Genomic DNA, 72089 nt, shown 5'->3' on the forward strand with positions numbered 1-72089 from the left:
CTTTGCACATGATTTACAATTTGAAATAATTATTTCTAACATTAAATACTATGTCAAAATATTATAGCTTTTCATAACATATAACCAACTGGAAGCATGCATTTTTTTATTAATTTTATAATTATAACATTTTTTGACAGTACATATGCATAGGTAATTTTTTTTACAACATTATCCTTTGTACGTCCTTCTGTTCCAAATTTGTCCCCTCCTTCCCTCCACCCCCTCCCCTATATGGCAAGCATTCCCATACATATTAAATATGTTATAGTATATCCTAGGTATGATATATATGTGCAGCACCAAATTTTGTTGTTGTTGTTGTTGTTGCAAAGGAAGAATTGGATTTGGAAGGTAAAAATAACATGGGGAGAAAAACAAAAAAATGCTAACAGTTTACACTCATTTCCCAGTGTTCCTTCTCTGGGTTTAGATGATTCTGTCCATCATTGATCAATTGGAATTGGATTAGCTCATCTCTATGTTGAAGATATCCACTTCCATCAGAATACATCCTCATCCTAGTTCTGCTCATTTCACTCAGCATCAGTTGATGTAAGTCTCTCCAAGCCTCTCTGTATTCCTCCGGTTGGTCATTTCTTACAGAACAATAATATTCCATAACATTCATATACCATAATTTACCCAACCATTCTCCAATTGATGGGCATCCATTCATTTTCCAATTTCTAGCCACTACAAAAAGGGCTGCCACAAACATTTTGGCACATACAGATCCCTTCCCCTTCTTTAGTATTTCCTTGGGATATAAGCCCAGTAGTAGCATTGCTGGATCAAAAGGTATGTACAGTTTGATAACTTTTGGGGCATAATTCCAGATTGCTCTCCAGAATGGTTGGATTCTTTCATAAGTCCACCAACAATATATTAGTGTCCCAGTTTTCCCACATCCCCTCCAACATTCATCATTATTTGTTCCTGTCATCTTAGCCAATCTGACAGGTGTGTAGTGGTATCTCAGAGTTGTCTTAATTTGCATTTCTCTGATCAGTAGTGATTTGGAACACTCTTTCATATGAGTAGAAATAGTTTCAATTTTATCATCTGAAAATTGTCTGTTCATATCCTTTGACCATTTATCAATTGGAGAATGGCTTGATTTGTTATAATTTAGAGTCAATTCTCTGTATATTTTGGAGATGAGGCCTTTATCAGAACCTTTAACTGTAAAAATGTTTTTCCAATTTGTTACTTCCCTTCTACTCTTGCTTGCATTAGTTTTGTTTGTACAAAAGCTTCTTAATTTGATGTAATCAACATTTTCTATTTTGTGATCAATAATGATCTCTAGTTCTCCTTTGGTCACAAATTCCTTCCTCCTCCACAAGTCTGAGAGGTTAACTATCCTATGTTCCTCTAATTTATTTATGATCTCGTTCTTTATGCCTAAATCATGGACCCATTCTGATCTTATCTTAGTATGTGGTGTTAAGTGTGGGTCCATGCCTAGTTTCTGCCATACTAATTTCCAGTTTTCCCAGCAGTTTTTGTCAAATAATGAATTCTTATCCCAAAAGTTGGGATCTTTGGATTTGTCAAACACTAAATTGCTATTTTTATTCACATCTTGTCTTGTGAACCTATCCTATTCCACTGATCATCTAGTCTATTTCTTTAGCTTTCATAGTTAAACTGAATGGGTTAAGTCAGTGGCAAATTGCCTCATTGTCGCAACTACTTTGAACTAGAGCTAATGTACTAGGGATTCCTTATTGTAAATTATAACTGGCTTAAACTTTTTTTTTTTCTGTTTGTTCCTGGAATGGATTCCCTCCTTACTCACACAACTTAGAATCAGAAATAAAGTTGCAGACCTAAAAAAGATGCTGGCTTATAAGGAACAAAAAAGTCCTTCTTTGAATATGATTTGGAAGACAAATATCTCTGAGGGCAGCTTTGCTGCCATGCTCACAAAGACAGTAATAAAACAAAAGTGGTATTTATACCAATTTGGCCTTCAAGAATATGTAAGCCTTTCAAGCTTGCAGTCAAAGGTAATGAAAATTCAATAATTTCATGGTCAATTTAGTTTCCATCCAAATTCAGTTTCAATGCTATCTCCTATATAAACTCCTTCTTGATCTTCCCTTCCAACTGCTAATGCCTCCCTACAGAAAATATTTTGTGAAGTATTACATCCCCCACCCTCTGAGCTCACTTCATCATACACACCGGTACTGACTATTTGGATCACCAGAGGAGTTTCCACTTCTACGTAAAAGATTCTAGAAATAATTCTTTAAGTGACAATTTATTTAACCTGTAGTTCACAAGCCCCTGATGACATGCTTCATGAGTCAATGAGTAGATTCAGTTCTTTAACAAATGAAATAGAAAAAGAAGATGTTGCAAAGCATTTTCCCCAAAACATAGGGCACACACAAATAAAGAGGAAATATTATGGAAGTTCTTTTTGTGGTAGTAAAAAAAAAAAAAAAAAAAAGTGTAAAAGAAGAGGTCAGTCATTAAGGAATGGCTGAAGAATTTATGGTATATGAATGTAATCAAGTACTATTGTACTATAAGAAGTAAGAAATAGATGGTTTCAAAATTCTTGGAAAGATATGCATGAACTGATGCAAAATGAAGTGAGCAGAACCAGAAAAACAATTTATACAGTGACAATACCACTATAAAGACAAATACTTTTAAATGCTATAAAAATATGAACAATACAGACACCATTCATGATTTTAGGTATAAGTAACTAAACATGCTACCAATTACAAAGAAGCAATGCACTCAGTGTATAAAATAAAATGTATATCTGTCTACCTCTCAAGCCATCTATTTACAACATCTTTCTATATAAATGAAAATCCAGTGTTTTTTCCCTAGGGTAATGAAAGTATTTGTATTGTGTAAGGAGTCTGAGTATTAAATCAATCAGCTGCATTAATAAAAGGGAAGCAAGACAATATAAGGTGCTCCAAGGCAGATTGCTATAGATCTATAAATGATAGATAGATACATACATACATACATACATAGATTATACAATACATATACAACCATTAAGGTTTTTGTTTTTCTTCACTCTGCATATTTGTTACAATAAATTTGCTTCTCTTTTTTTATTGGAGGATAGTATAGGGGAAGAGAAAATAAATTTCTGTTATTTTTAGGGGTGCTATATATGTGAAATGTTTCATAAGCTTTCTGATGAAATCACTCTATTGTACCTTTTACTTAACTCTTATTTTGTTACAAGAGAAATCTCATGAAAAAGAAATCATCTGTAAATGTTGATAATGTAAAGATAGAACAATTAAAATGAAAGTATAACAATATAAATATAAAATAATCCAAAATAGAGGGCCTATTACATTGTCTTTGCTGCCTTTTTCTTAGCATAGTTTGAACAATTTAAGTCATATCCCCTTTCCATAATGAGAAGGCTTGTTTTTCATAAGAAAGAACTTTTTTCCATTTCAGTGTCTATCTTTTTATTCCTTCCAACCAAGTAACTTTGCTGGTCTCATATGTTTACATTATCACATTCAGATTTCTTTTGCATACATTTTGTACATACTTCTATACATATTGTCTCCCTGAAGAGAAATCAAACTCCTTGAAGGCAGAGATGCTTTTATTTTTGTCTTTAAATGCCCAGTGGTTAACAGAAAGTCAATACATAGTAAATGCTTAATAAACGTTTGTTAATTGCTCATATGCCCTGAATTAGCAAAAGACACTTTGCTCCTATCCCCTAACTCAAACAGAAGCAAACAAAACTAATCTATAAGCAGAAATACAAATATTTCATTACATCTAATTTCCTAATTTGTTTCTCTTTGCCAAATGATCTCCCATTTATTTTTCTGACTCCAGGCATTTTCACTGACTGCCTCCCATGTCTAGAATGCATGTCTTCCTCATTTCTGTCTCATGGATTACTAGACTTCTTTCAAGTCCCAGCCTTTTCTGCATTTTTTCCATAGATTACATCCAATTTATTTATCTTGTATACAATCTAGTTGTACATAGTTGCTTGCATATTGTCTTTCTCATTAGACTATGAGTTCCTTGAAAATAGGAATAGTGTTTTGTTTTGTTTTGTTTTGTTTTATTTGTTTGTTTGTTTTTGTAGCCCCAGAACTTAGCACAGTGGCTGGCCCATAGTAAGTACTTAATATATGTTCATTGAATGACCGATTAGGTTTCAGGCTCTCTACTCTGCATCCTATACTCTAGAATAGTAGTATCGATTTTTTTTTTTTGATACAACAAGTTCCCATATGTAAATTACATACTTGCACTATTATATTAATAATTACCTACAATATAAAAGTTACACAAAACCAAAAGCTTTAAAAGGCAAAATAAAGTTCAAATAATATTTGATCCCAGAATCAAGAAAAAATTACTGGACCTTATTGGATAGGTGAGTGACATAGTCCGATCTGCACTTTAAAAAAAATAAATCAAAGACAAAAAAGAAAGAAAGAAAGAAAGAAAGAAAGAAAGAAAGAAAGAAAGAAAGAAAGAAAGAAAGAAAGAAAGAAAGAAAGAAAGAAAGAAAGAAAGAAAGAAAGAAAGAAAGAAAGAAAGAAAGAAAGAAAAATATAGTATCAAGGCACCTCTATGAAATATGGATTGGAGAGATGAAAGATATAAGGTAGGAAGATCATTTAGGAATTTCAATAATCTAGGGGGAAATGAAGTTTGGTAGGGGTGGCAACTGTGTGAATAGGCATAAGAGGAGAGATGGAAGAAATAAGGAGGTAACTGGCAACTGATTGTGTATGAGTGGTGAGGAAGACTGAGGAATCTAAGATGAAACTGAGATTCTGAACCTGGGGGAATGGAAGGATAATGGTACCCTTGGTAGTACATAAGTGGGGAAGACATGGATTTGGAAGATTGTCATCACTAGTAACTGTCTGTTAATATTATGTGACTCACTTTGGTCATATCAAAAATAAAAATGGGAGAGTGTTGACTCTTATTAACCTGTCACTGTCCTGCCCTAGCTATGAAAAGATCTGGGGAGCAAAAGGTAGGTATGCTTTGAGTGGGGGAGCATTGCATAATTTTTGCAATGGCTTTTGCCCTGAAGGAGAGGAAGAAGGAAGCTGAGGTAAGTTAATGGTTAGAGAAAAACCCCAAAATTGGTTACAATAGAGAAAACCTCTTTTCCTACCCTCCAGCTGCTTTATCATGCACCTTGTAGGTGCAAGTTATGGCCTCCACATTGCTTTGAAGAAGACAATTCACACATATTAGTTCTTATTTTCATGTGTTGACATCAGCATGCTTGTAAATGGATTTTTTTCCTACCCATTTCATTTCATCTCCATGTATGTTGGAAGTAAATACTCTCTAGAGCTGAAGGAAAGAATACTTTTAGATTAAGAGAAAAATAAACAGGAGAGGGCAAGAAAAATGCAGAGTGGTCAAAGAAATAAAGGGAGTCATTCCAGATGGCATAAATCCCTTGTGCTTGTTCTTGACTTTCTCTCTCTGGCAATTGCCCTATGAAGATAGTATAGGATATTCTTCTGATTTGCAAATTCAAGATTCATTAATTCAAATAGTTGCCAGTTCCTTATTCTTGGTATTCTTCCAATTTTTACCTCCTCCTCTTCCTGGCTTGTACTGCTGCTTTGCCATGATGGCTGTTGTTTGCAGAAAGCACTGCTCCTGCTTCTCACCCTTCTTATTAAAAGGGAAATTAGCAGTTGCTAAAGAGATTTGATAAGACCATTCACTTCTAACTGGAGTTTTAGTCTATAAATAGCCAGATATGAAAGAGTATCTAAAAGTAGGGAGCTTTAAAGAAAAGCAAATACTCATGGATTCATCTATAAACAAGGAGCTTGCTTCAGAGTTTGTCTCCATTGAATAGGGAGGGAATTTTCTACTCTTTCTAAAATAATTAAAAAAAAAACATAAATTAGATGAGAGATTTGAGGTCCTTCTAAGCTCTAAAAAGTGAGTCCTTATAAAATTACCTGGGTTTGAACAACATCCCCATTTTACAGTTAAGAAAGTTGAAACTCAACTAAATGATATGACCAAGATTGCCCAGCCATAGGTTTTAGAGCTGGAAGACGCCACAGGTATCACCTAATCTAACACCCTAATTTTCTGTAATTTTCTGTTATCCTCCAAAAAAGCAATTAATAAGTGGCTACTATATCCTAAGGATTATGGATACAAAGAAAAAAAAAAACAGTTCCTGATTTCAAAGTGTAGAGAAGACTATGTAAATATACAAGATCATAGATTTAGAAAAGGTCATCATAAGTTAAAGGACTTGTTGCCTTGATACAGACTCATAGAGGTTCAGAATACAGAGTCTAATACAAGGAAACATGTAACTCTCAACAAGACAGTAAAGTAAACTAGCTTTTTTGTTGGAAGAAAATGTTGAAAACAGGGGGAACCCAGATGGAACTTGGTATCCCTTGTAACTGTTAAGAATTGGGTAGCCCACTAAAACCTCAGAGGAAATGAAATACCATTTTGCCAAATGATAGTCTGGTGGCTTTTATAGGTTTCTTATCTTTATCTAGTTGGATCAGGCATTGAGGGCAGGGAAATTGGGGAGAAATATAATGTGTAGGGAATTTCCATCATCAAAAAAAGAAAGGTAGACTGCTAGTACTGGTCTTATTCTAACAGAGTGACTCAACTTCTTTCCCAAATTTTTTGAACTTCTTCTGGGCTTTTTTTTTTAGTGGGTTGGGAAGGTTAGCAAATTTCTTACATTATCCTAGATCACATAGAGATTAAGTGTCATAGATGAAATTTGGATCCAGGACATCTGACCTCAGATTCAGTGCACCTTCCACTGTTCATTTATGTGGAAAAAATATATAGAAGATAATTTGGGGATTACAGGATTAGAAAAAAAAAAACTTCATAATGAAAAAATTGCTTGAGATGAGATTTAAAATAAAGTAGAATGAGGAGGCAATGAATTAATGGAATAGGGAACAATTTGGAAAGGCACAGAAACAGTCCTTTGATAGTGTTATATAGGAGAAATAGCAAGACCTTCATTAGGTTTCAGAGAAGATTGCATGAAAAGAAGTGGATAGAGATAAAGTTGTAAAGGTTGCAAACAGTGAAAGGGAGAGATTTGAACAGCTGAGAAATTTGAGGCCCTAAGAAATCAGTATTTGCCTAGGTAAATAGGAAGGGGGGAATTTGAGGGACAACTATCCTGATTCCAAAAATCAGTGCTACTTTAACTATACCACTGTTGCTACTTTTCACTTTAAGGAGGAAATATAGGCAGAATCAGTAATAGACCACATCAGCTTGGGTGTCAGAAAGACTAAGAAGGAGGAGCCTTGTGTTCATTTACATACTGTACTAAGTGAATTCAGATTTTCTAGAAGGCAGGCTTTTGTTAGAGATTGCAAGAATGGCAGAAGCAGCTGGCACTGTTTTGACATTTTGGATAACAAATGTAATCTTCTGAATTTAGCTTTCCATCAATTGAACCAATCATTCAAAAGGAGGGGAAGGGAAGAAGAAGCAAAACTGTTTATCTAAAAGGATTAAAAGGATTCTTAAAACTAACTTGGGAAAGATGGTCAAGGGTCTTGATCATTCAGCCTTGATTTGACACAAAAGAAATAAAAACAAGAACACTGAAGAATATCATTAAACAGAGAAATTATAACCAGACCTTTCAAAAAGTGCTGTTAGATAACTGTATATTGAGTCCAGCTAAATAATGTAACAAGATATTTTATTAGACACCATTATTTTGTTGGTTCAGGAAGAAGTTTTTAAATAGTCCTTTTTCAACTGGCCAGTCATCTGCCCATATTCTAGAAGTAAATGGTGGTACCAATGAAGATTTCTGCTTGCAAAGCATATTTCCCCCTTAAACTCAAATAGTCTTCATAACAAAGCTGTTGAGTAAGATGTAAGAGGCACAGAGTCACCATTCCTTCTTCTCCTTTGATCTCCAACTTATCTCTGCTCACTACTAGAGTACTGATAAAGGACATAGCTTTCCATACCCTTATTATGGTCACTGTATTTATTGGGTTTCAGATTCTTTTGGGAAAAGACCAAAAAACAGAATACTACATTTTTAACAAGATGTCCCTAAGGATTCTCATAAGAGCACCTACACTCCCCACGAATTTAAACTACTATCCTGGGGCTCAAATCCCCAGATTTTTAGTTTCAAAATTATTAAAACATACCAATAAATATGCAAAATGTTTAAGACATTCAAATGTTTATTGAATGAATGAACAAATGAATGAAAGTATAAGCAAAAAAGAATAATAAAAACGTATAGATTTACAGTAGTTCCCTATCCATGATTACCAGATAGAAAAATTATTTAGCACCCAAGATGTTTGGAACATTTAAAAGTCCTCTCTAAAATACAAATTGCCCTTTAGAATAAATAGGAAGGAAGAGAAACTCTTCCTGAAGCTACTTATTTTACCAACCTTGATGGGGCACCAAAACAAAAGACTATTTTACATATGTGTTTTCTTTAAATAATATTTTGGATATGAGGCAGCCTTGGAGTCAGCAAATGCCAAACTTGAAGTCCTATCTTTGACACATACTAGAGATATAACTCTGGATAAGTCAGTTAATTTCTCAGTGGGCTAGATAACTTTCTAAGAACAAGCTGGATGTGCAAATATTGATATTATTACTACTTTTGCTCCTGTGAGGAGGAGCCTTCCAACCAGAAGGAGATAGAGAGAGATCTCACAGACAGATTCTAGGTGTGGGGTGAGGCTTTAGGAGGAAAAGTTATATCTTAATAGATGTAGTCAGCTACTTGTTGAGAAAATACAACAAGAAAAGGGAAGAAATCATATCAAGACATTTCAATTGAAAAGAGACACAAAAGATGTTTGAACTTCTAAGAAACTTGGCTGAAGGGACACTAAAGAATAGAAATAGAAGCAAAATGCCCCACATGAACACACTAACACAGAATCTGTCTTGCCTTTCTAAAATGGTATGAAATTCTTCCAATTGTTAGTATTCCTTTACTAGCCTCAGATTATACTGGCACATGACTCCCAGCTGGCTGCTACAAGGGGGGAAAATGACTGCCTTTAGGATATATTATATTATTTCACAACCACCTCCTGCTCATACATTTGTTTGCATTAGGATTAGCCTGTCAGCTGCATGAAACAGTTGGGTATGATGCATAACTATAAAAAGACTAAATGTTTATAGTTCTCGGAACATAAAGCATGATTGTTTCTAGAAGATCTAAACTAGTCACTAAAGTTTGTAAAATAACATCCCATCGGAATGTTATACTTAGAGCAAATCATCTTGGATGGAACATCACAGACAAATTGCTGAAAGGGACATGAGGTCTTCTAAAAATAGAACAATAATCATAGAGATATAAGAGGTCTTGGAGGTCATCGCGTCTATCCCCCCATGTGACATCTCAGGAAAGTTAAGTTGACTTGCCCAAATCACATAAATAATAAGTAGCTGAACTAGAATTAAACTCAGGTTCTCAGATTCCAAAATCAGGGATATTTCCATTGTATCATTCTGCCCTACTCATTCTACAAATGAAAAACTTGATCAAGGGCACCCAGGTAATTTGGATTTTGATCCATATCTTCAGGTTCTTTCCATCACACTGATACCCCATACTCCAGTGATAGAGTGTCCCAGTTTTCCCACATCCCCTCCAATATTCAGCATTGTCTTTTCCTATCATCCTAGCCAATCTGACAGGTGTGTAATGTGTACATAACCTTTTTAATTTAATATAACTGAAATTATCCATTTTGCATTTCATAATGTTCTCTAGTTCTTCTTTTTCCATAACTTCCTTCTTTTTCTACAGATCTGAAAGGTAGATTAACCCTTCTTCTCCTAATTCACTTTATGTCTCAATCATGAACCCATTTTGATCTTATCTTGGTGTAGAGTGCCAAGTGTTGGTCAGTTTCTGTACTGTGCTGTTGTCTCCAGAGACTGCCGATTGCTCTCTGGGAGTAGATCTGCAGTATCAACTCAAATCTCTCAGACAGATTTTTCTTCCTGTAGAGAGCCCTTGTCTCCAGACAGTTGCTACCAACTCTGGTCCAGAGTAGAGAGTCTTCTTCCTCCGGAGAGCCGCCTCAAGTCTGGCCCAGACAAGAGACTCTCCATCTCTCTAGTGCTGCCCTCTTTTATCCTCCCAGAGAATGGATGTGGGATAATGCAAGGGTTTCTGGGAAAAATTACTTCAACCAATGAACTTGCTCCTCCTAAGCATGCAAACTCCTCCCCAGGAGTTCAAAGCGGTTAAACACCTGGTAAAGACCAGAACTAGACAATTGTTTAGTACCTACTTAGCACTTAGTAAGAACCTAATATCTCATTATCTCATTAGCACTTAGTAAGAACCTAACAAGTTTCCAGGTTCTGCCATACGATTTTCCAATTTTCCTAGAAAATTTTGTCAGATACTGAGTTCTCATACCAGAAGCTGGGGTCTTTGTATTTATCAGACACTAGATTGCTATAAATTGATTGTTATATCTTATGAACCTAATCTATTCTACTGATCAACTGCTCTATTTCTTAGCCAATACCAAATGGTTTTAATGAACCATTGCAAGCTGGGGTTTACTATCTAATGGCTGGTGAACAGGGGAACAGCATGCTAACAAATACTATATTTACAAAGCAAGCAATATGTAGGTTAAATAGGAAATAATTATCAGAAGATAGGTACTAGAATTAAGCAGGGCTGTGGAAGATTTCCTATAAAAGATGGTATTTTAGTTGGGATTTGAAGGATGCATGAAAGACCGATAAGATAGCCAGAAAGAATGTTCAGAACCAAGTGATGGAATGTCTTATTTGTGGAACAATCAGAGGTTTAGGGTCCCTAGATAGAAGAGTAAGTTTAGGAGGTTATAGTATAAAAAGACTGGAGGTAAATATCTGAAACTTTGTCCTCTGATTCCACAGCTGGTATTGTTTTCACTATACCATATGGTATCCCCACATGATACCAGTGAAATGTCCAGTCTCTCATTCTTCCACTCTATTGGGTTAACTACTTGAGGAATGGAAGTACTAGGATAGCATGTTAGAAAAAGGAATGGATAGTAGGTAGATGGGACATTGAGATCTTGGTCTTTTGTTGTTGCTATTGAGTCATTTCAGTCATGTTTGACTCTTTGTGACCCTGTTTAAGATTTTCTTAGCAAGGATCTGGAGTGGTTGGCCATTTCCTCCTCCAGCTAATTTTACAGATGAAGAAACCAAGGCAAACACATTAAAGTGATTTGTTCAGGGTCACACAGCTAGTGGGTATCTGAGGCCAGATTTGATCTTGCCAAGATCTTGACTCCTGCCCTGGCACTCTATCAACTGTGTCACTTTAGACAAGTTATCACTTTGGACAAGTGGTCTCATTTTTCGAGGTCAATTCCTCATGTTTAAAATGAGACATTGGACTATCCTAATAGAAATAGAAATAGCTCTGGCTTTGGAGTCAGAGGATCTGATTTAATGTTCTGACTAAACTATTTATCATTTGTATAATCACAGACAAGCTAGTTAACCTCATCATCTAAAATATGAGGACCTCTAGAATAGATATGAAAAAATATCCCTAGCCCAACCCTTTTTAGAGGGAGAGTGGGTACATTGCACATATCCTCAGACTTTTTTCATATGTTAATCAGATTATATTTATTTATTAAAATATTGCTTATTTTATCTTTGTTACAATATTACTTGTTTATTAAAATATTACTTATTTGTGTGATAGCTTTATAAAAGAGAGAAAAGGAGGACTACTGGAGAAAATCTGGTCATGTAAAAAAAGATAACAATAAAAAAATCAGAGAAAAAATAAGATAAAATTTAAGGAATTTAGACTTAGCAACCTCTAAGATTTGTTTTAGGTCTAAATCTATAATCCTATGGGGTAACTGATCCCTCTAAGATCCTTTCTACACACAAAACTCTCTGAGTTTTACATTGTCTATCATTTTTTTTTCCAGTTGATTCAAATAAGTATAACCATGCATTTTTTACTTCATGGTCTGGTCCAGGGGGTTTTCTTGGCAAAGATACTGGAGTGGTTTCCCATTTCCCTCACATTTTACAGATGAGGAAAATAAGGTAAACAGGATTAAGTAACTTGCTCAGGATAACACAGCTTAGTAAGCATCTGAGGAGTTTTCCTGACTTCAAGCCCAGCACTCTATCCACTGAGTCATCTAGCTGCCCCCTCTTAAAATTGTTACTATTTGACAAATTGAAGATTCACAATATTCTAGAATTGGAAGATCATCTAGTGTAATCCAAGTCTAAAAGTTATTCCCAGTAAGATATTTTAAATATCTGCTTCCACTCAAAGATCTCCAGTAATGGGGACCTCATCACCTTTCTACCTTTGGACAGTTCTCATCATTAAAAAACCTTTCTTGGCATCAAAATTAAATTTGCTCTTTATGACTTCTCTTACTCAACAAGTGCCTATTATAGGAATTTATAATCTAAAAGTAGAGATGGTATTTGAATATAAAAGTAAATATAGATAATTAAAACACAAAATCAAATAATAATAATTAACATTTACCAAAAAGTTTAAGGTTTACAAATCTCTTTACAAATAAAATCTCATTTTATCCTTATAAATATAAAAGGTTGGTACTACTGTTATCCCAATATTACACATTAGAAAACTGAGGCAGACAAAGGTTAAGTGACCAGGGTCACACAGCTAGCAAAGGTCTGAAGCCATATTTGAACTTGGATTTTCTTAAATCAAAGTTTAGTAGTTTATCCATTGCCATGCATAGCTGACATTATGTACTAGAGCAGGCCAAACCATAATGCTGTTTGAAGTCTGAAGAGAAAAATCATTTTTATCAGAATATGGTAACAATGATCCAAATCATTGGATGGGTAGGAGAAACTCACATAAAGAATGGGTAGGAATTCAGTTTAAAACAGAAGAATTTGTAATTTATCCTGGGAGCAATTCACAGTGAGCAAATGGAGTCTTTTTTTGTTTGTTTGTTTTGTTTTAGTTTGTTTTTTTGTTTTGTTTTGTTTTTTATTAGGGGAGTGATATAGCCAGACCTGAGCCTTTGGAATATATACTTACAGGTTCATGGAAGGCAGACTGGTGAAAAAAATTAAATAGATTCAGGAAGGCTATTATAATAATCCATATAAGAAATAAAAAAGAAAAGCATTTTTCTCTTCTCTCTCCATATTCAATTATCAATGGGACCTTGGCCCACAAGAACATGATAGTATCCAGTGGAACAATAATCTAGGTATAGAGCCAAAAGGAGCTCTAAGTCTGGAATTTTGAGCTGGGATTCTGCTTTTAAGATAGCAAATCTCAGAGCCAAAACTCCTCTGCCAGAATATTAAGGCAATGGTAACTATAGTAATGCTGGGAACGGGCATCTACTACCATAGCAACCTTTAGTGGAACACCTTTTGTTAGACTCCAAGATCAAGGTCAAGAGGTATAATGTGAAAATATTAGTGGTCTTAGTGGTATATCAGTAGCATATATTATTCCCTTTGTCCAAGCTTTGGTCCCTTGTTTCCTCTTCTTATCCCTCTCCACTTGTGAACTCTATATGTCCATGCTTCCTATTGACACTATTCATTTGTGGGAGAATGAACTCTGAGTTTATGAGGAAAATGTTATGTTTCTAATTGTATTATTCCAGTGGAGAGGGGGGGCACAGTGCATAGAATGACAGGGTTGGAGTCCAGAATACTCATCTTACTGAGTTCAAATTTGGCCTTACACTAGTTGCATGACCCTGAACAAGTCAATTAATCCTATTTGCTTCCATTTCCTTTTCATCTATATAATGAGCTGGGGAAGAAAATGGCAAACCACTCCAGTTTGTTTGCCAATAAAATCTCAAATAGTGTCATGAAGAGTTGGACACAATTAAGAAGTTACTAAACAACAAAACTGTGAGTTCAAAACTCACAGAAAACCTCAAATTTGGAGTAACTGAACTCAAGGGGATCGAACATGAGAATTCAAGTTGGGGTATAGTTCAGAAGGGACACTTTATAAGTTAAAACTTATTGTTAATTAAAAGTATCCCAAAATAGAATGGGATTTCTCAGGAGGCAGTGAATTACTAATGAAGCAGAACCTTGATGACTTCATCTAGAATGTTGTAAAATGAATTTCTTGCTCAGGTATGTGTTAAATCAGATGTCCTTTGAGATTCTAAGGGAATATAACTCTTTGTCATTTCTATATCTTCAATCATAAAGGAGGCAATAAATTATGTTTATTATCCTCTATTTACTAAGGCAGGAAAGCAGATTAGTACAATTTAGGAAGATTTTCAGCAGTTAGAATAGAAAGAAAAGCAAAAAAGAAACTCATACTCCTTTGACCAGGAAACACAATCAATCCGGTACTTATTATCTAAAAACTTTAGTTAATAAAGAGCAGCAAGATTAGTATATAAAATGCATCCTCAAAAAAGGTTGCATGTATTGGAAAACATACTATTTCTAAGTTTTTATTATGTAAAATGTGGTAGTTGGTTCCAGTTGGTTCCAATAAAAATAGACAGTGTGAATATGAATAATGCAATCACTTCATGAGATTCATTATAGACACTAACTAGGATTTGGTTGGACATAAATTAACAATAGAATCATCAATGGAACCTTTATAAAATAAGGTTTATGTGTGACCATCCTTTTATTACAATATAAATTTAATAACTATCCATATCTTCAGGCTTAGAATGAGGGCTTAGATTCACTTTTAGCTCTTCATCAAAAATATTCTCACATAATTAAATAGCTCTATGAGCTCATTAAGGTGGATTTTCCTTTATAAAACCTATTCATGCAAGTCTATTTGTAGAACTCTTCCATTTCTTGCTCTAAGTTCATCATGGAGAAGCTATTTCTTTTTTTTTTTCTCTCCACTTAATAGTATTTTATTTTTTCCAATTACATATCAAGATAATTTTCAATACTCATTTTTTCATAAGATTTTGAGTTCCAAAATTTTCTCCTTTTCCCTCCCCCAAAAAGGAAATAAACTTATATAGATTACATATGTACAATCATTTAATATATATTTTCATAAATATTCCATATTTATTCATTCTGAAAAATCAGAATGAAAGGAAATAACCATGAAAAAGGAAAAAAAGTGAAAATAGTACCCTTCAATCTGCATTCAGCCATTTTAGTTATTTATCTGGATGTATATAACATTTCCCTTCACAAATCTATTGGAACTGTCTTGGGTCACTGTATTGCTCAGAAGAGTTAAGTCTATCATAGTTCATCATCACACAATCTTGCTGTATGTACAATGGTTTTCTGATTCTGCTCATCTCACTCATCATCTATTTGTGTAGGTATTTACAGGGCCTATTTCTTCTAATAGTTGTTTTCAAGTTGTTCAATTATGTCCAAATCTTTGTGACCCCATGAACCATAGCATATCAGGTCCTATTATCCTCCCAAAATCTGTCCAAGCTCACCTTCATTTCTTCTGTGACACTCTATCTCCATCTCCTCCTCTGCCATCTTTTTTTTTCTTTTTGCCTTCAATCTTTCCCAACATCAGGGTCTTTTCCAATAAATCCAATCATTTCAATATTGTAGTCAAAATATTTAAGCCCCAGCTTCAGTATTTGACCTTCCAATGAATTAATTTCTTTTATTATTAATTGCTTTGATCTTCTTGCTGCCTAAGAAAAGTTTTCTTCAGCTCCACAAATTCCTTATAGTCTTAACTTCCATAGTCATACCTTGCAACTGAAAAAACAAACAAACAAACAAAAAAATCAACTTTGAATATTATTGACCTTTTTCAGAAAGGTATGTCTATCTACACTTTGTAGTATGCTATCCAAATTTGCAATAGCTTTCCAAGAAGTAAGTATTTTTTTCAATTTCATGCTGTAATCATTTTCTGCCATGATCTTTAAGCCTAAGAATACAAAATCTGAGACCACTTCCTTTTCTTCTCCATTTGCCAAAATCTTTTTATTTGTTTTCTTACTCTCTCCTCTTTCACTTTCATCAAGATTCCAGGTTCCTATGCAAAATTGATCCTTAAAACATCATCCTTTCCTTTCATTATCAGACTCATCCTGTGCTGAGCTCTGACCCAGCCACTTGATTGGTACTGAAGTTACTTTAGTTATGCTCTACTCTTCCCCAGGAGTGTATTGGATACTTTCCAACCTGAGGGGATTATTTATCAGTGTCATTTCTTTCATCATTTTAATACTATCCATGGAGTTTTCTTGGAAAAAAATATTGAAGTGGTTTTTAATTTCCTTCTCCAATGGATCATATTTTGTAAGAACTCTTTTCTACCCTCTTGTGTAATCTTGCATGGCATAGCTCATAGTCTCACAGAGTTACACAAGCCCTTCCTCCATGATGAGGCAAAAATCTGGGTATATCAGGGAATATTTGTGTGTATCTATATACACACATGTATATATATATACACATGTACATTTCTTGTTAGACAAGCTGTATAGATTTTTCATCTTACTAAATGATAGAAATTGCTTTATCCACTTAGTTTTTACCATTTGGGTAATCAAGACAAAGTGTTTGTATTTATGGATCTCACCTAAGAGGCTGTGAAGTGTACCAGGGTCGGGTACACTAGATCAATACCATGAACAAGTAAAATCATCTGGAAAATCTCACCAACTATAGGAAATCTTTCTTCAACTTGAATGCCTTCAAAGACTTTAATGTTTTAGGAAAATGATATGGTATACCTAGAACTGATCAACATGCTACTCACAATACTTTTGTGTTATATTTTAATTTCAAATTGTTTGAGCTCATGGAAAAGTTCACAAATTTCAGATGACCAGCAAAAGGCTTTTTAAAAATACTTCTGTTTTACTACTTTATTTGATATATTCTGAAGATCAATACTTCTGAACAATGCTCCTGAGTGGTTTTCAAAGTATTAACTCACAAATTATTTCATAAGCATTAAAAAAAGCACATGCATATATGTGCATATGTGTATACTGGTTCAAATTTCTGATTTAATTGGTGTAGAGATAACCTGTTCTGGAAACTAACTCCATTGATGTAAGTTGACAGCTCATCTATAACTAATAGCATTAAATTCATCATGTAGCTAATTAGGTATCAGTCTGTATTCCAGAGCAGACGTTCTATCGATTAATCTAGTATATAGAGACCACATACATGATAAATCCTTGTTGATTTGAGTTTACTTAATTCAGTGTTTCATATGCATTCAAAACATCTCAGAGACTATAGTACCTGAATATAGATACATTAATATTTTTGACATTTTTAATAAAAATATAATTTACTATTAGATACATGGAAATTAATTTCTGGATTATATGGTTAGAATTTTTTTAATTCTTGTTTGGACTTATTTGTATACTTATTTTGTTGATGAAGCTTCCAATGTCAGAATGCACTAAAACATTTGAGAAAAATTAAAAACATTCATCATTCATAATTGCCTTTTGTGTAGGAGAATTTGGTAAGGGTAAAGGTATAAAAAAGAGGCAGGGGAATAGAAAGTTAGATATTACATTGTGATAGGCTAGCCTTGGCAAAGACTGGTCTCATAACTCAGGCTTGAGATTGAAGTGAAATGAAATACTCATAGTTCATTAACAATTAGCAAAAGGAAATTATCTAAGTCAACATGGTAATGACACTAATGATACAGCACTGGTTCAGAACACCCCCACCCTCACTCCCAGTTTCTCTACAGAATCATGAATGAAAAGCAGAAAAAAAGTGTAATGTCTGAAATGGCAATGGGACCTCCCCAGGTCTGAAGATCACTAGCTCATCTTAGGCTGGCCTCTTTTAATGTCTTTTTATGGACATTAAAGTCATATCAATCATACCTTGAGCCTTAGCTTCCTGAGGTATTAAAATGTAAGGGACAGAAAAGCAAGATTAATTTATCCATGAAGAGATAAGAAGAGTTTGGTAAAAGAGAGAAAAGACTGCTAGGTATTGCTCTTACCACATATATGATGTTGACAAATAACTGACAAGAAGTATTCATATAAAGTTATTTTAAAAGTGCACAATGATTACAAAACACAAATTGCAACTTTGTTAAATAGATGCCAGCATAATATACTATATTTTAAAGCATGTAAATACACACACATTGATACTTCTGCCTACAGGTTCTCTAATTTTCTTCACTTAGCAAATAACTCCTACTCAGACTGCAAAACCATTTAAAGTATTTGTATTGAATTCTATGAATCTGTCCAACACCTGACCCTTGATAATTGCTGAAGTCTAGGCAAAGTGATTTTTCTCTTTCCTCAAATCCTCAGTTTGATGTTTGAGATGGGCTGTTTTATCCTACAAATAACCTTCCTCCTCTCAGGCCCACAGTCACCCAGTTCTATTCACATAGAACAGCTAGCTACCAACACTCACAAATCACATTTAGCTACCAAAATGAGAAATCTATCCCCATTCTTTTAGATGAATAAGAAAAAACCCATGGGGCAGAAAACACTAGTTGGTTTAGGTTTTTATTTCCCTTTTCCAGCTCAATCACAAAATAAGCCAACTATCTTCTGACATCTGCTGTAAAGTCAAGAGACAGAAAAAAATAACCTGAAAAGATAGTAGTTAGAAACTACCTCATGGATAAATCCTCTCTAGTATTTCTTCTTTCTGTGCCATTTCCATCATCATCGGATTTCCATTCATTTGTGCTATAGTACATGATTAAACTGTTTAGAATACATTATATATACAATATATGATACATAAATGCCATGTTTGCATCATGTATGTTTAAATATGTATATATGCATGTGTTATCCCCTCAAGGTATTAGCTCCTTGAGGTATCTAGCTAGGGAAATGGATAGAGCACAGGAAAACAATCATTTTAAATCAAGCTCACATGCTTACTAATTGTCTGACCCAGGTCAAATTAGTTAACCTCTGCCTCAGTTTTCTTATGTGTAAAATAGAGATAATAGTAGTACTTACCTCAAGAGATGTTGAGAAGATCAAATGAGATCTGTTAAGCTCTTAGCATAGTGCCAGGTACATAGTAAACATTTAATAAATACTTCTTCCCTTTATTTCTATTTTTTTCTATTCATATCCCCAGTCTTAGCATGGGATTTGGTCCGTAATAAGTACTTAAATGTTTTTGTATTTATCCATTCATAAGAGTTACATAGAATGAGAAAGCACAAGTATATTGAGATTTGCATCACTGCAGAGCACACTCACATAAATGAGATCTTAGATCCATTAAAGTAGCAAGATAGCTAAAAAATGGATTTTATTACTGTTTCATTTCTTGGCTATTATATGTACTGAATTATGGGTATTCTCTGCCAATATTCTTCTTCCTGTGTTACAACAGCTAATCCTTGTTATAGAATAATAAAAACTAGCATTTATATGCCTTTTAAAGATATGCAAAACACTTTACAAATATTATTTCATTTGCTCTTTATAACAACACTTGATATTGGAGGTAGATACTATTAATATCTCTATTTCATTAATGAAGATTCTTAGGCAAATGTCTGGAGGTTAAGAAATTTGCCTGGAGTCACACAGCTAGTAAGTAGTTAGGTCTGGATTTTAACTTGCCTTTCTAATACTAAGTTCAGGTTTTATCCTCTTCATTTTTTAGTATCGCATACAATATTGGACACATAGTAGATATCTGTTAATTGATAGATTAAGAAATTGTAAAATATATCAATAGAAAAAACAAAAAAAAATTAATGAATATGGCAGAGGTCTAGAAACTGGAGAATTGAGCAAGAAAGAAAGGGAACAAAGTAAATTAAAGAAAGATTGCAGTATGATGGGATGGAAAGAAGAAAATTATGTTTATATATTCCATACAGAATTTCTCCTACTGAAACTTTGAAAATTATGTGTGTATAGGTGGATGTGTGTGTGTGTGTGTATGTGTGTGTGAGAGAGAGAGAGAGAGAGAGAGAGAGAGAGAGAGAGAGAGAGAAAGAGAGAGAGAGAGAGAGAAAGAGAGAGAGAGAGAGAGAAAGAGAGAGAGAGAAAGAGAGAGAGAGAGAGAGAGAGAGAGAGAGAGAGAGAGAGAGAGAGAGAGAGAGAGGTGATCGAGAAATGAGATAGATGGATACATACCTATACATACAGGTGAAGAGAGAGACAAAGAGACAGAAAAACAGAGAGGAGAAAGATTGTTTAAATGACTAATAAACACTTGTCTGTTATGGACCAGAACTCTGAAACAAGGATTCTTGCAAGGTGTTAATGATAATACAATGGTTATCTAGTTTAGCATGGTGATTAATAGTTCTCTAGTTCAGTACATATACTTAGTACTTAATATAGTTCCACAAGATTTACATTTATGATAATGTAATTATGATAGAGTATATAACAGCCAGGAGGGACTGAGAAGCAGATTCATTCACTCCATCTCACATCACCATGGTGTCTGCCCTCCTGCACTTCTCTACTGAGACCAAGACTCTGGAAGGGCCTCAAGAAAACTAGCCAGGTCCCAGGCAAGGAGGTGATAAAACCAACCAGAACATGACACTTGTCATAGTGCTACTAATTGTTTATAGCAAAACTACTTTGCAATTGGCAATTTTAGTTCAATTTCCTTGTCTTGACATTATTTACACTCAGATTTTTTGAGTTATCATAACTTATGCTGATGATATGTTTTGCTTTTATTTAGTACCTATGTACTTATTTTGGTTAAAACTTTGTTTTTGATCTTATGTATTGATGCTTGATTCCAAGGCACACAACTCCCTCCATCGTGATATAATATAAGAAAGGTACAAATTTTGCAGTCAAAGTCCTAGGGTTGAATGATAGTTCTCTTCTTACTACTGTATTAACCTCAGTTTGCATATTTGTAAAATGAGGGAAACATACTAGATAATCGCTAAAGTCTCTGCTATGCATAAGATCTTTGATTTTATGATACTGAACATCTTTTAGGACAAAGTTTTCAAATCTTTTAGGCAACTTATTAGGCTTATGCTATACTCTCTGGGGATAGGGGAAGGCAGGAGGGGATGAAAGCAATAATCAAAATGGTTGGGTGTACAGTTCCTATAAAATACATCTACTTCGTCAGCGAGGTGGTACAGTGAATACAGCACCAGCCCTGAAGTCAGGAGGACCTGAGTTCAAATTTGACCTCAGATACTTAACTTCCTAGCTATAAGACCCTGGGCAAGTCACTTAACCCCAATTGCCTCAGCAAAAAAAAGAAGAAAAAAAAATATATATATACATATATATAAACACACACACACACACACACACACACATATATATATATATATATATATATATATATATACATACATATATATATATATATATGTACATGTATGTGTGTGTGTGTGTGTGTGTGTGTGTGTATTGAGGGCCACAGATAGTTGGGGAACTCTGGGTAAGATATAAGACCCTTCAGCCCAGAGGAAACCTGATAACAATGTCTGGTTTGGCTCCCCATCTCCCCTAAGGGTCCTCAGCCTTCCTGAGAAGTCAGGGGGTGGTGACAACTTGTGTTGTGATTGAAGCAGAGTGATACCAAGTAGCAAAGAGTAATACCAGGTAGCAATCTACATATATATTTTTTCTATGAAAACAAAATTTAAATAAAGTTAATATAAATGAGAGAAACAATAAATTTACTACAAATAAAGGTTGAATGCACAGCAATGATTATTTAATATTTAATATGTGTATGTCAAAGCTTCAAACGGATCCATGTTTTAATGCAGGCTCATAAAGCATATATTTTGTGTTATTCTGTTTGCTGTTTTTGAAGATGAAAACTATCAACTCAGTGAATTTATAAAATCAACTAGTATGGCATGGGACTGAGGATTGGAAATATGAAAATACTGAGTAGGTCTGGGAAATTGCTGAAGCAAGAAAGGGATGAAGGAAAATAAACTCAGCATTAATATTTGTGTAAGTGTTAAAAGTATCATAATAACTGTAATATGTGTCAATGCATTGAAGAAAGCAAGAAAGGGATGAAGGAAAATAAACTAAGCATTAATATTTGTGTGAGTGTTAAAAGTATAATAACTGTAATATGTGTCGATGATTGCTTTTGCTCAACATAATTTAATGAGCTAATTTCTAAGAAACTAACTTCTAAAAACTAAAATAATTCAACATTGTCAAAATATTCAACAAATTTAAACTTAAATTGTCCTAATTTTTTTATTCTCTGGTTTATTTTAAAGAAATAATCTTTCATGTACAATATACAGCTGTCATAAAAAGAAATTCACTGGAATACCTAAAATTAGTTCAAATAAATACAATAGATAAGTTTAAGTAGCAGAAATTCAGAAATGAAAAGTGAAAAACTCAAACCCAGAAAATGAAATTTAATATTTTTCTCATTTGGATTCATAAGTGCTACTCTTAATAGAAAGGAAAGATCAATGTGCTTGGTTTATATGAATGATTTAACTTTAGATAACATGCCACCTAATAAACTGAAATATCTTGCAAGTGATCATGAAGAATAGATTATAAAGACAAAAGAATTTTCCAGAAAAAAATGCTGAATTGTATGAGATGAAACAAGCCTCATTCAAGAGCATTATTAGTGCTCTCTGAAACTATTGATATGGTTGAAATGATGTTTTGTGAATTATATACAAAGTAGTTTCAAATAGTTTCACTTGCAGATAATCTTAAAGAGAAAAAAGTTGTCCTTATTCTCCTAAGACCTTCTGCAATAATTATTCAAGAAACTAAGATCCTCTTATTTGACACTGCAAATAAAAGAGGCTCTTTTGATTATAATATGTATAATTTTATTGGAAATGCTATTAGAAAAATATTTGTTTTTTTTTAAAAAAAGGAGAAAAAAATTGTTACTCCTCAAACATTGATTACAATGTTACTTCAGGGTGAATTTTCAGTAAAATTGAAGGATTTTTATATGAAAATTTTAGAATGTGGAACAATCATATTGGATTCTTCATTGATTGGATTCAATTGAAGAAACTACAGGTCTACAAATGCCATAAAAATAAGACCTTTCTGGCAATTTGGACATGTCTCATGCTTCAGAGACAACCACTTGTATTGAAAAATATGACTAAAGATTTACATACCATTTTAGAAGATATTACAAGAGTAATTAGGCTTAGTTTAAAAAAAAAAGTTAATTTAAAAGAAAGGTTGTTTGCAAAGCCACATGGCAACCTATAAGGTAGAGCTACTTAAACTTTTTCCACTTGTAGTCCTTTTTTGCCCAAGAAATTTTTGCATGACACTGGTTATATAGGTATATAAAATGGGTATACAAATCAAACATTTACTGATAATAAATCATCATTTTGCAACCACATTCAGTTAGAAGATCCTATATGGGTTCGTGACCCACAGTTTAAGAAGCTGGAATACTACTATGATATTCTAAGAAATGATGCTCTTCTTTTGCCAAAATACTCTGACAGGTCTTTGAAGACAAGAAGAAATTACCAATGTTTTTCTAGGGATCATGAGGCAAATTCAATTTTATATAAAAATTACTTCTTGAAACTTGCATATTTATTGGATATTTTAGAAATTTTTAGTATTCCAAATAAAACTGAGTATTCTAAATAAATCAGTCCAAGACTTTTTTTTTTTTTTTTTTTTTTTTTTTTTTTACACATAGGCATGAGACTATGACTATGGAACATTGGATATACTGTCAGATCCAGCTGATGTATCAGTTATTATTACTTTTTTTTCCCTCTTTTAATTTCTTCAGTAGAAAACCTGGCTTTATGAAGAGTGGATGGGAGAATCATGCATATGAAAATGAAGATGATGTCAAAATAAATGATATCAATAAAAATTAAATATTTTTAAATGATTGATATAAATTTAGCTTCTGTCCCGGAAAGATAAAAATGACTTTAAAAATCTGGAACTGTAATAAATTTACTAAAAATATTTTCACAATGTAAGGGGGAAAAGTACTTTTGCAAATTATGTGGATTATAAAGACCTACACAGGAAATGGCAAATCTTTGCCAAGAAAACCCCAAATGAGGTCATAGTCAGATGTGACCAAAACAAGAGGGAACAACAAAAAAAATTATTATTTGACCACTCTATGGAAGAAATGTGCAGTAAACCTCTTAAAACTGTAAATTGAAGAACTCCTATGTGCTGATCTGCAGAAAAGTTCTACCTTCCCTCTTCCTATCACTCCTATTGTTGAATGAATCCAGGCCCCAGATGAATTTCACTCTCCTTCTTCACCTCTCAACTCCTATCCCAGGACCTTTTCCTTTTAAATCAACAGAGAAAAGGGCAAAGAGAAAGAGGGGTGTGTCCAGTGTTCTTAAATACCTATCTCTAGCTGATTGTGCTATCAATCATTTATACACTCACTACCTGGCTTAATATTGATTGCCAATTCAACTAACTAATAACAGAGAATTTCTATCTTATGCCACTGAATCAATATTAAAAGTGCCAGGTGATCTGCAGTAGCAGAATTCCACAGTTTAATCAAAAGATGTTTGACCTCATCTAGTTTACTACTTAGAGGGTAATTTGGGGATGGGGCTACTTGTAGCTGGGACCTTAGTATCTCCAAATGTCTTATAAGACTACTATCCTGTAGTTAAGTCAATGTTTTGACTTTCTTATACATTTATTAATTCATACATTTATCTAAATTGAATCATTTATTTATGTGCATGTTTAATCAAGTCTACTAAACAGGCTGTAGAGAGAACTTACCATAGTTAATATAATTCTAATATTGAAGTTGGGAAGACAGGTTCAAATCCTATCTACCTACCACACACGGTGTGACTATGGATAAGCTATTTAACCACTATGTTTTTCAGGTAACTACCTTTAATTTACTTAGTTATATCCCTTCATTTTTGTCTTCTCATCCTAGGAAACATTTGTCTAAGTTCTCCCTGACAGGGATTCTGCTTAATGTGCTAGAGACCTTCTTCTAAATCTCTTAGCAATATATACTATTATTGCTGGATTCAGCTATATAATTGATCCATCTTCATTACAAGTAGCTTCTCTTTGATGATATACTTTAATGCTTCTAACTGGTATATGCTACATGGGTTCCAGCTATATAAAGAGGGATATGTGCACTAGCATAGTGCTGAAGAATTTGTACTCTGGGATGATGAAGCAAATGCTTAGTCCCCATTGACTTGTGCATTCAGATGGTGGAGCAATCTCCTTATTGGTCCCTTGGTCCCTGTGACAGATGCAAGAAGCAGAGCTGAGCCAAAAAGGATCAACCACTCAGAAGGATGAATGAATAAGAAATGAATGAAAAAGTATCATTTATTAAATATTTACTCTGTCAGGCAAGGTTCTAAGTGCAGAGGATACAAATAGAAACATAAAGATAGTTCTTGCTTTCAAGATCATAGTCTTAATAGTGATGGGGCGGGGATTTAGAGGGATATAACACACACACACATATAAATTCAGACACAGAGGCAGATGGAAAGGTGTAGAGGTTCTATAGTTGCAGTGGAGAGGATCTAAAAACTTTTGGAGTTATGGGATTATCAACAATTCAAATGACAGAGATCTTCAGGTTGGAAGGGCAGGGAAAATGATAATGCCAAACAGTCCTCCACCTGACTAATCAGAGAATTAACAAATATTTATGATACACTTAATATATGCTAGTAGCATGTAGCATCTGGCTCTTTTCTCTGGTTTCTGTGTTTGGGTCTACTCCTTATTTCTTCCCCACCCCCAACACAGGAGGGAAGCTAAACAGCAATCCAGAAGTAGATGTTTTCTAATCATGGGAATGATGTGGGTTAAGATTCCTTTCTAATTCCCAGCCCCATGAATCCCAATGGGAGATATCTGGGCTTTCCCAGCCCCCACTCTAATGATCTGCTCAGGTTTCCCCAATCCCCACCCCAAGCACAAACAGTTCCTTATCTAAAAACTCATTGAATTCTATTCAAATTCTAACCCTGGCTGAAACCAGCCAGGAGCCAATCTTGGACTCCACTCATGGGCCCCTTCAAGATTACCAAAAGCCTCCCATTATAAAAAGAGGGAAACTGGAGCCCACTCTTTGCAGGAGCCCCAAACATAGCATATGCCAGCTATGCCAAGGATTCCTGTCTGCCCGGTGCCAACCCTGGCCCTGGTGCCTTTCTACTTTAATCTTACTTCCAAATCCCAAAATAAACTTCTTTTATTAATCTAGGGTTTTGGGTCTGTAAATTCCTTTATAGAGAACTTCTGCGCAGCTACTAGACCTCATTTAACTCTGTATCCTTGCATTGAATCCAAAGGGGTTGCAGGAGAGCTCTATTTGACTCCCTGTACCCCAAACCTGCCACTAGACCTCAATTAACCCTAATTTCATTAAGGTACCCCTTAACTAACTCTCATCAGGAAGAACTTCATAAATTCTAGAGATTGGGGAATGAATGGGTCTGTGTCTTGGTTATCAAAAAAGGAAATGATCTCTAAAACAACTTCTCAAGGTAGTTGAACACCAACACAATGAAGACCCCAAGTCATTCTCTGGCATACAATGGATATTGAAAGAAGTGCTCAAATCATAAAGAGCTGAGATAAAAAGCAAGTTCAGCATGTGTAAAGGGCTAGAACTGAGCAATGCACTTGGATAATGAAGCACGTGAGACTAATTGCCAATAGGACAGTTCCCTATTAACTTGTTTGAAGGTTGACCCTCCCCAGCTGTTCTGTGCTGACTTGATTGGTGGGACAAAGAGGGGGAAGTGATGTGTGTGGGAGGAGGAGAAGGAGGAGGAAGAGGAAATTGAGATGCTGATGCTGAGTCAGTCTCTCCTGGTGTTTGAGGTACGAAGGTGTGTGTGAGATTGCTAGACCTAACCCCCTGACCTTGACCGTAAAAGATCAAGAATAAAGACGCTTAGTGATCCTTACTCCGGCTGATTGCTGGGAAGACAGAGTTCCAGCATTTTGGCGTCCAAATGTGGGGCTGGCACCCTACTTCCACCGAAGTCCTCTGGTGACCAGGAGATTAGGTGAGTATTCTAAAAGAAATAAGGAACTTACCTTGTTAAGGACTAAACCAGCAATCTCTAGTAGCTGAGATGGGGCAGGTGTTAGGTACAGACATTCCCTGGGCCTCAGCCGACCCAGACACAGCCCCTGCTCCTGCTCCAGCCTCCCCTAGTAGTAATCCTGTAGAGGATATAATTAAGATAATTGAGAAGAGTTTACTTGTAACCAGCCCACAAATGGATAGTCTCTTAGACTCATAGAATCGCACTTGGTTCTTAAAAGAAGAAAAACTAACTGTAGATAACGGGCAGCTAGTGGGACTTGAAATGAAAGAATTTTACACAAAAAATGGGCCTTATTCAATTTCTGCAGAGGTATTTTACATATACAACGTGATTCAATTAGACTTAAGCTATCAAGCAAGTTATAGAAGAAGGAAAAATTCTAAAACTGAACAGAAGAGGAAGTGTGAGGAACAAAAGATAAAAGATAAGCAAACTCAAAACCTTGACAGAGGGCAAGGGGATATGAATGAAGAATTAGGGTGTGTTGACTCTGATTATCCTGAAGAAATTTCAACCCCTCCTACAGAGCAGATTATTGATCAGCCCACATCAACTGCACCTTCAGGGACAGAGGGAGGAGGAGTAGTGGGAGGAGTGATGATATCATCAGCACCTCCCCCCCCAGCAATCACCAACCCCTATAACTTGATTACAAAAAGGGCTTATTGAAGCCATTCAAAATTGAAAAGAAATAGATAATGATTTCAAACTTCAAATTTTTCCTGTGATTCAACAGCATAATTCTGCAGGCCAAGAAAGTAGAAAATATGCTCCTTTTAATATGGATGTCCTTAAAGGCCTGAAAAAAGCTTGTACTCTTTTGGGGGCTACATCAGATTATGTTAAGATATTAATACACATTTTGGCTTATGAAGCCTTAACTCCTAGTGACTGGAAAATCATTGCAAAGATGTGCTTAGAACCTGGACAAAACTTGTTGTGGTTTTCTGAATATAGTGAGCTCTGTAGGATTCAAGCCCAACAAAATAGTCAAAGTGGACTTAATAAACACTTCAATCACTTGTGATCTACTAACAGGTGTAGGTTCTTATGCAGATGCTTCAGTACAGATTAATTACTCCATAACAGTATTTGAGCAAATTGCTGCTGCTGATATCAAAGCATGGGCTTCTATCCCCAGTAAAAACTACAAGGGTGAGACCTACACAAAAATTGTACAAGGACCAAATGAACCCTTTGCTGATTTTGTGGCATGTTTGCAGACAGTTGTCATACAGACTAATGGTGAAAATGAAGTAACAGACACTTTGGTAAGGCAACTTGCTAGAGACAATGCCAATGAGGTTAGTAGAAGGATTATACTAGGAGTAAATAGGGATGCTCCTTTAGAGGAGATCATAAGACGCTGTGCCACAGTGGGCACAAATACCTTTTATAGCCAGGCTATGGTGCAGACTTCCCAAGATCCCAACATAGGAAGACAGGGTCCCTTTTGGCAAGGGACTTGAAGAGAGACTTGTCAATGCTTTCACTGTGGTAAAGTAGGTCATCTGAAAGCTCAATGTTGGCATAGAGACAGAGTGAGAAAACAGGCTGGGAGAATAAGACTCAAAACCCCAAGTCCAAAATGTAACAGAAGACTCCATTGGGCATCAGAGTGTAGACTGATTCAGAGAAATGGGATGAGGGGCCCAGCTACAGGGCCCCAGGCAAAAAACACTTGGGGCATGATGGCAGCCAATGCCACACCCAGAGAGTGCCTCCAAGTCCAATACCCAGAAATGACCAATCAGACAGGAAGCCATCTGAGGGGAGAAAGGGATTATACAATCAGTCAGCCAGGAAGCAACATGATGGGAGAAAGGGGCTACAGTTAGGGAGGATAAAGTTGTATGCAGCTGGGACAACTGAGCCCCTGGAGAGGTGAAATCTGTTCCTCTCCAGCCTATGGATCCCTTGCCTCCAGGGACAGTAGGCTTGATCATTTCACCTCCTGAGAGTACTTACAAAACAGTGTTCATTCATACACTGATGTGGGAAACTGGGGAATGTGTAGATAATATCTCAGTCACTAACACAGGTAGACAATGTGTGACTTGTCAACCAGGGGAAGTAGTAGCATCGGGTTTATTGATACAGACCCCTAATAAGCAATCTGGTGACAGTCACCCTCATTCTGACTCCAAGCAGCAAAACACAGGAATATACTGGACAACAGCTGTGACAGCTGACTGACATATGCTCACCATCTATATAAATGGCATACTATTAGAAGGACTGGTGGACACTGGTGCAGATCACACAGTCATTAGAGGTGCCAGCTGCTCAGTCAATGGCCAAAGACTAAGGCAGACACCTACATGTCTGGGGATCAATAGCAGCTGAAGTTAGTGCTACCCCTTTAAGATGGATATTTGAAGGTGAAACAGGAGTTTTTACTCCTTTTGTAGTTGAAAAAATTGCCATCAATCTATGAGGAAGAGACATTTTCCAACAATTAGAGTTGAATACTTCAGTTTTTGAGGCAGGGCTGCTGTTGAAGGCCTGCCAACACTTTCACCTGTTCCTATCCAATGGAAAACTGATAAACCAGTGTGGATAGAACAGTGGTCCTTAGGTAGCAATAAAATTCAGGCCTTATTAGACATAGTACAGGAACAACTTGACCAAGGACACTTATAATCTTCTCTAAGTCCTTTGAATTCCCTAGTATTTGTTGTAAAAAAGAAATCTGGAAAATGGAGGATGTTGACTGATTTAAGAAAGGTAAATGAACAAATGGAAACTATGGGAACTCTTCAACCTGGACTTCCATCTCCTACTCAATTGCCTAGAGAATGGCCTCTGTGGGTTATAGACATTAAGAATTGTTTCTATTCTATCATTCTAGATAAGGAGGATATGAAAAGATTTGCCTTTTCAGTTCCCAGCGTTAACTTAGCTGAGCCTTATAAAAGATATGAATGGACAGTTTTGCCTCAGGGAATGAAAAAACAGCCCTACTATGTGTCAAATGTATGTTGCTGCTGCTCTTACTCCAGTAAGAAAAGCATTTCCAAAAGTAATGTTATTACATTACATGGATGATATATTGGGATGTGCACCTGAGGAACAAATGTTAGAAGCATGTCTACAAAAAACCATAGAAACACTAAGGAATTATAAATTGTACATAGCTTCAGAAAAGATTCAAAGACATGCTCCTTTTCAATATTTAGGATATGAAGTATATCCGAAGGGGCTTACAGTACAAAAACTCTCCTTAAGAACAGAGAAGCTAAACACCTTAAATGACTTCCAGAAATTGATAGGAGATATCCAATGGATGTGTCCAGTGTTAGGCTTGACTACCTATCAATTGCAACCATTATATGACATTTTAAGGGGAGACAATGCTTTAAATTCACCACACCAGCTTACAAAACAAGCTCAATAGGCTTTGAGACAAGTTGAATTGGCTTTATCCAATGTGGTTGAGTCACTCAAAAACCCTTGGAAATATCAGTTTTTGCTATACAAGAGGAACCCACAGCAGTCCTTCATCAAGGAGACAGTGTGATGGAGTGGGTGAACCTCCCAGAACAACCAGAACAAAGCCTTATTCCTTACCCAGTGCTTGTGGCTAGAATTTTATTAAAGGCCATTAAACTAGCAGTGCAATTACCTGGGATAAGACCTGATAAGATATACACCTTTTATACTAATGCACAAGTTAATGTGTGCTGTGAAACTATCCCAGAGTGGCAAATTTTATTAGCCATGGCTCCACATTTTACACACGGGTAAAAAAATTAAAGATACAGATAAATATATTAAAGATAGCCAAACTGTTACATAATTGGTGATAGATTCTTGAAGAAAAGGTTTCTAAAGTTCCTCTTAAAGGACCAACTATCTTTACAGATGTATTCAATCATATTTATGCTGTATACTCTTGTGACTTAACTATAAAGAGAGTAATCAGAACTCCTTTTCAGTCCTCTCAGCAGAATAAATTGTATGCAATCATTCTAGTTCTTGCTTATTATCTGGGAGACATAAATATAATATCTGATTCGGCCTATTCAGTAGGTGTGGTACAAAGAATTGCCACAGCCCAAATAAAATTTGTAGCCTCCAATATATATCAGCTCTTTAAGGAACTTCAAGAGCAAGTGAGAAAGCATCCAGGTAAGATTTATATTTTGCATGTCCACTCCCATAGTGGACTTCCAGGTCCTATTTTTTATGGTAATTCAAAGGCAGATAGCCTTCTAACCATGTTGGCCAATACGCCTTTATTTCAAGAAGTCCAAGTATCTCATTCTAAATATCATCAGGCTGCCAGAGCTTTATGTTTACAATTTGGAATAATAAGAGAAGAAGCTAGAAACATAGTATAAGCCTGTACAGTTTGCCTTCCTTTCCATGCTCCTACATTCCCTCCAGGGAAGAACCCTCGTGGTTTGAGACCTAATGAAATTTGGCAAATGAATGTGACTCATTATAAATCTTTTGGTCATCTATCTTTTATTCACACTGTGGTAGACACCTTTTCAGGATTCACTTTTGCAATACCAGCTGTAAAAGAGACAGCCTGAGTGGTCACTGAATTCCTTATACAAGCATTTGCAATTATGGGTGTGCCACAAGCAATAAAAACAGACAATGGACCTGCATGTACATCTAAACATTTTGCACACTTTTGTTCACAGTATAAGATTTTATATACCACGGGCATATCCTTTAATCCTCAAGGGCAGGCAATAGTAGAGAGAAGAAACAGAGATATTAAGACACTCCTCCAAAAACAAAAGGAAGGGGGAGCCACGGGTAACCTTAGAGAACTTCTAAATTTAGTTCTCTATACCATTATTTTTTAAATTTTTGACAAAGATGCACTGGCTCTGGCAGACAGGTTTTATAACCCACCAGAAGGGCAGTGCCCAGTGCGAGCAGCTCCACTGTCTTTAGATAATCACCAGGTGATGTGGGGAGACCCAGAAAGTGGTGAATGGAAGGGACCAGATAGGTTAACTGCTTGGAGGAGAGGGTTTGCTTGTATCTCCACAGATGGAGAAGGAATCAGATGGGTGCCAACGAGCCATATTTGCCTTGTCCATCAGAGAGAGAGATGGAGCAGACCCTTGAAACAAAGGAGAAGACCCAAGAAATATCAGGTGGTTCCATTGCTGACTGTGCCCACCACTGAAAGAACCTGGCAGTTATGGTGTTTGACTCATGGATATCAAAAACTGTTAGACTTGAAAACCCTCAGGAATCATTGAATTCTCTGAGACATATAAGATATTGTAGGACTTGAAAGCCCTCAGGAATCATTGGATTCTCTGAGACACCATAAGACTATTGTAGGACTGAAAGTCCTCAGGAATCATTGGATTCTCTGAGACATCATAAGATTATTGTAGGACTGAAAGTCCTCAGGAATCATTGGATTATCTGAGGCATCATAAGACTGTTGCAGGACTTCAAAACCTGGAGGGATCATTGGATTCCCTAACATACAAAAAGACTGATGTGGGACTTCAAAAACTTGTGGGGATCATTTGATTCCCTAATATGTGAAGCAATGGACAATAGATTGGTTTTGGACTATCTCTTAGTTGCTGAAGAAGGTGTATGTGTAACTGATGTTTGCATACTCTCCTTCTAGGACTTCTGGAAATCTTTTACAAAATCATGTTGATTTATATTTTTTTGTTATATCACTACTTGCATGTACAATTCCTGTTTGTTACACCACATTGAGTCTGCACTGATTGTGGGGAGAGTCATCACTAATTGCCTCTGTGTTATTGCTATGTGCTTGTGTAATAACTCCCATGCTGATGGGTTTGTGCGTACTTGTCTTTAATAAGGACCTTCAACCCAGAAACCCGCTAGCAATCCCCACTTCTCTTTGGTGCTTTTCATCTCCCTTTCTGAGATGTCAAGGAGGGCATGATTATTTCCTTTTTAGAGCTTTCATCTCCCCTCCTGAGAAGTCAGGGGAGTGTGATCACCTCCTTTTTTGGGGTTCTCACCTCCCTGAAAAGTCAGGGATGGCGCGACCACTTGTGGTCTAAAACAAAAGAAAGTGGGAGATGTAAAGGGAGGTGTAAAAAAGGGAGATGTAAAGATGTAAACTGAGCAATGAACTTGGATAATGAAGCACTTGAGACTAACTGCCAATTGAACAGCTCCCTATTAACTTGTTTGAAGGTTGACTCTCCCAGCTGTTCTGTGCTAATTTGATTGGTGAGATAAAGAGGGGTAAGTGATGTGTGTGGAAGGAATAGGAGGAGGAAGAGGAAATTGAGATGCTGACGCTGAGTCAGTCTCTCCTGGCGTTTGAGGGAGGAAGATGCATGTGAGATTGCTAGACCTAACCCCCTGACCTTGACCATAAAAGATAAAGAAGTTTAGTGATACTGACTCTGGCTGATTTCTGGGAAGACAGAGTTCTAACAAGCATGCTCATAGTGTTCCATGTTTTAATATTTTAAATAATAGTCTTGTAGGAGAGCATAAAAGATGTAATGGATTATTGTTTAGTATTTTTAGTATTTGATGATGCATGCTTATGAGCCTTTTTTGTTTTAAGCATTTCTCTGGTGGTAAAAGAAATAACTGTCTTATTATCTGATGTCCATATACATTGATTACTTTTCCAAAAAGAACTGAATGAGTGCATATTAGAAAGACCCTTAATGTGACTGATAGTTGAATTTTAAGGGATTTTTCTGGGATCCTCAAGATAGGGAAAAAATTATCCAGAAAGTATGAGTAGAGCACTTTTTTATATGTCAGGTTCCAGGCAGATTGAACTTTTATGTATCTGTGAACCCAGAGCTAAGGGGCACAATAATTATAAAACATATATGATGAGGTCCTCTATGAATTCCTATTTGAACATTACATCCTATTAATTGCATATGTCCCAGAACATTGCAGAACATCCTAAATGAGTGGGTGTTTAATAATGAATGAATGGACCAACAATTCTTTGTAAGACATAGCCTTGTAGAGAGCAACAAATGTTTCAAAACAGAACTATTTTTTAAAAAATCCCTAATCAATGAATTAATAATTATTCTCCCTTCTTTGACATTAGCCAAAATTTAGCATTTGGCAAAATTGCTACCTAGCTAGCTAGATAAATAGGTATTATCTTTATGTACATTGAAACATTGTTTTCTTCTTTATTTATCTAATCTTACTGAGTAAGCTTCTTTCTAGCCTTTCACTTGAGTTAAACAAGCTATTGAATAATTTTACTCTAAGGAACACAGGCTGCTTTATAAAACAATTACCTAGATAATCCTCCCCAAATCCAGCAAGGTAAGTAGGGATACAATTGTTTAGGGGGAGAAAAAAGGAAATATTATAAACTGGGTATTTAGTTGAAGTTTTATCTGTTAAGGTAGCCTTAGGTTATACATTCCATTATGCCCTGAGGCTGGGAAAAAATGGTGCTTTTAAACAAGACTAACAAAGAAAATAAAAGGATTTAGGAGATTATCATGAAAAATACCCTGTTTCTATTTATCCAAAGTTCAAATACTGGGATGATTAACTGAAAAGCTGTAGCTGACCATAACTCTCTTGGGTATATTTAGGCCAGTAGATGATTTTATGGAAATCAGAATTCAAACTATTTAGGTCCTTGTTTATTAATCTCAACATTTTAAATTACAGCTGGAGGAAGGCAGGCGTATTTTAGCTAGCCAGCCCTGAAAACCTTTCTTGACAGGCATCCTTGCCAGCGGGAGGGGAAATCGTTGCCTAGCACTGAGATTATCCAGGAACAGATCAACCCATAAAGGCAGGAAACACAGAAAGGCAAAGCTGCCAGGGTGCATTGAAAACCTCCTGCTGGAAGCAACATTATCAATTAAATGACTGCTTCCTTAAGGGGATCGATCTAAGTTTAAGAAAAAATGCTTTTGCTTCTGCTTATGTAATTGACCAGGAAGCATGCTAAAGAAATGTATGCAATTGCCCAAGAAGCATGCTAACAAGCAAGAGAGCAAGCAACATATTCTGTGGCTATATAAGCCCTTATCTGCTCTATTAAAAAACTAAACAAATCTTTTTTATAAGCATTGCCCTTTGGACTCACTTGAATTCTGAATAGAAAAAAAAAAAAAGCAAAGTAACTTTAAATTAGGTTATCTCACTTCTTTAATTGAAATTAATTCACATTGTAAGTCAATCAACAATTATTTATTATTAAGCACCTTCTTGGGAAGTATATTTCAAGGAAACTGCAAATTCATAAGTATATACACAATAAATCGAAGCTGATTTTTTGAAGAGGAAAGGAATACCAGAAAGATTTCAGATAGAATATGATATTGAGTAGAGTTTTGAAAAAAAAGGAGGTATTTTAAGGAACAATAAATTAAACAGTTCCTTTTCTGGAGAAACATACCATTCAATTGAGGGAAGCAGTACATATACATGTATGTATATATTAAATATAGACAAAACATATATAAGATTGTTGTTTGTTGACATCAAAATGATATCAGTATATCAGGGTCAAGGTATAGTATATTTGCTTATGGCCATTCAGACCAATCTATCACCAAATTTTCATATGGACAATTTTGCCCAATATGTGGTAGAGTTTTCTGGGCTTGTATTAAAAATGCAAGATAGTTTCAAATGGGAGCATTAAAGGATGAATGAATAATGAAATATAATAAATTCCATTGGGGAGGGCTCTAAGTGATCCCTCTCTCCTCAAATTTTTCAAGAACACTATGGTCAGTTTTCTCCATTCTCCCACCATCCATGAATAATATTTATCTCTAGATATGTTGCATTCCTACTAAACCACATTGTTCCCATATTAGGTCCTGAGTTTGTTGAAGGAATGAATTATGCTGCTCTATAAGCAGATTCTGAGTTTAATGCACAAATGACTGCAGACCATCTAACTCACAGTGAACTGTCCATCTCAAACTGGATATTCTGGCTGAGATGCTCTGGAACTGCAGAGGACCTACATGATTGCAACAGGGAGCCTTTGGAATGCTTTTTAACTCTGGGGTTATCAGGAAGAGACTGGTCCTAGCCATAAGTCCTTGCATTTTTCTAGCTTTATTTTAATTTTTATTTGGTATTTATTTTGGTTTATTTCCTTTACATAGAGTTGGTCAAAATTCTGGTGCTAATTCCTTCTGGGTATTTAGAGGAAGATAATTCAATGATTTGAATATTCAGAAGAGAGTGTGGAATGTTGTGCCACAGATCCTTTTAATGTTCTGACCTAGTTTCCCTAATTGTCCTATCTCAGTTACTCTGCCTCAGGCTATAACCCTACTCTCCTAATCATTAGAATACTTGATAGGATAAAGGTCTTTTGTCTTAGACTTCATTAGAATGTCAAGTGCCTTGCTCCATCTCTAGTACCTCCCTCCATCATGTTATCCCTATCCCAGGTGCCTCCCCCCATTATGTGATGGTTCTTGTTACCTTACAAAAGAATCCTTATATCCTACACTGGTAGATGGATTCTTGGAGATGATAATCTCATTCAGCCCTTGCACCAAATCATAGATCCATTTGGTCCCAGTAAATCTCTCCCTTTCAAATAAAACATAAAAACTCTCTAATCTCTATCTTGCCTCAGTTTCTCTGGCATTACACCAGCACCTGGCATTGTGTTCTCTAGATAATTGGCCATTTCAATAAATGTTTACTGGATTGAATTAAATTTACCTTCTTTCCAGAGACAAAGGAAGTCCAAGTTCACCACTTCCAAATCTAATCAACACAATTTTCTTGCCCTATTCTATTGAAAAATAGGGTATTAGTGTAATTTAAAATATTTTAATGCAATTTTACATTGGGGTATGAAGACTGTCTTCCACATTCCCCTGACATGTGTGCTGAGCTACCTTTTTTCCTTAAAACAGATTGAAGCTATCCTCAAAACTTAATTGGCACAGAGAACTAAAGGTTTAGACGATAGACAACTGCTTTTTTTTTTTTTTTTTTTTTTTTTTTTTTTTTTTTTTTTTTGTCAAAAAGCCAACAGGAACTTCAGCTCCTGATTTCAGCTCTTCCTGATGCCTTGGCCATCATATCACCATGAACAAATTGCAGGCAGGGGAGCTGACTTAAATAAATCAATACATTTTTTCTCTTTAAATGCCCTTCTTAAATTTATTTCCCAGGCTGTGAAGAAGCAAATCTTTAGTTAACTAAAGATTAAAGTTAGACTGAAAGTGTTTCCTTTTGTTTCCACCTCAAACTTAAATTTCCAAAGGATCGATTTAATCAGCTCTGGATTGTAGCACTATTCTTAATGTGAAATCAATTTGATTTTTAATTATAATTTTTTTTCTAAATGATTAGGAAATAACTACTATATGATACTCCATCAAAAGTAGTTGAATGGTATTATTTATATGTTTGTTGAGATGATCAAACAATGACATCACCTTCAACACATATCCAGTCCTTAAAATTTCTCTACTTCATCACCCATTCTCTCCTTCTTTCTTCCAGGAAGGATAGGCTTACTTCTTATTTAGAATAATACATTTCCCCCCTTTCTCCTCACCTCTTCTAGGGACTTGCTTTAGCAATCAATTTCTTTCTCTTTGAGCACTCTCTACTGAGAACTTACCATCTGCCTACAAACATTAGCTTATTTCCTTTATCCTAAAAAATTCATTGGCCATCCTACACAAACCTCTTAACATGTATAAATGAAAAAAAAATTATTAAACACTAATTATGTGGCAGGTATTGGAGAAATATAAAAAAGCAAGAGAGCCCATGAGAGTTTACATTTTAATATCAGCCAACACCTCTTAGGGAGTTGTGATCAGGAAAGTGTATTGGTCTGAGAAATTTCAGATATGATGAATTCAGTCACAGGGAAATGAGCAAATGCTTGACATTCTTTCTTAGAATATTCATATTGATTTAATTATTATTCTTGATGCAAAAGATAGAAAACAGACATAGGGAAGAGAAAAGGAAAATGTCCATATGTGATGGCATGATAGTAAAGAGGTCACAGTGTGAGGTTTAGAATTGGGTTACCTAAGTGAAATTAGGTTTTAATTGAGGTCTAGTGGCAGGTTTGGGGTACAAGGAGTCAAATAGAGTTCCCCTGCAACTCCTTTGGATTTGGTGCAAGGACACAGAGTTAAATGAGGTCTAGTAGTGGGGCAAGAGTCCCCTGTAAAGGAATTTACAGACCCCAAAACCTAGTTGATAAAAGAGGTTTATTTTGGGGTTTGGAAGTAAGGGTAAAGACTAGTTAGTAAAAGGTGTTAAGTAAAGAGAAGAGGGCATTGGAACCAGTGTTCCAGTGGTCAGAGATCCTTTGGCAAGCCAGGCATAAAGCTGCCATGTTTGGAACCTCTACAAAGAGAGGGCTCCAGCTTATCTTTTTTATGAGAGATTTAGCTAAAAGGTGGAGTCCCAGGTTGGCTCCTGGCTGGGTTTCAGCCAGGGTTAGAATTTGAATCAAATTCAATGGGTTTTGGGACTGAGCCAGATAACAAAGATGAAACTGTTTGTGCTTAGGGTGGAGTCCCCTCCCTAAGGCAGAGTCCAAGGAGGTTTTTTCCTTTAAGGATTTTTCAGAGTTTTGGGGTTTCCTCGTCCATATCATATTCTAAAGGATTTGGAGGTTCCTGGATATGATGAGATTTCAGCAATCAGAATCTCAGGTCCTGGGATGTGAAAGATTAGAAAAGGAAGAGAACTAGGAGGAAAAGAAAGAGAAAAAGAAGGAAGAGGAAGAAAAGTAGAAGGTAGATGGTAACAGAGCAATCCGGAATGTTTAAGAATACCTAGAAGTTGCTCCATATGTGGAAGGAAGAGGGTGTGACAGCAATTGTTCATGTTCAGAAAAAGAGGAGGAGGAAGAATGAAAGGAAGAAAAAGAAGGGGAAGCATAGAAAAAAGAGGGGCAAAGAACCTAGTAGCAGCATACTGGAAGTGTAATTTGGAATGTTTAGGGGTACCTAGAAATGGTGATGTTTCTCCATATGGGGAAGGAGGACGGTTTTGTAGCAACTTTGCATGTTCCAACTTTTTCCCCTCAGAATTCAGGTTTATTTGGCTACTGTCCTGCTTCTTAGGTTATTGAAGAGAAAAAAGCCCTCCTCCTTCATTCAAAAGCCTGGAAAACATATCCTACATTCATGGTTTCTATTTCCTTGACCTTTCTCCAATGCCTTAAAATCCAGCTTTTATTCCTCCCATTCTGGCAAAATAATTTTCTCAAAAAAATTAATAACCTCATCATTACCAAATCTTAAGGTTTTATTTTTATCCTCATTCTTCTTGACCTTTCTCTTTTCTTTTCTTTTCTTTTTTTTTCCCCCTGAGGCTGGGGTTAAGTGACTTGCCCAGGGTCACACAGCTAATCCTTTCTCTTTTCTTAACACCACTGACTACCTTGTCCTTTTGAATGCTCAGATGGGACCACAAACCACTGTGTGCAGTTCCTAGAACATACTTAAGTCCAATGTTCCCACAAACCCTCATCACTTTTGTTAAAAGAATATACTCAACAATGAACTAAGATGATAGGACAGAAATGATATATATAGGAAGGTGTGTCCTTCAAATGTACCACAGTTCTCTTTAAGTCACTCTGGTACCAGGACTTTGTCTTGAACATCAAGCAGGATGAAGGAAGTCATCATCTGCTCTGCATCCAAGCAATTATTCTCACCTCATCAACTTCCATACTTCCTATCTCTTGCTCAGAGACTGAAAATTAAATATACATTCCTATTGCTATTGTAAAAGTATGACTTTATTCAGAACTCTCAAGATTCTAAGATGAAGGCTTTTTAGGCTTCTCTCCCTAACTACCATTCTTTCCTTCAGATCTATCAGTGTCAACTCTATCCTTTATAATTTATCCCAAGGTGCTCTACCCTTCCTAAAAAGTCCTCTTCAATTAATAAATGAATTTTCATACTAGAAATTAATTTGTAGACAAATATATCTTGTCTTCAGGGACTAGGTTTGAATAAAATTCATGTTTTAAAGTTCTTTCGTATTTACTAAATTGTCTACTTTTTTTTTTTTTTTTTTTTTTTTTTTTTGTATTTTTGAATTCCAAATCTATCACTTGGGTCTCTATGCCTCAATAGAAATTTATAAAATGTACTCTGTTTTCTATCTTGTCATTGCTTTTTAAAATTCTGTATTTAGAGCTCTGGTTCCAGACCTAATTTTTTTTCATAATATCTTTTAATAAAAGTCATATTGATCTTTAAGATTCTGATATTCCTTAATATTATTCTATGATTTCTGGGGAATCAACACAATTTTCATTTTTATTTTTAAAGTTGTTCTTTGTGTTATAATATTTGTTTGATGTGTAAACTCTTCTCTGAATGTTTGTTTATTTTTTTCCTTCTATTTTTATAAGTCTCTATTAGTTTAACCTACTTTGGATCTAGATTTTAACTCAATACAATGTTTAGCACAGTGTCTGGTATGTAGTATTTAATAAATATTTATTGATTGACTCTGTCTTTCAATCTCTGTTTTGGTTTCTTTCCTCTTTCTCTCCAATAGATAGATGGAGATACACACACACACACACACACACACACACACACACACATATATATACATATATATATATATATATATAAACTAATATATTTATTTTAGATAATAAATGGAGCTGCTTTAGATTTTTCTGCTATCCACATTCACATTTAGATAGTACTTACTATGTACTAGGTACTGTGTTAAATACTTTATAATTATTATCTCATTTGATCTTTACAATCATTCTGGAGGGTAGGTGCTATTATTATCCCCATTTCACAGATGAGGAAACTGAGGCAAATGAAGGCTAAGACACTTGTCCAGAATAATACAGCAACTAAAGTGTTTAAGGCCAGATTTATACTCAAGTCTTCCTGATGCTATTATTGTGTCATCTAGATGCCTTATAGAAATACATAAACAGGATTCTAGTGCCAAGAGGGCAGAATGAAAGAAGGAACCATGTGAATGCCTCCCAAGTTTCCTTCCAAACAACTAAAAAAAACTGCCTCAGAATTGACGGAAGAGCAGGGAAGCAGCTTACCAGCACCACAGGAAAGGTCTGTCTCACTAAGTTGGGAGGAAATCAAGGTCCAAGATGCAGTACCAGCAGCAACTAGCTTTACAGTAGGGGACCTGCATCCAGCCTCTGAGCATCCACCAGCAAAGCCCCAGCCTCTAAGCAATGAACAGTCAGCATAGAACATCAAGGTCTCACTCAATTGGTCCCACCCAGCACAAGCCAGCAGCTAATGACATTGCTGAGCAATAGTGAAGCCCAGCTCAGAGGCTGGTTAACAGCAGCACTTTGCCCTGGAACTTGACAGCAGAAAAACCCTATTTCCATAGTAACCCAGCAGCAGGGCTTCACCCCATGGGCAGTTCTGGAACAAGATTTCTTCTATAGGGCCAGCTAGAAAATAGGCCTTGTTTCCATAGCAACCCAGAAGCAGGACCCCAACCCTGGGGCAGACCAGCAATAAGATCCATCTTCCAGATCCAGACACCGGAAAGACTCTGTTACAATAGTAACCAGCAAAAAACCAAAAAAAACAAACCAAAAAAACCTATCATAAAGCAAACTCTGAGTCCAACTCTCACATAAAAACACTAAGTCACAAAGAGGCAGGAAAATGAGCAAAAAAAAAAAAAAAACCTTGACATAGAAAATTACTATGGTGATAGGAAGAATCAAGGAATAAACTTAGAAGAGAATATAATAGTGTCAAAATATCTACAGATAAAGTCTCAAAGAAAACTACTATTTAGTCTTAGGCCCAAAAAGAATTCCTGAAAGGACTTTAAAGGGATTCTAAAAGGCAAATCAGAGAAGTAGAAGAAAAATTAGGGGGCTGGAAGAATGACAGTAATGCAAGAGAATCATAAAAAAAAAAAAAAAAAAGGGTCAATATATTTGGGAAAGAAATACAAAAACTTCCTGAGGAAAATAATTCCCTAAAAAATAAAATTGACCAAATGGAAAAGGAAGTTCAAATGCTCCCTGAAGAAAATATTCCTTAAAAAGTAGAATTAAGTGGAAGTTAATGACTCTGTGAGACATCAAGATATGACAAAATAAAATTAAAAAGTAAAAGAAAAATAGAAGAAAATGTGAAAATTCTCATTGACCTAGAAAATAGATCCAAGAGAGATAATATAAGAATTATTGGAATACCTGATAGCCATGATAGAAGAAAAAAAGAAGTCTGGACAATGGCTTTCAAGAAATCATCAAAGAAAACTTCACTGATATAGTAGATCCATGGAGCAAAGTAAAAATTGAAAGAATTCACTGATTACTGCTTGAAAGAAATATCAAACTGAAAACAACTGGGAACAGCACAACTAGGAAACACTTTTAACACAAATAAATTCACATCTAAACAATTGGAAAAATATTAATTGCTAATGGATAGACTGACCTAATATAATAAAAGTGACAATTCTATCTAAATTAATATATTTATTTAGTGTCATATCAATCATATTATCAAAAATATTTTATAAAGTCAGAAAAATAATTTTTTATTTTAAACAAACAAAACAGAACAAAAAAGAAGAAAAGCTCAATGATATTAAAGAAATCAATGAAAAAATGCAAAAGAAGATGATCCAGCTGTATCAGATCTTAAGTGGTATTTTATAAAGCAGTAATTATCAAAACAATCTGGTATTGGCTAAGAAATAGATCAGTAAATCAGGTAAAGATCACATTATGGTAAATCAACAAAGTAATCTATTCTATGGAAAATCCCAAGAGCCATGCTTTTGGAACAAAAAGTCACTATTTGAGACATAAGTTGGTGGGAAAACTGGAAAACAATATGGCAGAAATTAACTACAGAACAACATCTCACACCATATATGGTCTAGATGAGGCCAAAACAGGTACATAATTTACACACAAATGATAATACCATAAGCAGACCTGTTTTGGCCAGAAATCCCAGGGATCTTCCCCTCCCAAACTTATTTTTTTAGTTAGTTTTCTTTTTTCTTTTTTGACTAGGTGAAAGAGGCCATTCTTTGCCTTAATTTCTACACTTGCCTTAATTACTGAATTGACCTCAGTCAAACATACACCTGTTGAATACCTTACCTTAAAAAACTCTAAGGTCTCCCACTGCATCCAGACAGTCATCCTAATCTATATCTGACCACTTGACCCATATGGCTCTCAAGAGGAAAGTGAGGTAGATTAGCACGTACAGCCCTCCCTTCTTAAATCCAATTCACTTGCATGCTATGGTTCCCTGATGTCATGGTCCTTTTAGAGACTATGTACAAGCAACAAGAGAACATGAAAGAGTTTACCTGTCAGATTTGTGTATAAGGGAAGAACTTAGGACCAAAGAAGATAGAGAGAGCATTATAAAATATAAAATAGATGAATTTAATTTTTATAACTAAAAAGTTTTTGCACAAATAAAATCAATATAACCAAAACTAACAAAAAACTGGAAAAATTTTGCAACTGGTGTCTCTGAAAAAGGTCTCATTTCTCAACTATGTAAAGAACTGAGTCAATTTTTTTTTGCTTTTTAAATTTTTTTTAATATTTTATTTTCTCCAATTTTTACATTTGTTTAAAATTTGTACTTGTTTTTAAATTTTAAAATTAAAATAATTCTCCTCTTCCTCCCCACAGACATCCCCACACACATTGAGAAGACCCATGTGAAACTGTACAAAACATTTCCATAAAAGTCATGTTACAAAAGAAAACATAGGTCTCCCATTGCCTTCCTCCTCCCCACAAAAAAAAAAAAAACCCTCAAAAAAGTTTTTTGTTTTTTTTGTTTTTTTAAGTATGCTTCAGTCTGAATTCAGACACAATCAGTTCTTTCTCTGAGTATGGATAGCATTTTTCACCATGAGTCCTTCAGAGTAGTCTTGGATCATTTCATTGTTGAGAATAGCAAAATCATTCATAGGTAATTATCACACAATGTTACCTTTACTATGTACTTATATTAGAGTGTATGGAGCTTTTTTCAGGTTTTTTTCTTGTTTGTTTGTTTGTTTTTTAAATAGCATCCTGCTTATCATTTTTTATAGAACAATAATAATCCTTCATAATTATGTAATTTATTTAGCCAATTCCCAATTTATGAACATCCCCTCAATTTCCTATTCCATTGCCTTGAAAATAGAGCTGCTATAAATATTTTTAAATATATAGGTTCTTTTTCTTTAGGAAAAATAATCTCTTTAGGGATTCATGCCTACTGGTGGTATTGTTAGGTAAAAGAATATGCATGATTTTAAAGTTCTTTGGGTATGGATCATGTCTTTTGATCATTTACAAACTGGGAAATCATTCTTTTGTTATGAATTTTATTCAGTTCCCTATATACTTGAGAAATGAGGCCTTCATCAGAGAAATTTGTTTCAAAGTTACTATTGCTAACTATATTTTCCCCCTGTTTATTGTATCTCTCTTTCTTTTCATCCTATTCCTCTTCAAAAGTGTTTTGCTTCTGACCAGCCCCTCTCACAATGTTTCCTTTTTTCAATCCCCTTTTCCCCTTCTCACAAATTCTTCTCCTCCTACTTTCCTGCAGGGTAGGATAGATTTCTATCCCAAGTTGAATACCTATGTTATTTTTTTTTTTAACCACTTCTGATTAGAGTAAGATTCACTCACTCCTCCTCCCTTCCCCTCTTTCTCTCCATTGTAAAAACTTTTTATATCTCTTGTATGGAAGATAATTTACACCATTTCACCTCTTCTTTTCCCTTTCTTTCAAGATATTCCTCTCTTCCCCTTAATTTTAATTGTATTTTTAGATGTTATTCCTTCATATTCAGCTCACATCTATGCCTTCTGTCTATATATACTCCTGTCATAATAATGGGAAAGTTCTTATGAGTTACAAGTATCATCTTCTCATGGCTGAATATAAACAGATAAATCTTGTTAAGTCCCTTATTAATTCCTTTTCCTGATTATCTTCTTATGCTTCTCCAGAATCATATATTTGAAACTCAAATTTTCTATTCTGCTCTAATCTTTTCATAAAGAATATTTGAAAATTCTTTATTTCACTGAATATCCACTTTTTTCCATGATAGATTTTACTCAGTTTAGCTGGGTAGGTTTTTATTGATTGTAATTCTACCTTGTTTGTTCTCTAAAATTCCAAGTCCTCCTTTTCTATAATTTAGAAGCTGCTAAATTTTATGTTATCTTGACTGTGGATCTACCATATTTGAAATTGTTTCTGGATGCTTGCAATATTTTCTATTTGACCTGAGAATTCTGGAATTTGGCTATAATATTCCTGGGAGTTGTCTTCTCAGAATCTCTTTCAGGAAGTAATTGATATGTGTAATTGGTATGTTCTTTCAATTTTTATTTTACTCTATGGTTCTGAAAAATCAGGACAGTTTTCCTCAATAGTTTCTTGAAAGATGATATCTAGGCTTTTTTTTTATTATGATTTTCATGTAGATCAATAATTTTAAAATTATATCTCCTGAATCTATTTTTCAGTTGTTTCTCATATGAACTACTTCACAATTTTTTTTCTATTTTTTCATTCTTTTAGATTTGTTTTGGGGCGGAGCCAAGATGGAGGAGAAGATACACACGATTTTGTAAGCTCCCTTCTTCCCTCAATACCAATTAGTTAAGTCAGCCTCAAAAATAACAATGGACTGATAGAAACCACTAGGACTGGAAGCACGACTTACCAGCTGAAGATAATCTGGAGTTTCAACAAAAAAGGTTGGTTCCCAGGGTAGGAAGAAAAAAGGCCAGCACAGACAGGGTTAGGTGCTAGCACACTGTACCGATCAAGCTGGGGAGAACTCTGAGATCAGAGAAGTCACTGAGATAGAGGAATATGGCACAGGCTGTTAGCTCTTCTCTGCTTATAAAATAGCAGTTCAGAAGAGAAATCAAGCCACTTTAAAATATAAAGCCAGATACTAGAATCACCCCAATCCAGAAGTGACCTAACAGATCTTGGCACAGCAGTGCAGCCACTTTCTGCTGCCTGGGGCTTCACCTTGGGGTAGTTAAGAGCTTGAACCGCGGGGACACAGCCCAAGGCAATATCTAATTAACATAGTGCCTGGCTTGGCTGGAGGCTGTGGAATTCAGCCGCAGAAGTCCCAGAGAAGAGGAACCTTTGAAATAGGGACCACTATTTCGGAGCAGACACTTCCAGTTTGAGTGCAGGGGCTTTTCACGTCAGCTGCTGACATCCACACCCCAAGGGACACATTGGCTGGGCTTTGTGTCGCCTTTACTGTTCAGTCTTAAACCTCAGGGAAGTCTCTAGGACATACAGCAGGGTCCTTCACTGGGCAACCCTCACAGTGCAGCCGTACTTATCACCTCTAAGGGACTTCCAGGGAGGAGGAGGGGAACTCTCTCCCAGAGCTATCTCTTAGATCAGGAGCAGGGGCCACAGCATCCATCCAGTCTGGGAGGAAGCTGGTAAATAAATAAATAAATAAATTTCTTACCCCAAGGACAGACCCCAAAAGATTTTTTAACCATGAGTAAAAAGCTAAAAAGAACCATTGATTACTTCTACACAGAGAAAGAGTGGAGATCCAACCCCAAGGAAATTAACAGCAGAGAGTCTGCATATAACAGCCTAAAGGGGAATGATACCTGCTTCCCATCACATAACTCTCTCCTACAAGAGACTATTAAAAAGTTAAGAGAATTTGAAGAAAAATGGGGAAAGGAAAGAGAAGCTATGATAAAGAATAACAAAGTTCTGAAATCTGAGTTGGAAAAAATAAATAATTCACAGGAGATGTAGGGAAACAAAATTTGTGAATTGGAAAAGGTTAAAAAATCACAGGAAAGTAGGATTTCTGAATTGGAAAAGATAAAAAAGTCTCAAGAAAATAGGATTTCTGAATTGGAAAAAGAAAATAATTCTCTAAAAAAAATTTAGGGAAATGGAAAAAAATTCAATAGAGCAAAATAATTCATTTAAAAACTCAATTGGGCATATACAAAAAGAACTAAAAAATGTGAATGAAGAAAATAACTCATAAAAAATCAGGACGGAATTCATTGAGAACCCAAGAATCAGTCAAACAAACAAACAAACAAAAAAAAATGAAAAGCTGGAGAATAACGTCAAATACTTACTGGGAAAATCTATAGACCTGGAAAATAGATCTAGGAGAGATAATCTGAGGATCATTGGACTTCCCAAAAACTATGACCAAAAAAAGAGCCTAGATTCTATTTTACAGGAAATCATCAAAGAGAACTGTCCAGAGATAATAGAAACAGAAGGGAAAATAGGCGTCAAAAGAATTCATCGAACACCTTCTGAAAAAGGCCCTAAAAAAAAAGAACTCCACAGAATATTGTGGCTAAGCTGCAGAATTACCACACATAGGAAAAAATATTGCAAACAGCTAGAAAAAAGCAATTCAAATATCAAGGGTCCACAATAAGGGTCACTCAAGATCTGGCTCACATTAAAAGATCGAAGGGCCTGGAACCTGATATTCCAAAAGGAAAAAGATCAAGAATTACAACCAAGAATAAACTACCCAGCTAAGTTTAGCATTTTCTTCCATGGAAGAAGATGGTCATTCAATGAAACAGAGGAATTCCATTTGTTTCTAAGAAAAAAACCAGACTTAAACAAAAAATTTGATCTACATCCACAAGACTGAAGAGAAACAGAAAAAGGTAAAAAGAACTCTTGAGAACTGTATCTCCATTGTGGATATACAGAAAGTCCGCATGGATAATTTTATTTTACTGATATTAAAAAAAGGGGGGGAGTAGTAAAGGGAAGAGTGTAGTATCAGAAAAAGGGGAAGGAGTGATAAAAAGAGGAAAACTACATCCCAGGAAGAGGCATAGAAAATATACCATATCTGAGGGAATTCAGAGAGGGGGAGAAACATTGTGTGAATCTTACTCTCATAAGAAGAGAATTCTCTCTCACCTCATTAAAAGGGAGGAGAGGAAAAGGGAAAAGGAAAAGGGGAATAAGGGAAGGGACTTTGAAGGAGGAAGGAGGGATACTAAAAAAGGGAGGGCTGCGTGTCACAAGTGGGGTCTTTAAATTAAATATTGGGGAAGGGGTTCAGGGGGGGTCAAGGGAAAAAGCATAATCTGGGGATAATACGATGGCAGGAAATACAGAATTAGTAATTTTAACTGTAAATGTGAATGGGATGAACTCTTCTATCAAAAGGAGACAGATAGCAGACTGGATCAAAAGTCAGAACCCTACAATATGTTGTTTACAGGAAACACACTTAAAGCAGGGAGATACATACAGAGTAAAGGTAAAAAGTTGGAGCAGAATCTATTATTCTTCCGGTAAAGCCAAAAAAGCAGGGGTAGCCATCCTTATCTCAGATCAAGCAAAAGCAGAAGTTGATCTAATTAAAAGAGATAAGGAAGGAAACTATATCCTGCTAAAAGGTAGCATAAACAATGATGCCATAGCAATACTAAATATATATGCACCAAGTGGTATAGCATCTAACTTTCTAAAGGAAAAGTTAAGAGAGCTGCAAGAAGAAATAGACAGTAAAACTATAATAGTGGGAGATCTCAACCTTGCACTCTCAGATTTAGACAAATTAAACCACAAAACAAATAAGAAAGAAATTTAAAAAGTAAATAGAACATTAGAAAAACTAGGTATGATAGACCTTTGGAGAAAACTGAATGGGGATAGAAAGGAATATACTTTCTTCTCAGCAGTTCATGGATCCTATACAAAAATTGACCATATATCAAGACATAAATATCTCAAAATTAAATGCAGGAAGACAGAAATAATAAATGCCTTCTTCTCAAATCACAATGCAATAAAAGCTACATTCAGTAAGAATTTAGGGGTAAATAGACCAAAAAGTAATTGGAAACTGAATAATCTCATCTTAAAGAATGACTGGGTGAAAGAGCAAATTATAGAAACAATTAATAATTTCACCCAAGATAATGACAATGATGAGACATCATACCAAAATCTGTGGGATGCAGCTAAAGTGGTACTAAGGGGAAATTTTATATCTTTAGAGGCTTATTTGAAGAAAAAAGAGAAAGAGAAGATTAACAAATTGGACCTACAACTTAAAAAGGTAGAAAAAGACCAAATTAAAAACCTCCAACCAAAAATTAAACTTGAAATACAAAAATTAAAAGGAGAAATCAATAATATTGAAAATTAAAAAAAACTATTGAATTAATAAATAAAACCAAGAGTTGGTTTTATGAAAAACCCAATAAAATAGATAAACCTTTGGTAAATCTGATCAGAAAAAGGAAAGAGGAAAATCAAATTGTTAGTCTTATAAATGAAAAGGGGGATCTTTCCACCAATGAAGAGGAAATTAGAGAAATAATAAGGAGTTACTTTGCCCAACTTTATGCCAATAAATTTGATAACTTCAGTGAAATGGATGACTTCCAAAAATATAGGCTTCCTATATTAACAGAGGAGGAGACAAATTGCTTAAATATTCCCATTTCAGAAAAAGAAATAGAACAAGCTATTAATCAACTCTCCAGGAAAAAATCCCCAGGACCAGATGGATTTACATGTGAATTCTACCAAACATTTAAAGAACAATTAGCCCCAGTGTTATATAAACTATTTGAAAATATAGGGGATGAAGGAGTCCTACCAAACTCCTTTTATGATGCAGACATGGTACTAATACCTAAACCAGGTAGATCAAAAACCTGAGAAAGAAAACTATAGACCAATTGCCTTAATGAATATTGATGCTAAAATTTTCAATAAGATATTAGTAAAAAGAATTCAGAAAATCATCCCCAGGATAATACACTATAATCAAGTAGGATTTATACCAGGAATGCAGGGCTAGTTTAATATTAAGAAAACTATTAGTATAATTGACCATATTAATAATCAAATTAATAAAAACCATATGATCATCTCAATAGATGCAGAAAAAGCATTTGACAAAATCCAACATGCATTCCTACTAAAAACGCTTGAGAGTATAGGAATAAATGGACTATTCCTTAGAATAATCAGGAGTATATATTTACAACCGTCAGTAAGCATAATATGCAATAGAGATAAACTGGAACCTTTCCCAGTAAGAGCAGGAGTATAAGAAGGTTGCCCACTATCACCATTACTTTTCAATATAGTACTAGAAACGCTAGCCTCGGCAATAAGAGCCGAGAAAGAGATTCAAGGAATTAGAGTAGGAAATGAGGAAATCAAACTATCACTCTTTGCAGATGACATGATGGTATACTTAGAGAACCCCAAAGACTCTGCTAAAAAGCTATTAGAAATAATTCAGAATTTTAGCAAAGTGGCCTCAGTTTTTTTATATATCACCAACAAAATGCAACAGCAAGAGATACAAAGAGAAATTCCATTCCAAACAAATGTTGAGAGTATAAAATATTTGGAAATCCATCTACCAAAGAATAGTCAGGAATTATATGAGCAAAATTATGAAACACTTACCATAAAAATAAAGTCAGATTTAAATAATTGGAAAGACATTCAGTGCTCTTGGATAGGCCGAGCGAATATAATAAAGATGTCAATACTCCCCAAATTAATCCATTTATTTAGTGCCATATCAATCAGACTCCCAAGAAACTATTTTAATGACCTAGAAGAAATAACAACAAAATTCATATGGAAGAATAAAAGGTCGAGAATTGCAAGGGAACTAATGAAAAAAAAAGTCAGATGAAGGTGGTCTAGGTGTACCTGATCTAAAGCTATATTATATAGCAGCAGTCACCAAAACCATTTGGTATTGGCTAAGAAATAGACCAGTTGATTAGTGGAACAGATTAGGTACAAAGGGCAAAAAAGGGTACATCTATAGCAATCTAGTCTTTGACAAACCCAAAGATACCAACATTAGGGATAAAAATTCATTATTTGAAAAAACTTGTTGGGAAAACTGGAAATTAGTATGGCAGAAATTAGATATGGATCCACACTTAACACCATATACCAAGATAAGATCAAAATGGGTCCATGATTTAGGCATAAAGAATGAGATAATAAATAGATTAGAGGAACAGAGGATAGTCTACCTCTCAGACCTGTGGGGAGGAAGGAATTTATGACCAGAGGAGAACTAGAGATCATTATTGATCACAAAATAGAAGATTTTGATTACATCAAACTAAAAAGTTTCTGTACAAACAATACTAATGCAAACAAGATTACAAGGGAAGTAACAAATTGGGAAAATATTTTTACAATTAAAGGTTCTGATAAAGGTGTCATTTCCAAAATATATAGAGAATTGACCCTAATATATAAGAAATCAAACCATTCTCCAATTGATAAATGGTCAAAGGATATGAACAGACAATTCTCAGATGATGAAATTGAAATTATATCCACTCACTACTGAAATGCAAATTAAAGAGAAATGCAAATTAAGACAACTCTGAGATACCACTACACACCTGTCAGATTGGCTAAGATGTCAGGAATAAGTAATGATGAATGTTGGAGGGAATGTGGGAAAACTGGGACACTAATACATTGTTGGTGGAGTTCTGAAAGAATCCAACCATTCTGGAGAGCAATTTGGAAATATGCCCATAAAGTTATCAAACTGTGCATACCCTTTGATCCAGCATTGCTGCTATTGGGCTTATATCGCAAAGAAATACTGAGGAGGGTAAAGGGACCTGTATGTGCCAAAATGTTTGTGGCAGCTCTTTTCATAGTGGCTAGAAACTGGAAGATGAATAGATGTCCATCAATTGGAGAATGGTTGGGTAAATTATGGTATATGAAGGTTATGGAATATTATTGCTCTGTAAGAAATGACTAGCAGGACGAATACAGAGAGGCTTGGAGAGACTTACATCAACTGATGCTGAGTGAAATGAATAGAACCAGAAAATCGCTGTACACTTCAATGTTATATGAAGATGTATTCTGATGGAAGTGGATATCTTCAACATAAAGAAGATCCAACTCACTTCGAGTTGATCAACGATGGACAGAAACAACTACACCCAGAGAAGGAACACTGGGAAGTGAATGTAAATTGTTAGCACTACTGTCTATCTACCCAGGTTACTTACACCTTTGGAATCTAATACTTAATGTGCAACAAGAAAATGGGATTTACACACAAATATTGTATCTAGGTTATATTGTAACACATGTAAAATGTATGGGGTTGCCTGTCATCTAGGAGAGCGAGTAGAAGGAGGGAGAGGATAATTTGGAAAAATGAATACAAGGCATAATGTTATAAAAAAAAATTACTCATGCATATATACTGTCCAAAAAACCTTATAAATAAAATAAAATAATAATAATAATAATAATAAAGATTTGTTTTATTGTGTCTTGATTTCTCATCAAGACATTTTCTTCCATTTGCTCAATTATAATTTTTAAGGAAATATTTTCCTCAGTAAGCTTTTGTACCTCCTTTTCCATTTAGCCAATTTTGTTTTTTAAGGCAATATTCTTCTCATTAGGTTTTTATATTTCTTTTTGCATCATTCTTATTTCTCTTCCCAATTTTTCTTCTACCTCTCTTATTTGATTTTTATAATCCTTCCTGTGCTCTTCCACTGTCTGAGATCAGGTTATATTTTTCTTGGAGGTCGGAGCTTTAACTTTGTTATCATCTTTTGAGTATGTATTTTGATCGTCTTTGTCACCATAACTTTCTATGGTCAGAATTTTTTTTCTGTTGTTTACTCATTTTCCTAGGTTATTACTTGGCTTTTAACTCTTTGTTAAAATAGGGTTCCTTTTCCTGGTTGAGGGGTCCAAGGTCTCAAACTTCCAGGGTTTTGTGAAGCTATTTTCAGAGATCCTTCTAGGACCTGTACTTTGAGATATCACTACTGTACAAACCTGGACATGGACAAAGCAACAAAGTCCTGCCACAGGGTCAGCAAAGAGACCCCTTGCAATCTCCCTCTGACCAGTGTCCCCCCACTTGTATTGCTGCAATGGCCATGGTTGCTGTTGCCACTGCTATTGATTCAGTGGCTCCAAAAACCTAATCCTACATTGAGGTTCCTATCACACCTTAATGCATCAAATCTATTCTACTGTGTTATCCTTGGCTTCTATATCTGAAAGGTCTGCATATTGCTGCTATTGTCACAGATTTAAATGTCCCATCATCTGTCCCTGGTGTCATGGGGTCCAGCTGTGCTGGCACAGCCTGCATTGTGATTGGGCTTTAGACCCACTCCGATGCAATAGACTTCCTGGTGACCTTCAAGCTGTCTTCAATTATCAAATTATTCAATTCTGGTTTTTTGTGGGTTATGGTACTCTAAAATGTGTTTAGAATCATTATTTAAAGGTAATGGGAGAGGTCTGGGGAAGAACTCTGACCAGTTTCTACCTTCACTTTACTTGGCTATACCCAACTTCACTGAGTCAAATTTATAAAAATACAAGTGATTCTCCAATTGATAAATGTTCAAAGGATATGAATAGACAGTTGTAAGACAAAGAAATAAAAGCTATCTATGGTCATTAAAAAAAAAAGAAAGAAATGTCTAAATCGCTATTGATTAGAGAATGCAAATTAAGACAACTCTATGGTACCATCCTCAGCCTCTATCAGATTGGCTAATCTGATAAAAAGGGAAAATGCCATATGTTGAAGTGGATATGTAAAAACAGACATTACTGTTTTGTTAGTGAAGTTGTAAAATGATCCAAACATTTTGGAGAACAATGTGTTACTATGTTCAAAGAGCTATAAAATTGCATATCATCTGATACAGTAATACCATCACTGTCTATATCCCAAAGACATACCAGAGAAAGAGAAAAGGACCTATTTGTGCAAAAATATTCATAGCAGCTCTTTTTGTTGTGTCTAAGAATTGGCGATCAAAGGGATATCTATCAATTGGGGAATTGTTAAGGAACAGGTCAATTCTTTGAGAGCCTCCACAGTTGCGGATCATAACATCTGAAGGAGCTGCAAGGCAACTTTTTCTGACACAGGTGTTGTGGACTGGGAATGAGATAAAATTGGAGGCAGAGGGAAGAGGAGAGAGGTCAGACAACACAAGGGCCTCTCAGTCAGAGAGGTCAGAGCTTTCATTCTCCTTGTATCATCCTCTCATAAGAAGAAATCCATTCTGGGTTGGATCTCAGCAGTCACTGTCAGGTGGCTCCTTCGTATTTCAACAGCTCTCCTGTGTATTCCAACAGGGACTGGCTATGATATGATTGTAATGAAATTTTATACTATAAGAAATGACAAGCAGGGTGATTTCAGAAAAATCTGAAAAGATTTACATGAATGGATACATAGTGATGTGAAATGAACAGAATCAGAACATCATACAGAGTAATAACAATATCGTAATAAAGAAGTGTAAATGACTTAACTATTATCAGCAATACAATGATCCAAGACAATCCCAAAGAATTAAAATGAAACATACTATTCCCCTACAGAGAAATAATTTATTTTTTTGAAGACATACTGAAGCATACTATTTTCACATTCTTTTTTTATTTGAGTTTTCTTGTCCAAATGATTAATGTAGAAATGTTATACATAATTACATATGTATAATATATATGATCATTTATTATTTCAGGGAGGAGATGAGGAAGGGAAGAATAGCATCTGGAACTCAAAACTTTTTAAAAGGGTCAGTTACTTGGTACAGTAGAGTACACTGACTCTGAAGTCAAGAGGACCTGAGTTCAATTCAGGCCCCAGATACTTAACATTTCCTAGCTGTGTTACCCTGGGCATGTTGCTTAATAACACCAATGGCCTCTCCAAAACAAAAAAAAAGTTTAAAGAAAAATGTTTTAGAAAGAAATGCAGAAACATATTTATATGTTTATATGTATATATGCTAGAGACTTTCCTTCTGAGAATTGCCATGTATGCCATGGCATCTGGTAAGGTGGACCCAGAAGGTAGAAGAAGGCTTGGCCTCTGAGGCAGGAAGTTGTGTCTTACAGGTGTTTTCTTGAGAAGGGGAGGGGTATGTTCTTTTGCTAGATCTTTTCTTGGGATGCAGCACTATTTCCAGGTGTCTCCCTTCTGTGGATCCACCTGCACAGTGCTGAGTGGGCTAGGCATAGAGTAATCCCAGAGGAGAGTAAATATAAATGGCCAGTTTTGCCATAGGCAAGGAGAAAGATGAGGAGAGAAGTAGAGAGAGGCAGAGATGTAGAGAGATTCAGAGAAGCAGAGAGATGCAGAGACATACATATACTTTTCGTGCTTCCTGCTAACCCTTACTGAGATTACCAATAAAGAAAGGCTTAACATTGGCTTGTCTCCATGTCTATCTGGGAAAGATTGGTATGTATGGTCCTGACAATCAGTAGCTCGGAATGGGAGGTTACAGATATGTGTGTGTGTGTGTGTGTGTGTGTGTGTGTGTGTGTGTGTGTGTGTATACATACACATTTTTGCACATGTGAGTCCCTTTCCCTCCTTTAAGATCTCTTTGGGATATAAGCTTAGTAGAAACACTGCAGGATCAAAGGGTATGCAGAGTTTGATAACTATTTGGATATAGTTCCAAATTACTCTCCAGAATGGTTGAATCCATTCACAATTCCACCAGCAATGTATTAGTGTTCCAGTTTTCCCATATCTCCTCCAACATGTATCATTATCGTTTCCTGTCATTTTAGCCAGTCTGAGAGGTGTGTAGTAATATCTCAGAGTTGTCTTAATTTGCATTTCTCTGATCAATAGTGATTTGGAGCATCTTTTCATATGACTACAAATAATTTCAATTTCTTCATCTGAAAATTTTCTGTTCATATACTGTAATATTCAGGCAAGCTTTCTGGAGGTCCTCTGGAAGGGCCTTGGTCTCAGCAGGTTAGACACTATCAGAATGGACAAGAATAGAGTCCAAAGTCTTTATTGTCTCTTACACAGTCTGTGTCTGTCATAGTCTGACCCAGTCTCCTACAACAGTCTGACAGTCTGCCAATCTCAACCAGTCTCCCCTTTTAGTCTGACTTTGTCCCCAGTTTAAATATCCTATTAAAATTACATCATTATAGTATACTGAATATGTGTGAACTAGAGAAGCATTAAATCACCATACTAAGTACTAAGTATATATATGAACTAGAGAATCATTATCTCATCAATTTCACTGAGTTAACACCTTCTTTCAAGTATACTTCTCCAGGGTTCTGGCACTCTACAATATCCTTTGACAATTTATCAAGTGGAGAATGACTTGAATTATTATAAAGTTGAGTCAATTCTCTATATATTTTAGAAATGAGGCCTTTGTCAGAACCTTTGAATGTAAAGATGTTTTCCTAGTTTATTGCTTCCCTTCTAATTGTGTCTGCATTAGCCTTGTTTGTAAAAACTTCTTTAACTTAATATAATCATATTATCTATTTTGTGTTCAGTAAAGATTTCTAGTTCTGCTTTGGTCACAAGTTCCTTCTTTCTCCACAAAACTATCCTATTTTCTTCTAATTCACTAATAATATTACTCTTTATGCCTAAATCATGAACCCATTTTGACCTTATCTTAGTATATGGTGTTAGGTGTGGGTTAATGCCTAGTTGCTGCCATACTTTAGGATTAGATTATTTAGTTTCCAATTAACTTTTTGTCTAGTTTCTCCTGGCCTTTTATTTTATGTAATTTTTATTACATCATGATCTGAAAAAAATTCATTTACTATTTCTGCCTTTCCACATTTGATTTTGAGATCAATTTTTGAATAAGCTCCATGAACTGCTGAGAAAAAAAAAAAAAAGTATATTCCTTTCTCTTGCTGTTTCCATTCTATTTTCTCCAAAGATCTATCATGCCTAATTTTTCTTGTGGTGATATGGGAGCCACCTGCCAGTGGCTGCTGGAGGTCTAATCAGACCTGTAGAATGGATCTCTTCATGTGAGAGGATGATGATGATGATATAAGGAGATTGAGAGGCAGTTGCTATTTTCTGACCTTTCCACTGAAAGGCAGGTGCGTTGTCTGACCTCTCTCCTCTTCTCTCTGCCTCCAATTTATTTCACTCCCAGTTCAAAAGCAACACCTGTGTCAGTAAAGGCTGCTTTGTAACTCCTTCAGATGTTATGATTCACAGTTGTGGAGGCTTTCAGAGAATTGACCTGCTCCTTCACCTAGGCATGATTCTTAACATTTTCTAAAATATATTTACCTCCTTAACATCTTTCTTATTTATTTTGTAGTTTGATTTATCTAGTTCTGAGACAGCAAATTTGAGATTCCCCCACTAGAATAGTTTAGTTGCCTATATCTTCTTGCAGCTATCTTAACATCTCCTCTAGGAATTTGGATGCTATACAACTGAGTGTATATATGTTTAGTATTGTTATTGCTTCATTATCTATGGTACCCTTTAGCAAGAGATAGTTTTCTTCCTTATCTCTTTTAATTAGATCTATTTTTGCTTTTGCTTGATCTGAGATCAGGATCACTACACCCACTTTTTTTTTCACCTGAAGCATAATATATACTGCTCCAGCCTTTTTACCTTTACTCTGTATGTATCACTCTGCTTTAAATGTTTTTTGTTTGTTTGTTTTGTTTTTGTATACAATGTATTATGGGATTCTGGCTTTTAATCCAGTATGCTATCTGCTTTGGTTTTATGAGAGGGTTCATCCCATTCAAATTCACAGTTAAAATGACTAATTCTGTATTTCCCACTATCTTATTTACCCCAAGTTATGCTTTTTTTCTTTCCTTTCCTCTTTTCCCTCTTCCCTTGTATTTTGCTTCTAAATAGCACCTCCTTCAAATAGCCCTTCCCCTTTATAGCCCCATTTCCCTTGTTTATACCTTTCCCCTACTACTTCTGCTTTCCCTTCTATCCATTTTCCTCTTTTTTCCTTTTTACCTTTTTATTCTTCTCTTGAGTTCTATATTTGGAGATCAAATTTTTTGTTCAGTTCTGGTTTTTTCATCAGAAATAAATGAAATTCACCTGTATCATTGAATATCCATCTTTCCTGAAAGATAATGCTCAATTTAGGTAAATAGTATATTCTTTGCTGCAATCAAAGTTCCTTAGTCTTTTAGAATATCAGATTACAGACCCTTCCATCTTTTAAGGTGGAATCTGCTAGGTCCTGGGTAATCCTGATTGTGGTTCCTCCATATTTTAATTGGTTCTTTCTGGAGGCTTGCAATATTTTTTCCTTGACCTGATAATTCTGAAATTTAGCTACTATATTCCTTGGAGTTTTAATTTGGGGATCTCTTTCAGGAGATTATCAGTCAATTCGTTCAATGACTATTTTGCCTTCTAGTTCTAGGACATCAGGGCAGTTTTCCTTGATGATTTCCTTAAAGATGATGTCTAGGCTCTTTTTTGTTTTTTGTTTGTTTTTTTTTTTTGTTTGTTTGTTTGTTTTTGGTTTTTTTCATCATATCTTTCAGGAAATGGAATAATCCCTAAAGTGTCTCTCCTAGATTTGTTTTCCAGATGAGTCATTTTTACAATGAGGTATTTCACATTTAGAATAAACTTCTTGAGGAAAGAAATAATTGGAGATTGTAGAGGGCTGAAACTCTGAATCAGACAAGAGAGCACTTAAGGCTACCTATTTGATGTGAGACAAAGGCTCTATTAGCATATATTTGGATGATGGCTCTCCTCACCATTGGTACTTGCCAAGGATTGGAGGAAGGAGGGAGAGAAGTCAGAGTTACTTGGTGGCAGGATGAGAAGGAGAAAGGCTGGAGACTTCAAATTCCAGAATCCAAGAAATATTTTTGGCAAGCTGGCATGCAGATTCTCTTCACTTCTTCCTTCACTTCTCCCCTTAAAGACCAAGAACTTTGATTTATCTTGAATCTGGCTGACCCTGAGGCCCTCCAAGGAGCTAGCCCATACTTTACACTTGTAGATGGATTTTCTGTGTCTTTCCCATGGGCAAGGAAGCCTCAAAGTTTTTCCCTTTTTATAGTACTGCCACCTCTCCATTAAATTTCTCTCCTAATCCCAGAGAAACCAGGCCTATTCAAATGTCTTTTGCTTCTTCTGTGGTAAAGGTAAGATTGGGAATAACTCACTGACATGAGAGAACTGGCCATTGATCTACATTACTGGATTCTAAAGCATAAGACTACAAAATTGGTCATACTGGTAACTTGTGGAATGTGACATGAATGGGCCTTAAGACAAAACACATTGAGTTGAAGCTCTAGTTGTTTTAGTATTCTGAAGTAATTTATTTTCTTAAAGAGTAAACTCAAGTATTAGTCACTGGACATGGATCTTTTATATCTGTACAATTCAACTTTTTCCTTTGAAGTTTACATAATTAGACATTTTTCAAAATCAAATTCTTGGCAAAGATTATCATTCTCATTTTCTAGGCTTAAAAAAAAGTGATTAAAAATAGATAATGTATCAATGATTTTTAAAAATTGTTGGGAGCCAAGGGCTTCGGCCTAGGTGTCTCTCCCCCCTAAGGGGGCCTGCCCAGGTGTTTCTCCCCCATAAGTGGGCATTCCCTCAGACAAAATAGTTTCGAGAACTGGCTGACCATAGAATATTCCAACATTGTATCCTAACTGCAAACTGTTCCTGTTCATTGAACCAGCCATCCCCATGTTCCTTTCCTGGGTCCAACCCTACTTCTCCATCACTCCTGCTCCTTTCCCAGACCCAACCCTACTTCTCTTTCTCATGCTTTTTGCTGTATAAGCTGTACCCCAAGAGCAATAAACTGAGACCTTGACAAGAATCTACTTGGTCTCGCTCTTCTTTCTCGCCCATTTCTCTTTCAGGCTGGGTCCCCCTCAATTCCCCAAATAACTGAGTCCCGCTGGACCAGGACAGGTGGCGCCCAACATGGGGCTTGAGGTACGGACCCTTGCCAGATGGACCCCTCCCAGAGAAGTCTTCGCGACCCCATTGGAAGAAGGACCGCTTTCACCGCTCATGAGAGTTCCAGTCCTTGGTAAGTTTTGAATCGTCCGTCTCATAGAAGTGGGTCATACGTTATCCAAAGAGCAGGTTTTTATAAAGGACCTTAAAGCATCCCTCAGAGAAAGAGGAGTTAGAGTAAAGAAAAAAGATTTGGTTAAATTCTTTATTTTTATAGATTAAACTTGTCCTTGGTTTCTTGTAACGAGCTGTCGTCTCTAGAAGCTGCCGGATCACTCTCTGGGAAGAGATCTGCTGTGTCTTCTACTCAAATCTTTCAGACAGATTCTTCTTCCTGTAGTGAACCATTGTCTCCAGGCAGTTGCTGTTAACTCTTGTCCTTAGAAGTGACTTCCCTTCCTGCAGAGAGCCCCGTCAAGCCTGATGCAATGCAGAGTCTTTCTTCTTGAATCCTGGCTCTGAATCTCCTCCAGCTCTTATCCTTCTCCAGGCCGATCTGCTCTCTGGGCACAGTGCTATCTCTTTTATCCTCCCAGAGAATGGGCGTGGGATAATGCAAGGGCTTCTGGGAAGAACCACCCCAGCCAATGAGCTTGCCCCCTCTATCAAGTCAACCTGAGTTCTCACCTTGTAATTGTCCAGAAAACCTGAATTCTCACCTTGTCACTGTCCAGACAACCTGAGTTCTCACTTAGTAATCCTAACATCTCCCCCTTTCTTTTGATTTAGAACATAGGACAGTCATGACCTTGAAACATAAATCCATAAATATGGGAAGTATTACAGATAATTACATAAATAACCTTGAAACATGGGAAGTATTACAGATAATTACATAAGCATATAGTAACATAGTAACATAATACATGCTAGAAGTATATGACAAATAACATAATCAAATAATCATAAATTGAAAATTTATAAATGTCCATAAGTCCATTGTCCATTAGTCTCATCTTGTGTGAGGAAGTCCAATGATTCCTGCTGGTTTTTAAAGTTCTTTAACAGTCTTCTTATTATCCATGCTCTTTCAGTGTCAGATGTTTCTTAGATCTTCTCCTTTATTTTGAGGTCTTTCTCTTTTTCTGTCTCTCTCTGGTGGACAAGGCGAATATGACTCGTTGGCACCCATCTGATTCCTTCTCCTGCTGAAGAAATACAAGCAAACCCTCTCCCCCAGGCAGTTAACCTATCTGGTCCCTTCCATTCACCACTTTCTGGATCTCTCCACATCACCTGGCGATTATCTAAGGACAATGGAGATGCTCGCACTGGACACTGCCCTTCTGGTGGGTTATAAAACCTGTCTGCTGGAGCCAGTGCATCTTTGTCAAAAATTAGAAAATTAATGGTATAGAGAACTAAATTTAGAAGTTCCCTAGGGCTACCTGTGGCTCCCCCTTTCTTTTGTTTTTGGAGGAGTGTCTTAATATCTCTGTTTCTTCTCTCTACTATTGCCTGCCCTTGAGGATTAAAGGGTATGCCCGTGGTATGTAAAATCTTATACTGTGCACAAAAGTATGTAAAATGTTTGGACGTATATGCAGGTCCATTGTCTGTTTTTATTGCTTGTGGCACACCCATAATTGCAAAAGCTTGTATAAGGAATTCAGTGACTACTCGGGCTGTCTCTTTTGCTGCTGGCATTGCAAATGTGAATCCTGAAAAGGTGTCTACCACTACATGGATAAAAGATAGACGACCAAAAGATTTATAATGGGTCACATCCATTTGCCAGATTTCATTGGGTCTCAAACCACGAGGATTCTTCCCTGGAGGGAGTGTAGGAGCATGGAAAGGAAGACAAGCTGTACAGCTTTTTACTATGCTCCTAGCTTCCTCTCTTGTGATTCCAAATTGTAAACATAAAGCTCGAGCAGCCTGATGATATTTAGAATGAGATTCTTGTGCTTCCTGAAATAAAGGACTACTGGCTAACATGGTTAGAAGGCTATCTGCCTTTGAATTTCCATCAAAAATGGGACCTGGAAGTCCACTATGTGAGTGGACATGCAAGATACAAATCTTGCCTGGATGTTTTCTCACTTGCTCTTGAAGTTCCTTAAAGAGCTGATAAATATTGGAGGCTGCAAATTTTATTTGGGCTGTGGCAATTCTTTGTATTACACCTACTGAATAGGCTGAATCAGTAATTATATTTACGTCTCGTGGGTAATAAGTGAGAGCTAGCATGATAGCAAATAATTCATTCTGTTGAGTGGATTGAAAAGGAGTCCTGATTACTCTCTTTATGGTTAAATCATGAGAGTATATGGCACAAATATTTTCTTTGGAGGCATCTGTAAAGATTGTTGGTCCTTTAAGAGGAACCTTAGAAACCTTTTCTTCAAAAATCCATCGCCAATTATGTAGTAGCCGGGTAATCTTTAATGGAGATCCATGTACAAAATTTGGAGCGGTGGCCAATAAAATTTGCCATTCTGGGATGGTCTCACAGCATACATTAATCTGTGCGTTAGTATAGAATGTGTATATTTTTTCAGGACTTATCCCAGATAATTGTGTTACTCTCTTAATAGCCTTTAATAAAATCCTAGCCACAAGCACTGGGTAAGGTGTAAGGCTTTGTTCTGGTTGTGCTGGGAGGTTCACCCACTCAATCACTCTGTCTCCTTGATGAAGGACTGCTGTGGGTGCCTCTTTTGTAGCAAAAACTGATATTTCCAAGGGTTTTTGAGTGACTCTTTCAACCACATTGGATAAAGCCAGTTCAACTTCTCTCAAAGCCTTTTGTGCTTCTTTTGTAAGCTGGCGTGGTGAATTTAAAGCACTGTCTCCCCTTAAAATGTCATATAGAGGTTGTAGTTGATTGGTAGTTAAGCCTAACACTGGACGCATCCATTGGATATCTCCTATTAATTTTTGAAAGTCATTTAAGGTGTTCAACTTCTCTGTTCTTAAAGAAAGCTTTTGTACTGTGAGTGTCTTAGGATATACTTCATATCCTAAATATTGAAAAGGAGCATGTCTTTGAATTTTTTCTGTAGCTATATGCAGTTTGTAGTACTTTAATGTTTCCATGGTCCTTTGTAGACATGCCTCTAACATTTGTTCCTCAGGTGCACATCCCAAAATATCATCCATATAATGTAACAATATTACTTTTGGAAAGGCTTTTCTTACTGGAGCAAGAGCAGCTGCAACATACATTTGGCACATAGTAGGGCTGTTTTTCATTCCCTGTGGCAAAACTGTCCATTCATATCTTTTATAAGGCTCAGCCAAATTAACACTAGGCACTGAAAAAGCAAATCTTTTCATATCCTCCTTATCTAGAGGAATAGAATAGAAACAATCCTTAATGTCTATAACCCATAGAGGCCATTCTCTTGGCAACTGAGTAGGAGATGGAAGTCCAGGCTGAAGAGTTCCCATAGTTTCCATCTGTTCATTTACTCTTCTTAGATCAGTTAACATCCTCCATTTTCCAGATTTCTTTTTCACCACAAATACTGGAGAATTCCAAGGACTTAGAGAAGGCCGCAAGTGTCCTTGGTCAAGTTGTTCTTGCACTATGTCTAATAAGGCCTGAATTTTATCACTTCTTAAGGGCCACTGTTCTACCCACACTGGTGAATCAGTCTTCCACTGAATAGGAACTGGTGAAAGTGCAGGTAGGCCTTCAACAGCAGCCCTGCCTAAAAAGCCGAAGTGCTTATTTGTAATCCTATCTGCTGTAAAATGTCTCTTCCCCACAGATTGATGGGGATTTTTTCAACCACAAAAGGAGTAAAAGCTCCTGTTTCTCCTTCAAATACCCATCTCAAAGGCCTAGCACTAACTTCTGCTGCTATTGATCCTCCCACCCCAGACATATAGGTGTCTGCTTTAATCTTTGGCCAGTGACCGGGCCAATTGGCACCTCTAATAACTGTACGATCTGCACCCGTGTCTACCAATCCTTCAAATGGTATTCCATTTATATAAATAGTAAGCATAGGTCGGTCAGCTGTCACAGCTGTTGTCCAATATATTCCTGGATTTTGTTCATTGGAATCAAAATCTAGGCGACTATCACTAGGTTGCTTATTAGGGGTCCGTAACAATAAGCCTGATGCTACTACTTCTCCTGGTTGATAAATCACACGTTGTCTGCCTGTGTTAGTGACTGGGATATTAGATACACGTTCTCCAGTCTCCCACATCAGTGTATGGATGGACACTGTTTTGTAGGCACTCTCAGAAGGTGAAATGGTCAAGCCTACTGTGCCTGGAGGCAAAGGATCCATAGGCTCAACAGGAACAGATTTCACTTCTCCAGGGAGTATCTCGGTAGTCTCTACTGCACACAACTCTATTTTTCCTAATTTCAATCCCTTTCTTCCATCTGATTGCCTTTTGGCTGATTGATCATGTCTTAAAATTCTCTGGATGTAACCTCGGCTGCCATCATGCCCCACTTGGGGGGCTGAAGCTGGGCCCCACCTGTCATTTCCCTGTGTCAATCTACATTCGGAGGCCCAGTGGAGGCCCTTGTGACATTTTGGACATGGAGTTTTAGGTCTTCTCTCACCCTGTCTTCTCACTGTATCTCCATATCTACACTGAGCTCTTAGATGCCCAATTTTTCCACATTGAAAACATCGCCGAGTTTCTCTAGAAGGCCCTTGCCAGGAGGGACCCTGTCTTTCCACATTCATCATTGTCCGGGTGTAAAAAGCATTTGTTCCCACTGTAGCACAGCGTCTTATGATGTCCTCTAAAGGAGCATCTTTGTCTAATCCCCATATAATTCTTTTGCAAATCTCATTGGCATTTTCCTTAGCCAGATGTCTGGTCATTATTTCTGTAGCTGAATTTTCTCCAATAGTTCTTTTGACAGCAGTTTGCAAACGTCCCACAAAATCTGCAAAAGGTTCATTGGGACCTTGCTGTATTTTAGTGAAAGCCTCTCCACGATCTTTCTGTCCAGGGAGGACACCCCAAGCTTTTATTGCAGCCTTAGCAATTTGTTCATATATTGTCATGGTATAATTAATCTGTTCCGAATTCTCTGCATACTGACCTTCACCAGCTAAGTGCTCAAAAGTGAATTGTGTGTTAACTCCTATTTCCAAATTGCATCTGTCTTGAATTTTACATAATTCATGAAATTCCGCAAGCCATAATAAATTTTCTCCAGGTTCCAGACATGTCCTTGCTATGGATTTCCAATCATTCGGGGTTAGGACTTCATAAGACAAACCATCTAGTAACATTTTGACATAAGCTGATGTAGCCCCATAAAGGGTACAACCTTTTTTCAAATCCTTAATTTTATTCAAATCTAAAGGTGCATATCTTCTCCTTTTTTTACCTACAGAGTCAGTATTTTCAATCACAGGATATGCATGTATAAAATCACTTATATCCTGTCCTTCTCTCTTAGCTTTAACCAATGCTTTTTCTAATCTTGTCATAGGCTTAGGCTGCTTCACAGGCAATTCTGTTTGTGTTTCTGCCTCTTCCCCTCCTTCTTCCTCCACCTCTGAAGGTGGGGTTGATGTGGGCCTGTCAATAATCTGTTCTCTAGGCAGAGTTGAAGCTTCTTCAAGAGAATCATACCATAATTCCTCATTTAAATCTTCTTGCTCTAGGGCAAGATCTTGATCTTTCCTTTTTTTCTCACACTTCCTCCTCTGTTCATTTTTAAAACTTTTCCTTCTCCTACAACTTGCTTGATAGTTTAAGGCTAATTGAACTATGTTGTAGATATAAAATACTTCTGCAGAAATTGAACGAGGCCCATTTTTTGCTTGAAATTCTTTCATTTCATATCCCACTAGCTTCCATTTATCTACATCTATCTTTTCTTCCTCTAAGAACCAAGGGGATGTGCGTCTTAATGGAGCCAAGAGTTTAGCAATCTGTACCCAGGTTACAAGTAAACTCTGCTCCTCAATTATCTTTATTATACTCTCTATAGTACCACTCCTGAATAGGGGTGGAGCTGAGGTTGCTTCTGGGGCTGGGGTTGAGTCGGCTGAGGTCCAGGGATTGAATATAGCTAACATCTGCCCCATTTCAGCTATAAGAGATTCCTGGTTTAGCCCTTAACAAGTTTAAGTTCCTTATTTATCTATTAGCACGCTCACTTAATCTTTAACAAAGTTTCCTCGTTACTCACGGTTCTGGGTCAGAGAGACTGAGATCTAGATCGGAAGCTTTTCCACTGGAATCAGGACCGTGTCTGTCCCTGTTCGGGCGCCAAATTGCGAAGGTCTGGTCTAGCTCCTCTTGTCAGGATAAGCAAAAGTCCTTGCCCCACGTTGGGCGCCAATTGTAACGAGCTGTCGTCTCTAGAAGCTCCTGGATCACTCTCTGGGAAGAGATCTGCTGTGTCTTCTACTCAAATCTTTCAGACAGATTCTTCTTCCTGTAGTGAACCGTTGTCTCCAGGCAGTTGCTGTTAACTCTTGTCCTTAGAAGTGACTTCCCTTCCTGCAGAGAGCCCCGTCAAGCCTGATGCAATGCAGAGTCTTTCTTCTTGAATCCTGGCTCTGAATCTCCTCCAGCTCTTATCCTTCTCCAGGCCGATCTGCTCTCTGGGCACAGTGCTATCTCTTTTATCCTCCCAGAGAATGGGCGTGGGATAATGCAAGGGCTTCTGGGAAGAACCACCCCAGCCAATGAGCTTGCCCCCTCTATCAAGTCAACCTGAGTTCTCACCTTGTAATTGTCCAGAAAACCTGAATTCTCACCTTGTCACTGTCCAGACAACCTGAGTTCTCACTTAGTAATCCTAACAGTTTCTTGTGAACAGACTAGAGATTCATCCCCAGAAGTGGCAGAAAGTGGGCAGAGACCTAAATGATAAATTACAGAAGGAAGGGCAGAATGCTGTTCCCACAACTGCCTTCTCTTACTGGGGCTTGATTCGTGATATTGTAGAATCAGCATCTAATGACCCTGACAAACAGCAGCTCTTATCAGTAGCAGAATATTGCCTCTGCCCTTTGTCTCAGGGGGCCTCTTCGGCCTCTATTCCCCTGGCTGATAAGAACCCTTCCACACCCCCCTCTGTTATCATTGGGATGCCTGTCATTCAAAGAGAATCCTTTATCCTCCCCTGCCTCAAGAAACCTTGTCATCAGGTAATCTGCTAAATTTCCCCGTGTCTACTAAGAATTCTGAAGGGGTCCCTTTTCACTTCTTACACAGTCCATAGCTGCACGCCCGCTCTTTCCGCCCCAGCCCTACCCCCTGCCACCCTTATTGAGGCTAAAAAGCAGCTCTCGACTCAAGTTAATGATCTCAAGGAGGTCCTTGACCTCCAAAGGCAATTTGTTCAGCTTTCCACTGAACTTTCTTCCCTGCAAAATTCACTTAAAAAGACCATCCTCCTCCCGGCTCCAAGCCCAGCGGCCGCTTCCCCTTTGCTACCTTACAAGAAGGGCCCTCTTAGCAAATCAAAAAACCTAAAATTGGCCTTTTTACCTCTGCTGGAACTCTTCCTGGACTTCCTCTGGGACTTATCAGGTTTTCAATTACACTTGGCTAATCATTAATGAAGCTGGAGATGTTGCTAACTCCTTTTCTACAATCTCTGCCACAATCCCGTGGCTATCCCTAGGGGATTTTTAAAAATTGTCATTGACCTAAAAGATTGTTTTTTCTCCATCCCTCTTCACCCCAATGATTACAACCACTTTGCTTTTAGCCTCCCCATAGTTAATTGTGTGGGCCCCTCTCAGTGCTTTCAATGGAGGGTCCTCCCTCAGGGTATGCCTAATAGCCCAACCCTCTGTCAAAAATACGTGACTCAGACTATCGATCCATTCAGGTTGCGTTTTATCCTGATATGTATATCATCTACTACATGGATGATATTCTCTTAGCAGAACCCAATGAGCCACACCTTTCTCAAATTTGCCAATTGCTTGTCTCTGCCCTCCAGACCCGGGGTCTCTTGATCTCTCCTGAAACAGTTCAAACCCAATGCCCGCAGCTGTTCTTAGGTTTTGAGCTATTTTCCAACAAAGTCCTTTCCTAGAAACTCCAATTGCAGACAGACTGTTTGCACACTCTTAATGACTTTCAGAAACTTCTCGGTGATATCAATTGGCTCAGAACTTACTTAAAACTCACAACAGGGGAATTAAAACCTCTTTTTGACATCATAAGGGAAGACCCCGATCCCTCCTCCCCATGCTCACTCACCACTGAGGTGCGAAAATCCCTGATTACATAGAATGTGCCATCCCTGAACATCATCACATAGGATATTATGCCCCCAATCAACGTTTTTGGCTCCTTATATTTCCTACTCCCTTTGCCCCCACAGGCCTACTTTGGCAACAAAAGCCACTGTTTTGGGTCCATTTACCTGCATCTCCCTCCAAAATTTTACCCACATATCCTTACCTAATTGCTACCCTCGGCAGAGGGGCTGCCTTGAAGCTCTTTGGTAGAGACCCTGACCATATAGTTTCCCCCTACACTACTTCCCAAATACAATGGCTTGTTCAGAATGATGATGATTGGGCCACTAGCTCCATTTCTTTTCAGGGAACCATTGACAATCACTTTCCCTCTGATAAATTGATTCAATTCTTACAGAAAACGCCTGTTGTTTTCCCCAAGGGAACAAAGTCTGTCCCAATCAAAGGTGCCCGGCTAGTTTTCACTGACGGGTCATCCTCAGGCATTGCGGCATTCAGTGTCAATGGTCAAGTTTCCTGTTTCAGAACAAAGTTTACCTCCGCACAGCTAGTTGAGCTCGCTTCCATCATTAGAGTTTTTGAATTATTAAAAGGTCCTTTCAATTTATATACTGACAGTGCCTATGTGGCACACTCTGTTCCCCTTCTGGAGACAGTACCTTATATTCGCCCTTCAACCAATGCTTCCCCCTTGTTTGCTGAACTTCAGCGCTTAATCCTTGCCCTTACTGAACCTTTTTTTGTAGGTCACATTCGTGCCCATTCTGTCCTCCCTGGGCCATTGGCAGAGGGCAATGACAAGGTGGATCAGGCCACTCAACTTGTGGCTGCCGCCCTCTCAGTCACTCCACTTACTGCTGTGCAGCAGGCCCATGCCTTACATCATCTTAATGCCCATACTCTCAGACTGTCATATTCTATCACTTGCGAACAGGCACGGCAGATTGTCCTGCAATGCAAGGGCTGCTTAACTCTCCTGCCTGAACCTCACTTGGGAGTGAACCCCCGTGGGTTAGTCCCTGGCGAATTATGGTAGATACCCATCTTTTGGTAAATTAAAATACATTCATGTTTAGTGGCTTCATTTTTGCATCTCTGCAAACAGGGGAAGCCTCCAAACATGTGATCTGTCACGTTCTTGCCTCTTTAGCTGTTGTCCCAAAACCCAAAATTCTTAAAACTGACAATGATCCAGGCTACACTAACTCCACCTTTAAACAATTCTGTGCTCAGATGGAAATCAAACATATTACTGGTATACCTTATAACCCCCAGGGTCAAGGAATTGTTGAAAGAGCTCATCAAACTTTAAAAAATATGATCTTAAAATTACAATCAGGGGGAGAAGTGTTATATCCTAAAGCAGGTAATTTTAAAATTCTTTTAAATCATGCAATGTTTGTGTTGAATTTTCTTACAAATCTGCCGCTGACCGCCTCTGGCATTCACCTACAGTCAATACTTATGCACAGGCTATGTGGAGAGACCCTTTGTCCAACAGATGGCAGGGTCCCAACCCGGTCCTTATCTGGGGCAAAGGACATTCCTGCATTTATGATTCACAGGCACAAAATGCCAGATGGCTCCCAGAGCGTCTGATAAAACTTCACAACTCACCCAGGGATCACCCTGAGAAGATTTCTAACTGTGCTTTCTTTCAGAAAACAACATGAAGTCACCAACCCTTTCCTCCCACACCCTCTCACAGTGGAGCCTTTCGTCCAACCCTCCCTAAGGGACCCCCCTCCTCTGCCACGCTCATTCTTTCCCTAGTTAATGCCTCTGTTCAAGCCATTCACAAGCTTAATACTACTCCCGTGGAAGATTGCTGGGTTTGTTACTCCTCCTCCCCCCCTTTCTATGAAGGCATTTTGGAAATCTCACATTCACTAACAACTCATCTCTTTTACACTGGGGATTTGAAAATAAGCAGGGTCTCACCCTTAGTAAAATCTTTGTCCTGGGGCTGTGTCTTTTGGGACCCAATATGCTGCCTCCCTTACAGCTAGAAGGAGTATGTAACCAGATTGTCACTATTACTGCATTTCCCACATACATGGCTGCCCCTAACAACTCATACCTTGCTTGCTCCTTGGGTCTGACCACCTTCATGGTTACAACCTCCTTCATTCATAACAAAGACTATTGTGTGGTAGTTTCTCTCTTCCCCCACCTGACAATTCATTACCCAGATGACTTCCTAAGATTTTGGGAACGAGGGACCGACCCACAGGTTCGGGAGAAAAGAGAACCTTTGACGGCTCTCACCCTGGCCATCCTTATAGGCCTGGGATCAGTAGGTGCAGGAACAGGAATTGCCTCTTTAATTACTTCCAACATGCAGTATGCTCAGCTCAGTGCAGCTATTGACAAAGATCTTCAGGAACTGCAGTCAGGCCTTAAGCACCTTAAAGACTCTGTCGCCTCCCTGGCTGAAGTGGTCCTGCAGAATAGGAGAAGCTTAGACCTCCTCTTTTTGCAACAGGGTAGCCTTTGTGCTGCATTAAAAGAGGAATGTTGCTTCTATACTGATAAGCTTGGCCTAGTAGAAGATAGTCTAAAAAGGGTCAAAGAAAGCCTAGAAAAAAGAAAGAGAGAAAGAGAGCAGAACGAATCCTGGTATCAAAACTGGTTCTCTACATCCCCTTGGCTTACCACCCTACTCTCCAGTCTTTTAAGGCCCCCTGTAGGTGTTTTGCTGCTTCTCTCCTTTGGCCCCTGAGACTTCAACAAGCTAACTATTTTCATCAAGTCACAGGTCAATTCTGCCCTACAAAAACCCGTCGCAGTTCTTTATCACCAGCTTAGCGCTAATGGATCCTGTGATGACCCCCCTTCTACCATTGCCCACGAGAGGCTTCGATTCTCCACCCTCGCCATGGAAATTGAGTCCCTATGGTACCTAATGGTGTGGCTATACCTCCAAGGGACACGGCCTTAATTGCAATAATGTGGGCTATTGCTGTGAAAGAGCCAATGATGGGAATATTGTGGCCCCTTGACTTGGAAAATCATACCTTTTATGGCTGCAGTGGTACCCAATGACGGGATTATTGTGGGTTCACTCTCAGGGATGGGCAGAGGCAACCCACATAGCCTAAGACAGGGGCCCTGCCCTTCTTGGCCCTGAGGGCCTGGTTATCTAGGTACCGAGCATGGGTGCAGGCCACATAGCCTAAGACAGGCCTTTCACCAGCCCTTGTGTTATACAATCTTTTGCTTCTAAAGATAAAAGGGGGAGATGTTGGGAGCCAAGGGCTTCGGCCTAGGTGTCTCTCCCCCCTAAGGGGGCCTGCCCAGGTGTTTCTCCCCCCTAAGTGGGAATTACCCTCAGACAAAATAGTTTCGAGAACTGGCCGACCATAGAATATTCCAACATTATATCCTAACTGCAAACTGTTCCTGTTCATTGAACCAGCCATCCCCATGTTCCTTTCCCAGGTCCAACCCTACTTCTCTTTCTCATGCTTTTTGCTATATAAGCTGAACCCCAAGAGCAATAAACTGAGACCTTGACAAGAATCTGCTTGGTCTCGCTCTTCTTTCTCGCCCATTTCTCTTTCAGGCTGGGTCCCCCTCGACTCCCCAAATAACTGAGTCCCGGTGGATGGGACAAAAAATTAGGCTTAACTTATGTGACTATTGTGACCCACATTATAATATAAGATGCGACTGATATGTGAATTTATACTCAAACACCTTAGTGATAAACCAAACTCCTGAATGGAATTGGACCTATTTATTCATAATTTTCTAAAACTATTGATTTAAATCTCCATTTAGGGTAGTTTCTTCACTATTTTACAATAATTATTAGAGCAATTGAGACTTTATTGTAGTAACTATCATTCAGAGGATAGAAAGGCTTTTCTCTTTTCTAATAGATTTTTATTTTTTCAAATATATGCCAAACATAAAAGTTCAATACTTACCTTTGGCATATAGTATGGCAGAAACTAGATATTGACCAACATCTAACACTGTATACCAAGATAGCATCAGAATGGGGTCATAAT

Source organism: Sminthopsis crassicaudata, chromosome 4, assembly GCF_048593235.1.
Source record: "Sminthopsis crassicaudata isolate SCR6 chromosome 4, ASM4859323v1, whole genome shotgun sequence".
Lineage (NCBI taxonomy): Eukaryota > Metazoa > Chordata > Mammalia > Dasyuromorphia > Dasyuridae > Sminthopsis > Sminthopsis crassicaudata.